The sequence below is a fragment of the Chondrus crispus genome, genomic scaffold (assembly GCF_000350225.1).
Source record: "Chondrus crispus Stackhouse genomic scaffold, scaffold_151, whole genome shotgun sequence".
Taxonomy (NCBI): domain Eukaryota; phylum Rhodophyta; class Florideophyceae; order Gigartinales; family Gigartinaceae; genus Chondrus; species Chondrus crispus.
The window spans coordinates 76,689-148,777 of NW_005179018.1; positions in this window are offsets into that span (position 1 = coordinate 76,689).

Here is a 72,089-nt window from a genome sequence, read left to right on the forward strand (position 1 = left end):
AAAAAAAATTACCAAATGGCCTTGCACTGAATCATTTAACGCGTTTGTACTGAAACGTTCGACAACTTTTTGAGGTCTCTGAGACTTTCACAATTCATAGATGTGTCTACGACGACATACGTGACTAGGTGCTCATGTGTGGTTGACCCTTTGTACAAAATACGTGCGTCAAGTACTCATCTGTAACCAAATAGCTGACTTCGGACACGGCCTGAAAGCCTCTAATAATGAAGTAGGGGAGCTCAACCTCGAGAGACCCGCAAACGTGTTCAGAAACGGATGTAGCTGTACTCCAGAATCGACTGTTCGGGGGAACCATCGGACGCCACCGGAAAGAGAAAGTTTTCAACTCCGAGAAAACAGTCTTTACAGCCTCGTCCTCCGACACCTCGCTCGGTGTGGCTGAAAGCCTTGCCGCGAAAACCTTGCTTACAAGGTCAACTGCTTGAAGTGATGAACGTGAGAGAGGGTGAGTGTACGACATACTTCGAAAATCGAAATCTCGGCTCTTTCGGACAAGGGCATCGACCGTCGCCTTGCGACGAACGTATGGCATACATGTTCCCACCAGCAGTGCCGCCGCCGAATTCTCATCGGTCTCATCTGCGACATACAGCCCCATAATGCGAACTGCTTCATGCACGGTTCCTTCTTTTCCTCCTCCTTTCCTCCGTCGCACAATATTTCTCATGTCCGTGACAGAGTTTATGCCAATAACTGTGCACAAATCTTTGCATGATGAGAAAATTATCTCTGCGAGCTCGGTGCACGCTGCGAGAGACTGGGTTTCCTGGAACGAGGGCTTGAACTGGGCAGAATCGGACAACGAATGAACAGCGCGGGCCAAGTTCTCATACTCTTCCAAGGTGCAGTCTACCACTGAACGAATGCTTCCGGTAGAGCTCTCTTCGTAGTGTGTGTCCTGCTCCGTATCCCCTTGTCGCGGTTTGAAGTTTGGTACCGGCTTCTGGATGAGTACCAATGTTTTCTGTCTCAAAGTATTTAGGAGACGTGCACATTGCCGTTCTGCCGTTGATCCAGACCCAATCCGAGAAAAGAATTGAAACTGGCCAACAACCATGCGCTCGATTTCTTCAACTCGAGATAAAAGCGTAGCCACTTTCCCCTCCACGCTATACATTCGCAAATTTTGTACCGCCTCCCCATCACCAACTCCATTTTCGCACTGGCGAATAAAATTTTCTCCGTCTGTTTCATAGCTCACCTGTCCTGAGCACTCATAATAACGCCACCGCAACTGAGTGGGGTCATCTTCCACCAAGCGAATATAATCAGGAAGAATCCACACCATCGCTTGTTGTTCATCGAACCCCTCCCTTGCCACGTATTTCAGTTTCCCTTTCACTCTTCCCTCGACCACTTCCTTAGTTACTAACTCTGCCCGCCACCAGACGGATGCAAGCGTTCTCTCACCTCGCCTTCGTCCGTCCCCTTTGGTTAATTCGATGTCCCAGAGGACCTCAATTAGTATCCCAGGTACCAGAGACTGCATTTCGGTACAGTAGTCTGAGCCTTGGGAAAGGCTTCCTGTCACTATGAATTCGTCATGAAAAAGCACGCTCGTCTTTTTTTACACGTGGCAGGCAAGACCCCCAAGTTTTGTTTCCCGAAGTCACCAAAGGACAAACGGGGCTTCGTCCCGTCCTTTCTCTCCGCAACCAGATTCCGAAGTCGTGCGCAACCCTGCCGACTTACCCCAAATACCACGCACATCCCCCGCCATGGTCGAGCAAAAAGAAGTCATCCGCCCACCCCCTGATGTGTATCTGATCGACCCTCCTCCGCCCCCTTCACCGTCCCCTCTGCCTACCGCGCCCCGCGCCCCGTCCTCTCATCTCAACTCGCAAGACTTCATCTTCGATCTCGGGTCGTCCACATTGTGGCCGCCTTCTCAGGCTCCTCCATGCCAATCTTACAAACCCCACCGTATGTCGTCCGCATGCGCCATGCTATGATGCCGAGTGGAAGAAAATTAGAGAGGAACCAGATAACTTTGACGAAGTGTCAAAGACAGTCAAGGTGGAAACTGGGGAGGCGAGTGATAAGCCGGCGACGAGCGCGGAGGAGCAGGCGAGAATTGATAATGGGAGGAGGTTGAATAAGTTAATGCAGGATAAAAAGAATTCAAGAGCCGGCGGAAGGGATAAGGATGTGTCGGGGACAGAGGCAGAGCCGGTGGACACGGTGGAAGATGTCAAGAGCCGGCGGAAGGGATAAGGATGTGTCGGGGACAGAGGCAGAGCCAGTGGATACATCGTATACACTGGAGGAGGTTGTGTATTGAAGATATGAGGGATATAGATGAGGACAAGTACTACATTTCCATGTGCGTCGGACAGTGGGAATCGTCGACAGCGCTGAACCAAGAGATCGACAAGCGGCAGCTGCTCGTGGATGACGAACGTGCCAAATTGAGCGCGGGAAAGGCAAGGGCAGCGGAGGTGGCGGGGTGGAAGCGCGTACGAACAGATGAGCTTCTGTCGATGTCAGAGCTGAGCGCGCCGTAACTCAAGCAAAAGCGGCACGAGCGCGCGCTTTGCGGGGCTACGGAAGCACGGTTACGGGGGAAAAGGGTCAAGCTCGCGGCGAAGGCGGAAGCGTAGAGGAAGGCTGAGGATATAGAGAAGATGCGCATGGAGAGGCCACAAGATTATCTGACCGAACTGCGAACGGAGCGAGATGAGCTAGCTGAGCGTTTAAATCGAAAGGACGCCGCGCGCGAAGCGAGGTGGGATCGGCGGTGGCAGGCTGCAAAGGAACGAATGAGGTTGTTGGCACAACAAGCAGGAAGCAATGCAGGTTTCGACGAAGACCCAGGGCGAGGGAACTCAAAGGGGCGCGAGAGAGGAAGTGGGAAGGGAAGAAGGAGGGGCCAGGGGAGGGGACGAGGGAGAGGGCGTGGGAAGAAAAATGTGGAGGAGGACACGTTTGGGGTGGACGATGCGGACTGGGATGTGTACAGATCAATGAAGGTTGGAAACGATGGGACGGATTCTGAAGACAACTCTGGAGAAGAGCGTGTTAGTTTGAAATCTGTGCGTACTGAGATTATGATTGAGTGTCTCGTTAAACCTGTCAGGAAGTACTGCTTCTACGAGGTTATCACTGAGGATGGAATTGCTGGTTTCACGGAGAAGCTTTTCGACATCGGCGTGAATAGCACGCATCTCGCTGTCGTGGTAGTGATGTTTGGCAAATATGAAGTAGTATAGCGTGAAGAAACCGAGAAGAAGAAAACACATTCGATACATGGTGAGTAATTGCTGCCAAGCTCCGAGCCGTGAGCGAGCCTGTGTGGGGTTTGTTGGTCGCCATCCTGCATGAAACGATCGAGAGGATTTCCTCTCCCGCTCAGATGTAGAATTCAGCCGTGGGAGGCGCAGTGAGTGGGAGTCATGGAGGCCAGATAATGTTGCAGATGGGTGCAGGTTACGAGCGGTAGTGCGATATTGTGTCGGGAGATCGGAAATGTCGAACGACATCGGAGAGTGGAACTTATGTGTGCTACGTGTTTTAATTGTCTGTCTCTACAATGACTTCATTCATCTAATTTTAATTGGGCCCTCGTCATCTGCCCGTGCCGCACGTCGCACGGGCCGTGCGGCGCGCGAATGATCACAAGTGGCTCCTTGGAAAACTCCCTATCGCTTGCGGCTCGTCGCGCTGAAGAGCTACATCGAGCTCGGTGTTAAGGAAGTCGGGCTGCCGCGTGCAAGCGTGGTTGTGCGAATTACTGGTGTGTGCGTTGTACGCATCTTCGGTGCGCATGTAGCGATGCTGGCCTGCTCCGCCTCAACACGGAGCTGCGACTCTGCTTCCTTCTCCGCTTTTTTCTTCTGTTCCGAGCAGCTTTTGATTCTGTTCCACCCCCCAATCTCCGGGCGACTTCATTGCCTTCGGGTAATTGGGGATTAGCGTTGTCCGCCGGTTCTGCTTCTTCCTCTTCGATAACGCTCTCCAGTCTCTCAAGCGCCTGCGCTTCGACTAGTCGCTTTGCAATCTCGCGATGGTCATCACTGGCGACTCCTTGCTCATCCGGAAATACGGCCGCTCCGATTTTCAACGCAGCGATAAGTCAGGGAACACATGCGGAGAACTAAGCCATTCGAGGAGGGTAACCGTCGTGCCTGGATAAGCAGTAGAAAATATTCCCCTCCATGATCGAGGCAGTGCAACTCAAATTATTCTCTTCGGGTTTAAGACAATGTGTGGTACGGTCACTGTGACAGGCGTGAACTAGTCCAACTCTTCTGACAGAGTCCGTGAGCTTCAAGAATTGAAATGGCTTGTGGACGTCAACATAAATAAATCCGGAAGTGAACTGGCATTTCTTGACAACAGCGAAAGGTGTCTCTTGATATGCATCCTGCATTTTCATAAATGTTTCGATTGCAAAGTAAGCTACGTGCAGCTCATCAATGGAAGCAATTCTTTCATCTTCCGCAGGTGTAGGTACAATTTGCGGTTCGTCATCGAACACGAGTGCTTGAACCGCAGAGCCTTTCGAGAGCATGTCGTGCGGTCTTGAATGCGATGTAACAACTCCAAACCCGTACAGGGATTTTTTCATTCGACATGCCTTTTCGAAGAATTTGGGGTCATTTGGACCCGCTTCTACAATGAAGTCGGCAGCAATACAAGTCATAGTCGCATGGAATGAACCTTCAGCATCTACCGTACGTTCACTTGGGACCCATTCCGCCCTTCTCGGGTTGTTGTTAATAGTAGTAGATGGAGCTCCGAGTACGTGCTTCAACAACCCATTTCTAATAATACTCAAAGCCTTCTCTGCCTCACCGTTCGTTTTCGTTACATAGTTATGTACGTCTCTTCTTCGTCCGCAAATGAGATTGACCACTGAAGAGATTGCCTTGCCTTCCATTTCACAACTGCCGTCTACAGAATAAAGAGCAGATGAAAGCCGGTTTTTCCAATCGTTATTAATAATGTGATCCATTCCCTGTATATGGGCGTCATGACCGTTGGAATCTGCCATGGCCTGCTTAAGGGGCTGGTGAGCGCATTCGAAAACAAGTTCGGCGAAGTGCTGCACGTGACCCATTGCAGGGATAGAATGCATATAAAGCTCTAGAAGCCGATGGATATTCGGCTTGTCCAGCTCTTTCCCCGCCATAGTACTGCTTCGACAAAGGTCATTGCAGTTTCGTATGTACATCTTGCAATGGCGTTCCAAGTCTGCCATATGCGCCGTGCCATCTTCACGATTGTACCTTTTCACCTGCTCCAATCCATCCACATGCAGCTTAGGATACCAGTATGTCTTGCTGACAAGTTTGCTAAACAAACTGAGGTTCTGTACAATTGAACACAGTGCTTGTTTGGATACATTAGATATTTCTTGAGGGCAGGATAGGTTATCAACAATCTCTTTGAATACAGGAGAAGCAATCAATAATATCGAAAACGTTGCCGATATGCTTGCCGTGTACATACTATTTGTACTGAAATTGTAGATGCGTGTCTCAGTTACCAGGCGGTTTGTTCGAAACAAGGAACAGATTAACCCGTCTACCTGCTTTCTTCTAGTCGCGGTAGGAAGGGACTTAAAGGCAAGGGTTAAAATATTAATTGCGTTACCAGCCAGGAGATGGTCGGGGGCAACAAGCATTGAGCGATACGGGTCAAACCTAGGGTTTGCGACTAGGACGTTGTGTTCGGTCAGCGGTATCGTGGTTTTTTTCAACGCGTTCTTCAAATCCTGAGAAAAAGAAACAAAAGGACTTGCTTTCCTTGCTGCATCGTCATTTCCGTTCAGGCCCAATGCGTTCAGCTCTACATCCGAGATACCAGAGGCTCGTAAGGCCTTCGTTCTTTCTGCATTTCTCGCGAAACATGCGTCTGCGCTGTGAATATCCGTGGTGTATGCATATCGCGATGCGAGTCCTTTAGGCCCTTTAAATCGCATGAACGAGCAGAGGTTGCATGGTGCTGTGCCATTCACTCCCACCACATCCAGGACATGCCCAACCTCGTGGTAGTCGCTCACGAAACCAACCACATCGGTAAACAGCAGCAAATCCTCCCCATCGGCACTTCTGGCAGGTATACCCTCTGTTGATGATTTGACGAGGTCTGCTACTACTTGCTTCAGACCTTCCTTCGTTGACACTCCAGGTTCAGTCAGGGCAAGAATACGTACTCGCTCTCTACTACTTCTACATTCCGGAGGATAGTTTAGGGAGAGACAATAGACACCCCCCGCTGAACCCGCTTTAAATCGGAACGGGGAAAATCCATCTGAATATAGTTGGATATGGTCAACAAAGTATTTCCTTCCGTCTTTAAGCTTACCATATGACGGTGAAATTGGGGGTCGGGAGTGTTGAAATGAAAGAGATGGCTGGTTGCCGGCCACCATGACGTCCACCACGGAAACCTTCGAAGCTGTATGAAATGAGATGCGTAAAGGATGATCAGCTCCATCGTCTCCAACCTCGCAAGCGAAGGGTATGCACACAAGCTCAATTTGCTGCCCTCCCTGTGTTGATCTGTTGTGATGCTGAATTAGTACCATGACATAATCCAGCTCAGCACTGATATTTAGAACTGTGCTAATGTCACCAGCGCGCCACAGGTCCGTTGTTGGCCGCCGAAATCCCTTCCATGTTCCGTAACGTAACTCCGACCTCGACGCTTCGGTCAGGGGTGGTCCGTCTCTCCATGGCACTACGAGAGAGGTTGTGACAACCCTGAACGTCAATTTGAAACATCTTGGATCTGCTCCGCTACACATATCCAGAGTGCACAATACTTCATGCGGAAATGGCGGTTCCTTCCGCAAGTGCAAGGTGACCACTCCTCCATCTCCCCTGTACGCAGTGAGCAATGGGCAGGAGGGCGCGGTTTCGTCGCCGGTGCTGGGAAGGACGTTACGAGCGATGTCCAGAATGAGATCTCTATTTCGAACCATGGGAACGCTTTCGATAGTGGAGAACAGAGCTCCCGAGCTAGGAGAGATGGAGTCTTTCGCAGCGCCTTTCAGTACATTCCATGTCTCGCGGCACGCCAAGTCCATCAAAGACCAAGATGATGGCAATATGACTTTGAAACGGCTTGAAACTGGCCCAACTCCCTGCAGTGACTGAAGAGTCTGTCTGGAGCCCGATTTCGAAGTATCTAAAATCGCCTCGCATTCCATGCTCATCACAAAACCCCACTCTCGAAGCAAAGGGGACAGAGTCCGATAAACCGTAGAGTAGTCAGGAAACAATTTCCCCCCCGGCTCGTATTTCTTTAGAAGGTGGTTGAAACAGCTCCGAAAGATGTTATAACCAGACTTAGAGTACCGAACGGTCCCGGACACAAGTAAAACAGCCATTATATTTTGCCACACGCTAAGCTTCTTCCATCCACGACGGATCTCCGCAACATCCAACTGCAGTCCTATATCATGATGCATTTCATCTTCCTCGTCCTGTGCACTGAGCCCGACCACCAGTTCATTTGTCGTACCCCTCACGTGTTCAAGTACCATATCTACCATGCCACCCATGTCTTGCCCATTCGTTTCATGCATCTCCGCGACTGGAATTTCATCTGCGAACTGCATTTCGTGGACCATAGGGGTTCTGAACCCCTCTATAGTCTCAAAACATACATCTTTATGATCTCTATCCTCCGCCTCTGCCATTTCTTCTTCTTTTGTTTCCGCTGCACCCGCTCCTCGGATTTCATCGCAACCTTTCTCCGCACCCGTACAGTTTTGTGTCGTTCCATCAGCACTGTGTGTTGAGGGAGCGGATGTATCTGCTAGATGAAATGTCTCCTCATGATGTTCTCCCCACCGATCGTCGTACGCAATGCGACCCCTTCTTCCCCGACTCCCGAGCTGGAACATGTTCCGTCGCTTCCGAATTCTTTTCTTCATTAGCTGTTAGAAGCGAGGAAGACATCGGATGAGAGTGCAATTGGAGCCACCTCATACCAGACTCGTATTTCATGAATGTGAATGTAATCCAGGCTGATATCAGACTGTTGACAGTCTGATATCAGCCTGGATTACATGCGTGAATCACACCTGCTAATTGGCTGACTGAAATTCTGTAAACATATTTTGCAGGTCATTGGCTTCCAACCCGAGTTGCTGTACACCTGTGCTGTGCTTTACGTGTTCATCCCATGGACAAAACGGAAATGACGTTTTATTGGTGCAGCATCATCCGTTTCGTCGTAAGAACCCAATTTAGGTCACAACCGGCTCACGTTTATAGCGCTTGAGGATACATTCGAGCTCCAAATGTATTCACGAATCCCTATAAGTACGTTGCACTCATCCTTTGAGCTGACCTTAAGCCCAAAACATCCATGAGCAGCGTGATACCAACGCCGTAGTGCCGCCACCCTCCCAGTGGATGAGATCCGCAATGTGCTATCAACATTGAGCTTCCATCACAGCAGGCGACACGATCCACAGTGAGCTACCATCATCGCAGGCAACACGATCCACAGTGAGCTACCATCACCGCAGGCGACACGATCCACAGTGAGCTACCATCACCGCAGGCGACACGATCCACAGTGAGTTACCATCACCGCAGGCGACACGATCCACAGTGAGTTACCATCACCGCAGGCGACACGATCCACAGTGAGTTACCATCACCGCAGGCGACACGATTCACAGTGAGATACTAACGAAACTTCACAACTATCCCGCACGTGATATGATCCTCCTAGTGCCACGAAACAGAGGGACCAACCGCCGGCAAAAGTCAACAACCTGAAAGTGCTGCGAATTTCAGGGGCACAGCTAACAGGCTCTACCCCCCAAAAACCGCCATCTGCGGCAGGACGAAGACGACTATCCGCAGCCATGTCGATGAAAAACATCCTCAGGCATGACGAAGACGATCATCGACAGACACAACTGTTGTGTCTGTTGCAGCTGCATCAATATTGATAATACATGTAGGTACTGGCCTATGAAACGCTTGTTTTCACATCCATCAACAGTGTCGTCAGGCAGCGATTCCGTTATCATTCCTTACATTTAATTTAGTGCTTTACAACCATTGCAAATGTAGTCCCCAAAACATTACATTACCAATTCCTAAACACTACAAATGTCGTCCAGCAACATTATATTGTCGTCTCAGAACAAGTATCAACTACCATCCAAAACCAATATAAGTATTACTTCTGAAAACCACGATTATAGTGTTCACGAACGATACGTTTATTGCTATTCCGACATATTACATGTAACGTGCACAGAACGATGAAAGTAATAATTCAAAATATTACTAATATATATTGTCGTTGGACAACATTACCAGTGTTTATTCGAACGTTATATTTCACGTTTCTGTACGATATAAGTAATAATACAATTAATGAATATTTTATATTGTCGTTGGACAATGTTTAAAGTGTTTCAAGGAACATTATATTTAACGTTTCTGAACGTTGCATTTAGTGCCATCTAATATTATTATATATAGTGTGCTGAAATGATTCATTTATCGTTTCCACAGACAGTGCCTATAATGTTCACATACGCTACGTATAGTGTTTCAATAACACATTATAAGTAACGTCCATTGTTGATGTTTTAATGTTTACAATGACATTATATCTATTGTTCACGGCTGATGCAAGTGGTACCCGAATTCTGATGTTTTCATCGTACACGGACGTTTTATTATCATTCCTGGAATGCTGATGTATTGTTGTCCGGACAATACTATTCTGGTATCCCAAAAACGTATCGTCCAAAAACATTACATATATCATGACACGATATTACTTTAATGTTTCGGAATACTACAAGTATTGTTGTTCCTAGTACTTTGCCTCCGCAGTGAACTCCTGCAATATGCGTCGGAGCCAGAGAGTAGTCTGCACAGCCGTGGATGCCGCCATATACTCGGCTTCGCATGTCGATAGGGCTTGCATGGATTGTTTGGTCGATGTCCATGCGACGGGGGCGTTTGCGAATAGATGGATGGCGCCGGTTGTTGATTTGCGATCCGCCTCGTCGCCAGCGAAATCGGCATCTGAATAAGATTGAACAGGGTGGGGCCGTGCGGGTGTGTTTGGTTCGTGAAGGACAGATGAAAGGTCGTTGTGAGATTTGGAGGGTTGGTACAAGATTCCGTCGTCTCTCGTGGCGACCAGGTATCGCATTAGTCGTTTTAGGTGAACCCAGTGGCGTTTGGTCGGGCCATGCGTGGCTGCTGCCAGCTTGTTGACAAGAAAAACGATGTCCGGCCTCGTACAGTCTGCTATATATCTAAGTTCTCCCATGATTTGTTGGTACTTTGCCTTGAGGTGGGGTATTGGGGTATCTTTATCTGTGGGGCCATGCAGTTTGATGCCATCGGTGTAAGGGGTGCTTTTTCCGTTGGCAGTGGTCATGCGCATGTGAGTGAGGACGTTGTGGATGTACGTCGGTTGGCTGATTTTCACTGCTCCATTTTTCTGGTGTTGGATTGTCCACTCTAGGTACTGTGCTGGGGGACCGAGCCGTTTCACTTTGTACTTTTTTGATAGCGCCTGATGCAGCTTTTCGATGTGCGATGTGTGCGAGGCCACTATTAGGAAGTCGTCCGAGCTTAGGGCTATGAATATGAAGGATTTGGGTGAATGAATATTGAAAAAAAGACATGAGTCCTGCTCGTTTTGTTGGTAGCCGTGGCTGCGCAGGAATGTGTGCGCACCTTCAAGGTAAAAGTATCCCCCTGAGGGAGTGCCGTATACGTTTTTGGTTAATCGCCCGCCTGGCCCCTTGTGTTTGAGGTGACCATTGAAACGTGGGTGCTGCTTCACGTACACAGGCTTTTTGTATTTGTAGTCTTCGTGAATGTAAGCTGACTTGAGGTCAAAGTGGTCACAGGCGAGGTTACCTGCGGCCTTGATTGCAAACAAAAGCCGTATGGTATCCTTGTCTGCCATATGAGAGGCTCGTTGGGAGGGGTCATAGTGGATATTCGGTTGCATCAGGTCCCCTCTTACTGAACACCTGGCTTTGTGCTCGAGAATGTCCCCATTTGATGCGCGTTTATAGCGGTAGGTAATCGTGAGGGGGATCAGCCGGGTTTTGGGGGGAGGGAGGACCTGGGTAGCCATTTGATAGCTCCTGCTTCGTCCAATTTGTCAAGCTCGAGATTGTGTGCGCGCTCCCACAGCTGAGCGTCTGGGTATCTCCTGGCCTGCTTGTGCGATCGTGGTGCCGGTGTGCTTTCTGTTACGTGGGTGGGATCCGGGTGTGGGATGTGCGTTTTGTAGGCTGTCGTTTGTGTGGCGACGGGGTCCAAGGTGCGGGAGTATGGTTTGAAATCGATCGTCCTGACTCGCTTGTATTCTCCAGTTGCGAGGGTCCGCACCATGAGATGCGATTCGTCGATGCCGAACATGTAACGGACAGGGTGTGCGCGGGCTTGGAGCTTTGTCTTACTGCGTATTATGGGAATGAACCCTCGTTGGCCGAAGGTGTGCAATGAGGTAATTGCTGGTGCGTGCCCGTTCCAAGCGGTAAACGGTAGTTGCTTGGATGTGTGGTGCATTGTTATGTTGTACTTAAACAACACGTCGCGTACTGCATCTTCCCAGTAAACGGGGGATAACCGGCTGTGGTAAAGGGCAGCGCGCGCTGCCGTCATTAGAGTATTGTTGATGCGTTCAGCAATCCCGTTTTCTTGCGGAGCGTAGGGCGTACTGGGTTTGAGCGTAATGCCCTCTGCGCGGTAATATTGACGTGCGGCTTTTGACATGTACTCGCCGGCATTGTCCGTCGTGAAAATATGCGGCGGCTGACCGTGACGTCTCTTGATGGTTTGTACTGTGAAGATTATGAATTGGAGTATGTTCTTTCTATTGGGCATGAAGTGTAGCATAGCATACTTGGACTTTGTGTCTATAAACGTAATGAAATATGCGTTGCCGTGGGTCGATTTGGGGGAGATGGGTCCGCAAACATCGGAGGACAGGGAAACAGCGATGGAATAGCGGTGCGTGGCTGATTTGTGCGGCTGCCGGCGCATTTTGCCGTGGGCACAGCCCGAGCAGGTGAGCCGTGGGGGGGTTCGCTTGAGAATTGCTGGGAGTGGCAGGAGCTCGTTTTTTGCCATCGTCTGTAGGGTTCGGGTACTAATGTGGTTGAATAAAAGATGCCACTTGTGAAACGCCTTGGCGAGTTCCGACTGAGACTGACCTATTTCGTTGTCAGAGTCCGGCATGCGACCAGCCGCGGAGATGTTTTGGGTCAATTTGTTGGGTAAGCCGCGCGGAATAGCGCCAATGTTTGTACGTTTACCAGCGGATGTATCTTGTGTTGGCTGCTGACGAGTGGGTAGTTTTGATCTTTGCTTTGAACGACGTTTGATTAGGATGGTTCTGGCAGCTCGTGACGAGGGGGGTGGGCCTTGGAGGATGTATTGGCCGTTGTACCATCTTGCTGACCCAATCACTCGCGGGTTGGCCGCCTTGATGTTAACTATGCTGGCTTTTGATGCGGAGAATACTACATGCCCATGCTGCTTGGCGATGGAGTGGACTGAGAGAAGGTTGGGATGTATGCCACGGTGTAGGACTGTTGGTAGGGTCAGCGAGTAGTGCTTATTTGTCTTGAGCTGTAATATGGCAGCGTGAGTGGCGCCGTTTGATGAGGAGGTGGCCGTTCTTGTTGTTAGTGGTTTTGTCAATTGGCGCATAGCAGGGAACGAAAAATTGACGTGAGAGGGGTGGGCTCCTGAGTCAAGTATGAACGTACGGTTATGATCGTCCTCCTCAGATTCGGTTTCGTCCGAGACCTGGGCACCTGCTGCGTTTATGGCTTGCAGCGTGGCGAGGTCGATAGGATTTTGGGTGTCCGTTTCTAGGCTGAGGTCGGGATCTGTGTATGCACGTTGCGCTTTGGCGGGACGACGACCGGTTCTCTGGTGATAAGGGGAGTCACGTCCTTGTGCAGGCGGCGTGCGTATGTTTGACACTAATTGGTTTAGGTTTGCAAGATCTTGGAGCTGTTGGGCAAGGTTGTTATCATTGCGTTGGTATCCCCACCTGCCACGTCCCCTACCACGAGTGTTACCGCGTCGATGACTGCTGCAATACCGACCCCGATTGTCACCATGGCGAGTGTGCGGCTGGGTGGGGTAAAGTGGAGGCGATGGTGTGTCCATCCTTCCGTTCTCCTCCTCGACGTCATAGAGACGTGTTTGGAAGTCCGAAATTCTGGGTGGGATTCCAGTGGCCTTGAACGCCCGAATGAGATCGCGGAATGAGGCGTTAGGGCGGAGTCCTTCCACCATGAAGCGAACTGTTGTTGCTTCTTCGGAAATATGGGGGTATGCTGCGTTCTGCATGCGGGCACGGAGGGCTCGGTGTTTTGTGACGTAATCCTTGATTGTCATGCCATCGTGTAGCACGGTTTGTTTGGCTTCTTGTTCCAGTATAGAGTGGTTATCCGCTGTGTTGCCTTGCAGGAGGTCCTTGAGGAATTCGACAATGCGTGAAGGGGGTTCGGTGTAGAGCACGGCTGGCATCTGGTTGTTGATGTCGGCTGGGATACTTTTGGCAATTACTCGGCGACAGCTGGCCATTGCCTTGCCGTAAAACGCTTTCAGGTCGGGTGGGGTGGTGAAGTTGTCGTCAATGAGGGCTTCGAGGTCATGCATGGTCAGTATGTCCATAAGGGTGGCATGCCAGAGGGAAAAGTTGTCTTCCGTGAGTGCGGGGAGCTCTTCTGATATCTTCCATTTCGGGGTTTGCGTGAGCGTGTAGCTGTGAGGTCCTGGGGGATTGCCGTTGGTGCCAGGGGTGTCCATGGTTCGTTCCTCGCTTTCTGTGAGCTTAGCGTTGTCGTACAGCGGTGTCCAAATGGGGGATGTGTCACGGTAGTGACGGCGTCGCGACCGGGGGGAGTTAGTATGTTGTAGATCGGCTATGTTGTCGTTGTGGGCGGGTGACAACTAGAAGGAGCAATGCTCAGACTTGGCTAGCGGAGCAATGCTCGCACGCTGGGTGGGTAAGGTGTAGAGCAACGCTCGAATCCTTGTCGGTTACTTTCGTAGAGCGAAGCTCGAATACGTTGTAGAGGTCGTAGAATGCAGTGGTTGCTGTTAGGCTTGCGTAGGGTCCATAACCTGTGATTGCGTAATCGATGACGATCCCTTTTGGCCGTCGGCGTGGTTTATTCGGATACTTAATATGGGCGCTGAAGTCTTCGTGTGTACGTGTACACGTAGCGTAATAACAGTAGTCGGCCTCAATTCTGCTGAATTGAGGGAATCAACACTGTAACTTATTAGGTAGGGCCATTGACTACGCGTCCGATTATACCGAATCCACTCTATCTTGGCTGTCAACACGGTACAGTGATAACGTGTTTCGTCTTCCGTTCGTAGAACCAGGGAGGAAGAGTTGAGGTGTACAGGTGTATCCTCAACAACTACAGTGTGTGGTGTGAGCTAAGCTCAATCATGATAGTGGGATGAGTGACATTTTCGGGTGAATGACGATGTTAGTAGTCAAGTAGTTGTGCTGCTCACAGTGATTTTTGCGACTCCTGCCGAACTACCAGAGTTTCGCCAATTGAACATGGGGATTTGGACTGGTAAACAACGTGAATGATGAGTGACTCGCTGCTGAGATGGTGTTCGAGTAGTAGCGCTGAGCCAATATATATGAAAACGCGGTGCAAATGGACAGCTGAGAGTGATTGAAGGACTGCCTATGCTGAAACGGGTCACATTCCCTTCGGATGCCTCCTGTAAGAAGCTGGAATTCAACACCACCACCTCTCATGAAAGCGCTACAGGCTCAAACTTGTATTTTCTCCATTTTCGACAATGCATCCTTGGCATATCACATTGATTATTCATACCAAGGGGTTAAGATAGACGTTGTGTTGCTATAATTGACAGGTGCATAGCGATCATAGCTAGACAGAAATACTGAACCATCCTTTGCTTCCCATATTTCGATTCATGACAGAGATTAATATATGTACTTTGTCGTGTCGAGACGAACAGGGAGGGTTATGGTTCGAGGTATTTACTGACAAAAATACTTTACATCGAAGTAAGCCTTTCACGAAGTGATACAGACTGCTTTGGAGTCTAGTTTATTCAATTCTTTCTAGGAAATGACGCGATTGCCGTGAGCCACCCATGCTATAATACGTTTACTGTGACTATGATACAGTACAGTATATCCACAGTGCACGTATAGTCAATTTTCAATTAAACTGGAAAAGAACTCAGTCTGGAGGCATAAGTGATACGGAAAAGTGCTTCTGCAAAACAAATATGACGTGATTGTCAACTTACCTTCCCTATGTGGCAACGTTGACAAAGTGGTTTCTTCTGATCTTGCCGTAAGGGCTTGGACCGACAGCAAAGTCTATTCTCTTGATGTGGCAGATGCTCTACGCAAGGCTTCTCTGTCACGAAGCGTATGATACACAGCACGTACGAACTTTATCTGATAGCAAAATATTTTGCAACACTGGATATGTACTGATGATCACTCTAGAGCTTTACTCTTGACATTGTACCGCGCAGCTATTGTGCTGACTCATGGCATAGTATCAATATGGTGCTTGCCAACTGCATGACTTGCCCATGAACAAGAAGTTGGTAGGGAGAGCTTCCGGTCGAATGTGTCGCAAGCTACAGTATATTCGAAAACAGATGCATTTCATTTCTGCGTTACTACCATTTCTCCCATGAGGTACCTAAGACTGTGCTGTCTATGCTGCAGGATGAGAACCCTATAGCGCATCAGCGATGTCGTGCTCTTCCAGATCTTTTTTGCACATCAACGGCAGTGTTGCATGTACTGTATATGTTGCATTCAAGAAGCAGAACAAGAAAGGATTTATCGCCTTGTCGCACAAAATTCGATCAGAAGGTAGTGAGATTGTCCAATCGACAAAAATTCAGCTTGGTGGTTATCTAATTGTACCACTTAGAGTTATCCAACGCATATGTGACATGAAAATTCATTGCGTTAAATTTGCCTTCACATGCGGACAACAGAGAGTCAGAACGAGGGGTTTAACCACCTTTGAACCAGAACTTGTTCCTACATTTTATTAGACGTGAGAAAGAGTCTACTAAGCATGTGCAATATAGGTTCTCAGAACAGTTAAAGGAGGTGCTCAGTATATATAGTGCATTTAGATTATCGGCTTCAGCATTGGGCGACAAGGGGTTTCAGACTTAAATGGTGTTCCACCTCGAAATGAGTGCGTGAATACCCTCATGGTTGTGATGATAATGTCAACATACCCATGTTAAAGCGAATACTGGAAGCGATGCTAAGAAGTAATACAGTAGGTGTCTGACGGGCGCCCGGCTTGCCCTTCCCTTACCCGTGCTACTGTACGGCATGCTACTGTTTTTGCCGATATCAGAACTGGAATTGATACACTAGACAGATAATCGTCACTATTCACTCGTCTCGCAGTCTGGTCCTGACTCTTCTCAGTCAAGACCTGGTCTTCACTAGTCATATCAGAAGAATTAAACCGACGGCTACGACACTTCCTCACAACCGCATAACTTTGCTTATACTGTACTATACTACGATACGCATTCTTTTGAGACCCACACCCAAGAGAAACATGTCTCGCGATGATTCGCGATACGGTATTTAGTGAAAGTGCTTTACAACAAAGTACTTTACAGACAAGCTAAGCCATCATGTTGACACTGATCGGCAAAGTCAAGCATGTGTACTGTAACTTGCTTACTGCACCTGCATCGCACAATAGATACAATTCAAACTGTCCTGTAATCATTCATGCTGACCTCAACACAACGCCATACCCTACAACGCTGTTAAACCCATGGAATGATGTTCCGGCATTTCAGTCAAGCATGTAGAAATAACTTTTCAATGTCTTGATCTTGTATGCCGTGTGGGATGTGTCATCCGAATCCAGCAGTGACTGGAAAAGTCTAGAAAATATTCCCAAAAATTAATACCTGTGACAAATGCCACGATGGCAAATGCGGAGATTGGGCAGATAAGGAAAGAGGGCATACCTTTACAACTCTAGATGTAATACCCTGGAATACTCTAGACCGCCAAGCACGCCTCCCTTCAATCGCGAGTTCCATAACGACAATACATACAACGTTGGGGACGTCTGGAAAGGTCTAAGGAGAAACTGAGGAATAGTTTGCCATGCTGTAGAGTATTGACAAAAAGTCTATATAAGCCATCGGCATTTAGAAGTAGACAAAAAGAGGGGAAGAAAAGGATAATGAGAAAAACAGAGACAAGAGAGAGAACACGTTCAACTAAAGCTTGTTGATTATAACAAGAGTTTACCCTTCTGTCCCTCCCAATTTGCTACAGTTGGTAGCATCGCTACAGAAGGGGACTATCGTCAGAGACACCAGAGCCACCGATCGCTTATTCAGACGTACCCAAGTCGTTCTACGGATACTGTCACGGTTCACAATGGAAGAGGATTTCAAGAAGATTGTGAAATTTAACGCTAAACGAGGTGAGGACTTTACACTATGGCCGATGAGGTTTGAGGCTCTATTGGAGTCGAAGGAGCTTCTGAGTGTAGTCCTTCGCGACACCTCGACAGAGTTCACCACCACTAGCTTGACACCCGAAATGAAGCTAAAGATGGCAAAAGCACGGAGTCTCATGGTACAGGCACTTGGCGATAAGCCACTGAGAACGGTACTCAGTGAGAAGAAGGATCCCGCTAAAATGTATGAAAGGTTAAACGAACGTTATGCTACAAAGAGTGCAGCAACAAGGGTACAGTTGCAAACCGAATTGCACTACATGAGATATAGTGACGAAAAAGTCATGTCTGAGTACATAGATGAAATGGAAGCATTATTCCAAAGACTCGAATCCATGGACAGTGCAGTTCCGGCATCCATGCAAGTGGCAATATTATTGGCAAGCTTCGGATTTAAAGAGGACTCTCCATATGGACCAGTGGTATCGGCACTACAAACGCTGGGTGATTCAGATCTCACCTGGGATACTGTAACGTCTCGTTTATTACAAGAATATGATTCAAGGCAAGCATTTAAAATTGAGACAAGCACTAAAGATGAGAAAATTGGTGAGAAAGCCCTCAATGTCAGAAGTAATATCAAATGTTTTCACTGTGGGAAAAAAGGCCACATCAAACGTCAGTGTCGTTTATATAACAAGAACGTAAATTATCGCAATCACAGGAAACACAAAACAAATAATTCAAATTGGGCATACAACGGGAAGACTGTTCATTTTCACGATGATCAAGCAGGGAATGCAGAACGAGCAATGGCTGTGAAGTCAAGCAAAGAAGTCCAGAGTGACAGCCATTGGAAACAAAGTACAACTGCTCCCAAAATGGAGTTCATAGTCGATTCTGGTGCTAGTGAACATATGGTAAGTGACAGAAAGCTGTTAAAAGGCATTAGAAAAATAGTACCAAGAGTAATCACTCTAGGAGATGGCAGGAAAATTGAAGCTGAAGAAGAAGGTTTAGCATTTATCTCCTGTCACAATGGACAAATTAACAGAAGAATGGTTCTGCCGTTGAAGGGAGCACTTCATGTACCAAACTTAGACACGAATCTTATATCTTGTTCTGCTCTGGATAGAGCCGGATACAAATCCGAATTTGGGAATGGAAAGTGTATTATAAGAAGCCCTGACAAAGTTTTCTGTCAAACGCCTTTAGTTAATGGACTGTACACTGTGTACAGCACTTGGAACGATTTTTATGGATCAGCCACTGCAGCCATAAGTACACCAAGAACGGATGCTGTTGAAATGTGGCATAATCGTTTTGGTCATGCCAACAAGAACATGATCAAGAAAATGGCAAGCAATGATTCGGTTATCGGGTTGAACTTAAGCGACAAGCCCCAGGAAGGGCCAGACTGCGAACCTTGTATAGAAGGAAAGCAAACCAGGTCTATTTTAAAGAGAAGGACTTCAAAAGCAATGAATCCCGGAGATGTAATTTATTCAGATGTGTGCGGTCCGTTCCCAAATACAAGTCTTGGAGGAGGCAGATACTTTGCCACATTTACAGATGCAACTTCCGGATATTTAGAGGTATGCGTTGTGTCAAAGAAGAGTCATGTCAAGGACGAATTCGTCAAGTTTCAAAGAAGGTTTGAAAGGAAGTATGATGTCAAAGTGAAATTATTGTACTCCGACAACGGAGGTGAGTACGCAGCTATCAAGAATTATCTGCAAGAAACGGGTATTGAATGGGAGTCGACCGCGCCATACACACCACAACAGAATGGTGTATCTGAAAGAGCCAATCGGATCCTCCTGGACATGGTCCGTACAATGCTGTCACAGTCAGGGCTGCCCCCTACGTTTTGGGGAGAAGCGGTAGCAACGGCAGCAAGCATAAGAAACTTGACAGGCAGTCGGCAAAGAAATTTTAGAACGCCAATTGAATTGCTCACGGGACAGAAGCCCACTGTCTATCATTTAAGGACATTTGGATGTCGAGTGTCGTACCTGGACTCGAGGGGTAAAAAGCTTGACGCAAGAGGAAGAAAAGCGATCCTGATGAGATGTCTCCCGCATAGAGTTTACAGAGTTTGGGATGTTGCGACGAGAAAAATCGTCCATGTAAGGCACGTTAGATTCAATGAGAATGAATTTCCTGCAAAAATTTGGAATACTGTAAAAGGCAGGATGGAGTTGGACGAATGGCTGGCAAAGCAAACGGATTCAGCTCAAGACATTGGAGATGTGTTGGATAGCAAAGGAGAAATCAACATGACCGAGGATACAACTACAGAAGATTTTTTCATATATGATGAAGATGAAGAAAACAACCCCTCAGACGTTCAAGACGAATTGACATATTACCCGGAGCCGTCAGAAAATACAGAAAATAATGAGGTACATGGTCAGCAAAGGAGATATCCATCTCGAGAAAGAATCGAACCAAATAGATTTGGGTATATTGCTTCCGTCGCAGACCAGGAGTTGCAAAATTTAAAAGTTGCCCTAAACGGAACCAACAGCGAAAAATGGAAAGCAGCCATACGAGAAGAACTAAAATCTTTATTGGAAAACAACACTTGGAAGATAACTGAGCTACCCAAAGGATGCAAAGCACTGGACTCAAAAGTCGTTCTTACGGTTAAGAAAAATCCTGATGGGAGTATTGACCGATTCAAAGCTCGGGTCGTAGCAAAAGGTTTCCAACAAAATACGACTGAGAATGTATATGCGCCGGTAATCGATTTCAGTACAGTACGAATTTTACTGAGCCTAATTACCCAAATGGGTGGCTTCGTTCATCAGATGGATGTCAAGACAGCCTTTCTAAATGGCTCAATGCAAGGCTCAGAAGATGTTTACATGAAACTTCCGAAGGGAATTGACATTGGAATTAAAGAAGGGCAGGTGCTAAAATTACTGAAAGCAATATACGGGTTGAAGACGGCACCGAAAATTTGGAATACAAAATGGGACAGAGAAGTAAAAAGACTTGGGTATAAGCAGCTTCTTTCTGACGAATGCGTGTACATTCGCAGGCAAAAAGAGACGAGAGACAATACGTTTCTTTGAATTGTTATTTATGTTGACGACATACTTCTCATGTCCACAGATGAAGAACTTATTTTAAAATCCAAGCAAGAATTGATGCAAGTTTTCAAGATGAAAGATTTGGGTAGAGCAAAATTTTTCTTAGGTGTTGAATTAATTGAAGGCAAGGAAGGGCTGATGTTAAACCAAAAGAAGTACGTTCAGGAACTGCTTGGAAGATTCAAGATGCAGGAATGTAAACCTGTTAGTACCCCCATGTTGCCTGGACGAGAAGACGTTTATGTGGATGACCTTGACAATACCAGATATATACCATTTAGGGAGGCTATCGGAGGATTATTGTACTTATCCACCCGAACGAGACCTGATATTGCACACGCAGTGGGTATGTTATCAAGAAAATGCGAGAACCCTACAGCTGAAGATTGGGTGAAGGTGAAACGGGTCCTGAGATACTTGAAAGGAACAGAAAATTATTGTTTACAGTACAAGAAATCACACACTAACAAGCCTAAGATGGAGGCTTACTCAGATGCCGACTGGGCAGGAGAATACGAGAAAAGAAGATCCACCAGCGGGTTCGTTGTGAAGATTAATGGGGGAACTGTTTCATGGATGAGTAGAAGACAGACTTCTACGGCACTCTCAAGTACAGAAGCGGAGTATATTGCGATGGGTGAATGCAGCAAAGAAGTACGTTGGATACGAGAGATATTGGAGGAGCTCGGGTTCAATAGTATGCTCCCTTCCCCGATTTACGAAGATAACACAGGAGCCATTAGCTGGGCCCTTAAGGAGAAACGAACCAAGCATATTGAGATTAAGTATCATTTCGTCAGAGAACTAATTGCACGAGGAATGATACAAGTCCTGTACTGCAAGACCGAAGATATGATTGCGGATGTTATGACTAAGGCGTTTCACAAAGCAAGATTTGAGAAACTGAGAGGCCTACTTTCCATGCTCGAGATTCAGATGCCAAGGAAGGGAATGTTGGATGTGTCATCCGAATCCAGCAGTGACTGGAAAAGTCTAGAAAATATTCCCAAAAATTAATACCTGTGACAAATGCCACGATGGCAAATGCGGAGATTGGGCAGATAAGGAAAGAGGGCATACCTTTACAACTCTAGATGTAATACCCTGGAATACTCTAGACCGCCAAGCACGCCTCCCTTCAATCGCGAGTTCCATAACGACAATACATACAACGTTGGGGACGTCTGGAAAGGTCTAAGGAGAAACTGAGGAATAGTTTGCCATGCTGTAGAGTATTGACAAAAAGTCTATATAAGCCATCGGCATTTAGAAGTAGACAAAAAGAGGGGAAGAAAAGGATAATGAGAAAAAAAGAGACAAGAGAGAGAACACGTTCAACTAAAGCTTGTTGATTATAACAAGAGTTTACCCTTCTGTCCCTCCCAATTTGCTACATGCCGGAGTCAGCTGGCAGCTACCGGTTCACTGATAGTGGATACAGTATTCTCTTCGAGAGCCTTCAACAACCTACAAATACAACAGGCCTGGTAATATGGCGTTCAGTTATCAGTTCGGAAACTCGTGAAATAACCTCAGTCAATGGGCTGCAGGCATTTGGCCATGGCGAGTTCTACAAGCACAGCGTTATCCATCTCTTGGGGCCTTGCAGTTGATCATCGGTCGGTTTCCAAATTCGATATTTCGCGTGGGTATCTCTGCGACTCGCATCCTCAAGGGATATTACAATGCTGCATGAAAAGTCACGAGTGATTGTCTGTTCTGCATCTCAGTTGAAGCATAGTATGTACACTGAGGCTAACCGGAAAAGTGTCCTTATAGTTACGGATATCACTGATCATGACCGAAACACCAACACTGTACAGAAACATGGTCAAAGAGGGCCTCCTCCTACTGGTGATGGGTCAAATTTGGTGGAACATCCACTGCACGTAATGGATTACTTCTCCTCATCAACCTCTAAGATATGACCAGTAGGTGTGCTGATTTGATTCTCTTCTCTAGTCACCCCTCACATCAAGGAGAAGAAAAAATGACATAAGCTCCGCAGACAGCTTCAGAGCCACAACCATCATCTATTACGACAGATCTTGACGACACTGGCCTTCAGAGGGAAATCAGCAATACTGTCAGTAATATAGTGTTCTTGAAAACTTTGAGGTAGGCAAATTCGTAATGGGTAATTCTCGACAAATCCCTTCTTCGTAACTCCGTCCCCCGGCAACAGGTGCGGGAAGAATGGAAAAACCTCCTCTGGTTGCAGTATTGTTTCCCAAACGGCAGAGGTGTGTACGTACGTACACTACTGTAGATGGGCCCATTTCACAACATTACGAGAAAGTGTCAGGGTTGTGGTAGATTATATTCATCGCCAGAAGCATTGCCGAAGAACTAATGGAGTTTGCGTAGTATTAGAAAGATACCGGTCGGAGGTGAGATAGTTGACCCATCGCTTATTTATTTTTGGACAGCAGTACTCTGATGTAACACACATCTCCCTGCCCACGACCTCCAGGGGCTGTCGTAGCACGCACGGGCTGTGAGCCGTTGGATAGCCGCGGAAGAAAAAGGCGCTGGAGAGAAAGAGAGAGTCATTGGGGCAGGGGGGCGCGCAAGATGGGTATGCACCATATACAGTACCCTTCTGGGCGGCTCAATTCTGAACACTTTTCAGAAAGGCAAAAATCGTTGAATTTACCAATCAAAACGATGTTTTCTTGCCCGAACTGAGGCCCGAACGAGCTTGAAAACACAAAAAGGGGTCAATTATAAAAAGTTCGCGAAGCACTATCAACGCATGTGTGCCAAAAGCATCAACCCCGACGCCGCCGTTTTGGTTCTGCCATGCGACAAGCTACCTTCGCCTTCTGCAACACCCCTTCGGCGTGCCCTGGCCCACTGCGCTATCGGGATGTCATCCGAAACGTCTGTAGAAGGACCCTCTCGTGCCTGACCTAAACGAAGCTCTGCAGTGGGAGCGTGGTTTTCTTTCTCAGCATCAGACCCATTTCGGATGACTAACACCTCAATTATCTTTCGGCTAGTGTGTCCAGGCTCCGAAACACAGTCTTTGCTACTGAACGAAACCTTTTTTCCTTCGAAGCCTCGAGAAGTTGCGCAGCTGCTTTGGACGCACTTGATTTGCGGCAGCTTTGTGACACTTTTGCAAACTTTGTAGGCGTGACGTTGGTATTTAAAAGTCGGTTGACCTTGAAATTATGGTTTAGGAGTACCTGTATCTCTTCGAGTGATTCTTGCGCACAGCCATTCCGGTTTGAAATTCGACTTATTTTCTCGGGAAGGTGACGCGACTCACGTCGGGACTCTGCGATGGAATCAGTTCGCCAAGCGTGACTCCTGCGGGTTGGGGATTGGTAGGTAAGGTTCCGAGGGGAGTTGTCGCTGACTTGGCTTTGTTCGAAGCGGTCCATAAATTGGCAATTCATCGGCCACAAGCCTGTTTCAATGAAGGATTTTCTGGCAATATCTGGAGTCAGGGCACGGTGTCCGGCCACCGCAAGCTTGATTTTAAAAGCCGTATTCGCCCACGGGAGATAAATTATCATCAGCAAATCATCTCTCGTCTTTTGTACCGTGCGCTGAAAGTACTTGTTGACGGATTAGTCACATGGCTGCAGTAAGTGGGTGGTATTAGCGGGTAGTTTAACGACCAGAATCCGAAGCTTTTTGCATTCTTGCAGCCACGTCTCTCCTTGCCGAGAGCTGTGTCTATCTACAAGCAGCAAAATGCGCTCATCAGCGGGTATTGTCTTTGCATTTTTGTTAATGTGGTGCACAACTTTGACGGTAACGCCCTTGTCGATGGACCCATGATTGGTAACTACCAGTTCACTGTCAGCAGGAAACCAATTTCTGTTGCACAGCCAGTGAGGTACGCCCGTGTTGTCAGTGAGGTCTGTCAAATCAAATGGAAAGCGCCAGGATTTCATGACTTTCTTCCCTGAGGCAATAATAAAAAGTGGGGCAATATTGCCACAGGCTGCCATCGCAATACTAGCTGTCAGGTGTTTTCCGGGATCTTTTATTCCCCTTCGCGCTCCGCCCTGGTTACTTGTCGATGGGGCAAAGCACTTGCTCTTTTGTCCATACTCGCCACAGACGGCTGTCTCGCCCCAGTTCCAAAATTTCCGCGGGTCTGAAAAATGTCTGGGAACTTTTTCTGAAGCTTCTGGATTACATCTCTTAGCGTACCTATATGAGTGAGGTTTTGGGCTGCAAGCCTTGCGCTCGAAACCTGCTCCGACATGCGAAACGTCACTTCCCTATGTCGGGCTCGGAAGGATCGGATTGCGTCGGAGGAAGGGACACCGTTAGAAAAGGAGTTACGTCCATCCTGCGCAATTTGTCCCTGTACGCTCTTCATGAGTGCACAATCTACTGCAAATCCTCTCTCAGAAGCCTCTAATGTCCTTGACACTACTAAACTTTCCTCAGCGCTAGAAAAAATCGGGCGGCGACCAGAGAAGTGCGACTCAGGGTCTAGCAGTTTTTCAAGCCTTTTTGTGTCCTTTTCTGTCAATGCTTTCTTGATGCTGTACACGATGGAAAGAGAGACACCCGTTCGGCTGGTGACTGTCCTTGCGGGATCGCTGCGCATCAGGAAGTGATGTGCTTTTTCTCTTCCTACACGCTCGGCTTTGCGTCTGGCGAGGCGTTTCTTGTGCGCAATTGTTTGGGCCGGCATAGAGCGTGGCATTTCTGCTCACGCCGCAAGAGGCACCGTCTATTGCATTACTAGGGATCAGAGAGAGTGTAGGAGAGTATGAAATGCCCGAGCGGTGGTTTCCTCGGAAGGGGTTGAGGTTTGAGGGCGGGAGTACGATGGATCGATTTTTTAGAATTGACCCCTTTTTAGAATTGAGCCGCCCAGAAGGGTAGCGCGAGCACGTGCTCACGCCCCGAACGCCACGTGTCCAAATCGGGCCAAAATTCATTCCTTTATTATATTTGCGTTCCAGCCGATGGCGGTTAGCGCCACCGACTGGACGCTCGCTGCTTGCGAATATATCTGTCGTTACCCCTCTCCCCCCTTTAGTAAAAGAAAGCCGGGGGGGAGAAGGAGGGTATTGCAAAGTAAAAGATTCGTCTTTCTTTGTACCGTGGGCGAAGAGACGCCCACCCCCTCTTGGCAGCTCACAAAATCCTCCCTTGATTGTACAAGGGACAGTGAGCCGCCACGCGATAAGCGGGGTTTGCACGACAATCCGGATTCGCAGATTCGCTTTCGCGTCGTTTTTACTACTGTAACAATTGCATCCTCGACTCGAGGGCAAATTGCGGCGAGGCACGCACGCCTCAAGAGGTCTGCCACCGTTGTTCAGCCTTTGACAGACATTGCCAAACAGCTTCGCGACTCAGCGCTATATGTCCTAGACATTTACACGCTCTCAGACTCTTCCGATGGTTCCGCACAAGCTCTACCCGATTCCGGGGAGGTACGGGAGACTCTGAGCAGTCCCATGCCAGCACCAGAGATCCTCCTCACTGAGAATTTCATCAAGTCACTGCTATTTCCCGTTACTCTTCTACGAGACGTGGCAAGGCTCTACGACTTTGCTCATGTGGAGGAAGAACTCCTCACTTCCCTCGGGCTTAGTGAATCCGACAAGAGTAATAATTCAATTATGACTCATATCTGGTTTCTAGAGTTCTTAGGGTGCGATCTAGACACAATTCAGGCAGCCGTGGCCTCGTTCCGTCGCACTCGAGGATCACCAAATCTTTCGCAAAGGGCACAAGCAGCGCAGACACTCCTCGATAATATACTAAATCGGGATTCGAACAAAAACGGGAATGCTCAAACAGCTCCTACTTTTCCCATCCCCATCAGCCAGGCGGCTTTGCAGAATGACCAAAATGCTTCTGTCGAAAGATCTGTTCGACTGTAGCATAACCCCCCCCGGGGGCTTTATTTTAGATTAGATCAACTCAGAATCGGATCGCGTACTGTACGGCTCGATGCTCTACAGTACCACCACGTGTACCCCCAAGTACAGGGGGCGCACGTGTACACGTGTACACGCGGGACCGAAGAGCGCACACACACGTGTACTGTCAGCCCCGATGGCTGACCGTATTACAGTGTCGGCCGACCGCTACAGTACGTCGCTACAGTACATCGGTACTGTACTATTATGATATGTTATTATGTACATTAAATATGAAGCGGACCGGCGGCGGGGAAATGCGACAAGCACGGACTCGTCGACGACCGACCGCCGGGGGCCGACTCCCCGCTTATTCTAGCCGCGCGCCTTCGCCTTCGCGCGCGTTAGACGACACCGAGTGCGGGTAGAGGACGCGCGACGCACGACCACGAGCCGGATCCACCTCCGCCCGTCGGTACTGGATCGTGACCCAGTACTGCACCGGGGCGTCGAGGCGTCGATCCGCTCGCGCGTGCGCGCGTCCTCCCCCGATCCCGCTCTACCACGCTACCCGGGCCCGTGCTCCGGTTTCGTAGCTGGTGTCCGTCTTCCCTTGTCTTCTCCCTCTCGAGGGTCTCCGCAAGAACTGAGTATACACCCCTCTCCGTTGGGAGTGTTTATACTACGGTGGTCTCCCGACCTAGAAGACCCCGAGATCTCTCCGTGTAGACTTCCGCTTCCCTCCGCGAACCGATTGCGTCGAGATGAGCCAAGAGTCTGAGCCCTCGATCCGCTCCGAAGCGGCGGATCTGAGTCCGGCCGCTGTGCAGTCCCCATCCGCCCCGTCGGGCGACGGCGACGCAGATCCTCGTGACCGCGAACTGTCGCTCGGATCCTCCGAGGAAAGAGCGGCGGCGAAGTTCGAACGCATAGCCGGATACATCGAGGAAGTCCGTACTTCCCTTCGGATCGATGTATCGGACCATGTATACACTCGATGTATGGCCGAACTCCGCTCCCTGCGTGAAGGGAGGTTCGATAGAGTGACGCAGTCCTTAGAGAATATCCGAGCACTGATCGACGAGTTACACTCGCGGATAGTGCTCGTCGAAGACTCCCGTTTCGCCTCGCCCGGACCGTCCGGGCAAGGTCGCCCTGAGAGGCCCACCTCGGTGAGACGACCCGAGGACCGAACCTCTCCGTCCGCAGAGCAATTGGGTGCGTTTGCGCACCTCGCCGCTGGGCTCGACGCCACTAGTCGGCGTGCCCGTGACATGGAACGTACCATGGCCGAAAGGCTACCCGGTGCCCCCTCGAGAGGGCCCGGTGGTACCGTACCTCCGAGCGCCGCCGCCCCCGAAGGTTGGCGTCCGACTGGTGCCGCTACCAGTCGGACTGCAGAAGGAAGCCGTCCTCCGATAGACGCGAACTTCGCGTCTGAGACCCAAGCCTTGCCGCCTATCGCCGGAAGTAGGCAGCAAGTGGACCGCGTATCGTACGCGGACGAACAGGACCGTGAAGGAGCCGCCCGAGGATCCGGAGAACCGATGTTCTCCGTCGATCCCCGGTGGGGCGGCTACCCGCCGGCGAGTTTCGCCGAGCATCCAGGTCCGGTAGTCGTCCGTACGCTACCGGTTACCTCCTTCGGCACGCTGGGTCCCGCTGAACCCGGGCTCGAGCCGGCACATACGATGATCCAAGAGTTCAGCGCCGTTGCTGACTATCGTATGTACCGCTTGGGTAACACCTCGAGGCTCGTTACCTCGGGTGACGCGGGACGGATCGCGAAGTACGTCCAACGCTGTCGTGGGATCCGTCCCACGATGCGCAGCTTCGACGGTACCGACCCGATCCAGCTGCTGCCGTTCTTGAAGGATATCCGAATCACCTTCCACTCGCAACACCTGACCGAAGGTGTTGCGGTACGAGTCCTCGCGCACTTCCTCGAGCGCGACGCGGAGCGCCTGTATACGAGTTATACGATGCGTGGCCTCCGCGCCGGCCAGCTCCACGACGACGTGAGCTGGCCGGGGCTCGTGAATCAATTCTTAAAACGCTACCTCACGGACGACGTGTTAGGTGAAGCGTACGACGCTGTCGCTACGGCGCGACAGCAATTGCATGAGACGGAAAGCACGTTTGCTGACCGACTCGAGACTGCTGCGTTCCGATGCACGGCAGTCTTCTCCGAACAGTCCCTCGCGCACTACTTTGTGCGGGGACTTGCACCAGCAACCCGTGCCGCAGTATCCGAAACTGTGCAAAGGCTGCCAGGCAGTCAGAAGACCGATTTTCCGACCATCCGCCGTATCGCCACGGCGGAAGGTACAACGTACCGCGCTCGGCGCGGTTTACCTCTGCCGGATTCGAAACCGGCAGGGAGGGCTGGCAGGACTACGAAGTCCGCCGCAATAAGTTCGCCCGCCTCTACCCTCCATGTCGGGGAGGATGAGTGGCAGGCGGACCCTGTCCTCATTACGCAAGGAGCAGGGCCCGTAGGGGGTCGACCCCCCTCACCGATGTCGACCGGAACGATCTCGAGTTACGCGACCGCGTTCGCGGCCACTCCAAGAGTGGCAAGGGGTACGGACCCCCGGGTCGCAGAGCTCGACATATCGAACCGAGATGCAGGAGGCGAAGCGCCTCGCGTGCCCTTCCTCACCGATGAGGAGGCGCGGCACGCGGCGACCTTTGTCCCACGGACGGCAGCGCGTACGTGTGCTGGCTATGCCGTACGTACGGGCATGCCATGTACGCGTGCCCGTTCCTGTCGCCGAAACAACAGATGTTCACGGCGTACAGGAACTACCGCTACCAGATGGAGACGCGCTCCGGTGCGCGTAATCTCCTCCGGCAGGCGGCGGGCGAGGGCCGTCCCCCGCGTCAAGGTTTCCCGAACCGATCGGGTGGGGGCGCACGCTTCGCCCCCCGTGGAGGCGGGTACCGTCGTAACGAAGTCGATCGTCGGGATCGACCCGCCTACCGGCAGTCGGACACAAGGTACCCGCCCCAAGGAGAGAGAGGGGACCGAGACCGTTCTCGGTTACCCCAACAGGTACAAAATGCGATAATGTACCTGCAAGACTGGGTAGAGGATCCATACCCTCTACCCACGGAGGGTCACGAAGGCGAGCCGACTCGCTTCGTCCCCCATATCCTGCGACGACCGGACGCCGCAGGTCAAGGCCCGAAAGTACCCGAATACTTCGCCACGGCCGCCGAGCCGCAGTGGGGGAATCGTCCCGACCCACGCGGCCGGCTACCGGAAGAAGACCTGGCTGTCGATAGCCAGGAGGTTAGCTCCGATAGCACGGGTAGTTCGAAAAAAGGGTAAAGACGGTTACGTACACGCGGTCGCGTGAGCCGTCTTTTCCCCACGAACTAGACCCAACCCCGCGTGCTTGCCAAGGACACGGGGGGTATTGTCCGGTAATACATCCTCCGCTACCGGAGGCGAGCACGGGAGCTCCTGTAATGCCGATACAGGAGGGAGCGCACGTCGAGGCCTCCGAAGGCCCGACGTTAGAAGGACAAGACACCGGGACAGCCGACGTCCCGGGGAGGCGTAACAATGGCGACGGGGGCAACGACGACCGAAAAGATTCGGTCGACCCCCTGACTCCCGCGAGCCCAAGGTCGCCGGAGAAGGGTTCGTGTCGTACGGGCTCGAATAATCCGGGGGGCGTCACTGATCCGCGGACGCCCCAAGAAAGGGGGAGAAGGAAACGCAAGCGGGGCCAGCACCGAAATCGAAGGCCCCGGGGGAACGACCTCACCGATCAGGTCGCCCCGAAGGTTGTCGACGGCGTCATTTGCCTTATGACGTCAAAGATCTACAACGTCCTCGGCTCGATAGCCACAGAGGGAAATGCATTTAAACCCCGCACGATCGCCATTGATACGTGCTCGGGGTATAATCTGGTGAGGAAGGCCGACCTTCCCCCCGATTGGACGCGTTACGTCGTTCACGACGCATCTCTGCCACGATTAGCAGGCGCGAATAGCAACCCCCTCAAGCTTTCGGCCGTCGTCCGCCTGGCTGTGCGGTTGAGGAACACGGTGTTCCGAATTCCGTTCGTAGTCGCGGACCAGCTCGCCGTGCTGGTCCTCCTCGGCACAGCCTTCATCGATACGCACGTGCGATGCATCGACATCGAGGCTCAACGGATGGAGCTGCGCCAAGGCGGCTCTGTTTCCATCGTCGACGGAAAAGGGGAGCCGACTCCCCGTACGAGGCGTAGCGGACGCCAGACGAGACGACCCGATGTACGAGAGGAGGCCTCGCAGGCGATCCGAATCGCCCGCTGGGTCACCATCCCCGCGAGGTCGCAAGCCCGAGTGCGCGTCACCACCGCAGGGAGGGGCCTCGTATTCATGGAGCCGAAGCCGTCACTTCAACACCGACATGGAGTGAGGCTGACGAACGGCGTCGTCGAGGTACTGCCGAATCAGACCTTCGACGTCCTCGTCGCGAACTTTTCGCGACGGGAAAGGCGGCTTCCGAAGCACACCGTCGTAGGGTATGCGACGCGCAACCCCTCGCGATCCTGACGCCCGAACGTCGCGTCGCCGAGGGGGTCGCACACGCGCTACACCTGACCGACTTGACCGATCAAGTCGGGAAGGCAAGAGCTGGACGACCAAGCTCCGATGAGCTATAGAGCGTTAGGAGAGAACAGGTGGGTACGGACAATCGGCCACCTAGAGACCAACCGACGGCGGGAGGCACCGTAAACATCCACAAAAAGGATCCCAAAAATCCACCGATGGATTGGGAAAAAGAGGTGGACTTGTCATACATCGACGATGACAAGCTCAGTGGCCACGTACTCAAGATGCTCCGTACGCATTCGAGTCTGTGGAGCGGTGCGCTCGGAACGATCCGAGCCACTGAACACCGCATCCCTCTCGAACCGGGAACGAAACCGATTCGTTCGATGCCCTATCGGAAGGGGCCCGCCATGCGCGAGATGGTTGCCAAGGAGGTCAACCAAATGCTGAACGCAGGGGTTATCGAACCCGCGAGCACCGAGTGGGCGTCTCTGGTGGTGCTCGTCCCGAAGAAAGACGGCTCTCTTCTGTTCTGCGTAGAATACCGGCGTGTCAACGCGAAGACGGCAGCGGATTCGTATCCGCTGCCCCGGATAGACGACTGCATCGACTCGTTAGGAGATGCAGCCGTCTTTACGACGTTGGACTGCAATTCCAGTTATTGGCAGATCCCTGTCGCTCCGGAGGACCGGGATAAGACCACGTTTACGACGCACATGGGCACGTTTCGCCACCTGCGCATGCCGTTCGGACTAAAAGGGGCACCGGCCACCTTCCAACGCGCCCTGGATATTATTCTCTCACGCGTTCGCTGGCCTCGTCTATCTCGATGACGGTATCGTGCTCTCGCGTACGCACGCGGAACATGCGAAGCATCTCAACACTGTCTTGAGCTTGCTTGGGAGTGCCGGAATCTCCCTCAAGCTCAAGAAGTGTAGCTTCTTTCGGCTGAAGGTACACTACCTGGGGCACGTCATTTCCCCAGGTAAGTTAAGCGTGGCCGACACGGCGGCCGATGCCTTCAAGACGTTCACGATCCCAAGAACACTTACGCAAGTGCGCTCGTTCCTCGAGGCGTGCAACGTATACCGCCGATTCGTTAAGGGGTTCGCGAAGATAGCGCGTTTTCTGACCGACATGACGCGCAAAGAGGCGGATCCTGACTTCTACAACCCCACGGAGGCCCAACTGAACGCGTTCGAGAACCTCAAGAGGTGTATGATCGCTCCGCCGATCCTCGCGCTACTGCGGTACGGCCGTCCGTACATGATCGACACGGACGCGAGTGCCTACCAGCTTGGCTGCACGCTGCTCCAGGAGCACGACCAGCCAAACGATTGGCGCCCCGTAGGCTATTGGTCCTACTCGCTGAACGACAGCGAGCGCAACTACAGCGACATGGAACGCGAGTGCTTCTCCGTAGTGTGGGCCGTCCGCACACTACGGCCGTACGTAGAAGGCACGAAGTTCACCGTACGGACGGACCATGACGCCCTCCGATGGCTCATGTCCCTCACCGAGAGTTCCAGAAGACTCACCCGGTGGCGGCTGCGTCTGGCTGAATACGATTTCACCATTCAGTACCGTCCCGGGCGCGTGCACCAGGTACCGGACGCCCTGTCACGCCTCGTGTCGCCGAGAGTCGCCGACGACCCTCGCCCCAGCGTCGAGGTGGATGACGACATTCCCACCTTCGACGCGGGCACGACCGTTCGAGACGTATCGAACGAGCTCGCGGGCCACGTTTGCATCGCGATCTGCGACCACGAGGTCGAGCACATCTTCGCGACGACACGGAACCAAGCCAGCTCACGAAGAAGGTCGCGCGCCCGATCGCGCGACGAGCCGAGGGGCGACGACGAAGCCCCCGCTCTCCAAGGACCCAATTCGTTCTGGGAGGAGAATGACGAGTTCGACGCCACCGACATCGAGCGCACCGCAGACCACGAGGCTGTCGCGCCCGACTCTTCGGTCGCCCCTCCGCAGGACGACCTTCCGGCTCCTCTTACGATAGAGGAGATTGCTGACGAGCAACGCGTGGATGACTTCTGCCAAACCGTTTTGGCACGACAGTCAGAGTCCCGGGACTCGGCGTTCTTCGAGGACCACCAGGGGGTGCTCAAACGGAGACACCTCTTCGACCCTGCTATCGTGCAGGTGGTGGTACCTCGGACGCTCCGCGCCAGGCTCCTTCGCCTGTGCCACAACCCGGTCATCGCAGGGCACCCGGGCCAGAACCGTATGTACTACGCGCTCCGTCGCGAGTACTACTGGCCCCATCTGGCCGCAGATGTGGCAGCCACGGTGCGAGGGTGTCGAACCTGCGCAATGAACCGGGTGAAGCTGAGAAAACATCTCAACCGATTGAGATTGTTTCCAGCTACGAGGCCCCTCGAGAGCCTCGCGATCGACATCTTGGGGCCGCTCCCCAAGACGAAGACAGGAAAACGGTTCGTGCTCGTGATTACGGACCGCTTCAGTAATCTGACGCAAGTCGTGGCGCTCCGCACGATAACCGCATACACCGTCGCAGTTGCGTTTTGCGAGTCGTGGGTGTTTAAATACGGCATCCCGCGCACGTTGCTGTCGGATAACGGACCGCAGTTCAACGCCAAGTTCTTCCACAGCACGTGCCGTGTTCTGGGGATAACTAATATGTACACATCGGCATACCATCCCCAGACGAACGGGCAAGTTGAGCGATACAACCGAACGATCGCTGCGATGCTACGCAACTACGTAGGCGAGCATCAAGATAACTGGGACGTGTACGTGGGGCCGCTTACGTACGCGTATAACTCCCACGTACACCGCACCACCGGCACGACGCCGTTCGAGCTCGTGCTCAGCAGACCACCGCCGGAGTTCTCGCTTCGACGACCCGACGGTGACGCCCCCCTGCCGACAGAGGGGACCAACGCACCGAGTTCCTCAAGACCTTGGATTCGACAATCTAGAAGGCCTACGGGAGCCTGCGTCGTACGCAGGCTCGCTACAAGCGCGACTTCGATAAGCGCATACGACGGATCAACTCGCGACTACGTCCGGGAGAGTACCTATACCTCAACCCCACCGACGGGGGGAGGACTTCGAACAGGCTCGCGTCCCCCGCGTTCGGACCCTACCGCGTCTTCGAAAACGACCGCCGAACCATCACGATCGATCGTGATGGGGTCACTGAGCGGGTCTCTGTAGACCGCTTGGTATACGCGCCACCGCCGATGGACGCGCCACGGGGGGGCACAACAACCCCAGCTGACCTTGCCGACAAGGTCAGAGAGGGAACACAGTACGCTGTCGAGCGACTACTGAAGCACCGAGATATGCAAGACGGAACTATCGAGTTCCTCATCAAGTGGGCGGATTACGACACGCCCACCTGGACTGCGCGGACTCACGTCCCGGAGGAGTTGGTGTCTCGTTACGCCCAACGCCTCCGGAGACGCACCGGTATGGACCTCAAGTCAAACGTGAACGCGGACGTTCACGCTTGAGGAGGGGGCCCTCAACCGCTCCTTCGCGGATTAAAACGTCTGGCTGCACGAGCAGACCGGAAAGAAGAGACGCGAAAGTACAGCTACCCCATCGGAGGCCCACACAATGGGACGGCGCCCGAATTCAAGACGTATTGACGAACTAAGCCAATGCGAGAAGCCGCGACGACGCCGCCACACATCCATAGTCATGCCCATGAATGGCATCTGGCGGCTCCGGCAAGACGCAGAAGAAAAGACAGTACGGACTGTCTCACGAAAACCTGGCCCGTCGGTTGGGTAGGAGAGACTCCGACGAGAACCCCGTAGTCCATCCTCCAGAAGGCCAACTCCCCATGGCGGGAGGGGGTATGCGGATCGCCGCACTAATGAGACCGTAAGCCGTTACGGGAAGTGGATCGACCGCACCCGCCCCCTCTACAAGGTAAGAGAGCCATGGCGGAAAACAGCAGAAGCGAGAGATGGTGATGCGTAGTTTCCCCGGCGGGAATCGTATACGAAAGCCAACCCCCGACACGCAATTATTACGCCGGCAAGAAACCTTTTTTGCAACCGCGTCGTTACGTCCTAGGAAAAGAGGAAAAACGGTGGGCAGGTGTGCGCGGGGCGGTATTCGGGATGAAGTACAGTGAGCGATGATGCCGCTTTGGGGCTCGAGACACGCGGAAAGACACGTCAGATCCGAGGGCCCATCGGTGCGCGAAGGAGGACGGCACGAGACGCCCTGACACGGACGAACTGTGAACTATCTCGGAGCGTCTACGCCCGCCACCTCCGTACCGCCTTGCACGGCATTTGCTTCTCGCGACGAACACCTTCCGCCGTCTCCGAGCGCGCACAAAACGCGGCGCAGAGAGAGGGATTGGTACCGCGGTCGAAGCGCGCGGGCATGAGGCATTCGGAAATACCGGGACGGCAACGACGGTATAAGAAGACCGGCCACGACGCGGAAACGAGGGGGATCGATCAAGCCCTAACGGTGCGGGCGTTGTCTAGTGACGCACGATCGACGTCAGTGCGGGTACGGACAAGACGGGGACGACTCCCCCGTGCCCTGCCAACAGCGCGAAGGATTAGATAGAATATGGACCGCGCCGCGAGCGCAGTTCCGAAAGCACCGCTAGCCGCGACGATACCCTACGCCCCATTCGCCCGACCATAACGCTATGCGGGAGGAGCAGGGAGGTTCGTCGACACTTACATGGAATCGAGACCAGCCGGATCCCGTCCGATGACGGGAGGAAAAGGTAAGGGACGGGGGAAGAAGGTGTCATGCTGAGCGCATTCGCAGGCCGACCCTCCCCCAAAACGTCGGCCCGCAGTGCGCCGGCTCTGTACGTCCAGTACAGACCGTCCTGACAAACCGCAGCCACCGACGACGGAGGGTTGAAAAGCAGATGAAATTAAGGACAGGTGAGAAATTACACCGTCACGTGCGGATGGCACGTGCGGGACGCGCCACCCGAGGCACACGCAATCGGTGACAGGGCAGCGATACGTGCGTCGCCCCCGACACTTGGCAATAACCACACGTCACGGACTGCGCTGTGATTTTTTTGGCAAAAATTCATTTTCGCGGGAAAATTATTTTTTGCAAATTTTTCCTGATCTAATCAAGGTCAAGGCGCTTTTGCGCAAATGCAGTGCTGGACAGCACGAGCGCGCGCATGTCGCGCTGTAGAGCTTGCGCTCTACAGTAGCTACTGGACAAAAACGCGCACGCGCGCGCTGCATACACGACGCGCTGAACTCTCCCCTGTCCTCTGTCTGCCTTCACCGTGGCCCCGCGTCTGCGCTCCCTCCTTCCGCCCGCGCGATGCTGCCCCGCCGCGCGCGCTGACACCGCGCTGCCCTACGAGCCCTCGCCGCCGACGGCGAGGGGGCCAAAGAGAATTGCATTCGTCGCGCGCCGCGCCCTCGCCATCGGTGGCGAGGGCCGCGAAGGATAACGACCGCGCCGCGCATTCGTCGCGCGCCGCGCCCTCGCCATCGGTGGCGAGGGCCGCGAAGGATAACGACCGCGCCGCGCATTCGTCGCACGCCGCGCCCTCGACTGGTTCGAGGGCAAGGGCCGCTTGGCGTTGTTCTAGACCCGGACCGTCCGGGTCTCCTTGCACCCGCCCTCCGCCGCCAGCGTGCCGCGCTCGGCGCAGCCGCCAGCGGGAAACACCAGGGCTCGCGCGAGCCACGCAAGGGGGAGGCTCATCACCGGAACCGCGCGACGCGGGTGAGAGACAAGAACAGAAGATGCGAAGAGTCTTTACGGAAAGCACAGGACGAGTCGTCTCGGAACGGGGAATTGTACCCCCTCAACGAGTGCCATCGGGGCCCCGGTCCGAAGGCATCGGCGGGCAGTACCCGGGATAACACGGAACATCGAAGTTCCGCGGCGGATCCCCCGCAGCCTCCTCGAGAGGGGGCATAGCGGGCGGCTGGTATGAACCACCTCCTCGTACAGGGGCTGCGTGCGCCCCGGAACCGTACAACGTCAGGGGAACAACCGTCGGGACGGCATAAGGATCGGGCGTGCTGGAGGGCTGCGAGACGACCTCACGAATCCCGCGCGCCCGAGCGGCGCGCAAGGTGTCCCGCTCCTGACGGTACCGATCCCGGTCCGATACAGCGCGTTCGTACGCGTTAGTCTGGTGACTAGCAGTGTTCCGCGCGGAGTCAATCTCGCCTTGCAAACGGTGCAGCGAGAGGGAAAGCGAGTCGCGCTCCCCGCTGAGGCGGCGAGCCGCAGTACTCCACGCGAGGAACCAGCTCGCCATGGTCGACAGGAGACTACTCACCGTCCAGGCCTGGTTCCTGGCGTGCCCCAAGGCCTGCGCGAGCCCCGGCACCGAAGCAACGTCCTCCCTCGTAAGGGAAGGGTCCAGAGCCGCCATCCCCGGGGCCAGGGCAACGGAGCGGTCGTCCAGCGGAGGCATAGGGGGAATCGCCTCCGACGCGACGGGTAACACCGTTCCCTCGTCCGGCCCACGGGGCGAGGTGGAGCGAAACAAGTCGGACCCTGCCATGGCCGGATGAGGCGGGACGGCGTCTAGATCCCGATACCGCTTGCGGCGGTTCCGCCGCGACCCGAAGCCGACGCCACCACGCCTCCCCCTCGACCCGGCCGAGTCCGGAGTCGCTGCCGAGCGAGACGCGAACACTTCCACCCTCGAATCGTACAGGAGGAACGGGCTTCGGGTGCCCGTCGTGAAGTCAGGCCAGTGGTGATGATGACGCTCGCTCACCTCGCCGGCTCGGGTCATCAGAGACACGACGCTATCGAGCGTCCAGGAGACCTGGAGAAGGCCGCGCTCGAGCGGGTGTGGTGGGACGGTCGGTAAATCGGGCCCTAGACGCGCCAGAAACGTCACGGTCTTGTCCGGCTGAAGGAAAACGCGACCATGTACGCACACCTCTGCCATGAAGGCGCTCCCGAGGGACCAAGCCCATTTTTTTTTGCAGCTGTCGAGTAGAGGAACGCGGGCGGGGTGACTCGGGTCGACCGCAGCGTACCCAAAGTGCTTCAGCACGTAGGGAAGAAGAGGGTGTATCCCTAAGGAAGGAAAGGTGTCACGAACCACGCGCGGAAGCGAGGGAAAGTCCCCCGGGGAAATGCCTAGCTCGAACGCGGCAGAGGCAAAGACGCGACCGTCTTCATCCGAGGACCGCTTGTAGGCGAACCAGTCTCGATGGGCCACGGCGATGCCATGGAGCCGCATCGGTGTTGCGGCAGACTTCTGAAGAGCGACCCGGGGCTTGGTGTACGCGTACGGACGCGGATACACGTAAAGTCCCGGGATCTCCGCGAGGATAAAACGGGGCGGACATTCCGAGTCGAACCCGGACAGGTAAGCTGCCATACGATCGACGTACATTACCTCCTCCATACCAAAAGCAAACGTGCGATCTCCTCGTATCCCGTCGGGGATTGGTAAGCCAAGCCGTCCCCTTCAGCAAAGAGACGGCTACGGGCCAGCGCGGATTGATCAGCGAGGCCGGCCTCGCTGATGTTATGGATGCGGGACAAGTCAGGGCGTAAGGATGGGCTCGCCAAGATCTCGCCCACCGTCACGCCCATACGAGCGTGGCGCGCCCACGGATACCTGAGGTCACTGAGCGGCAGCGGAGAGGACCGCAAAAGAGGAACGCCGAACCAGCGCGTCGTGCTGGGAACATCACCCTCTGTCACCCTTAGGCTTGGCCCGTGAAGGGGAGAAACCACGGCTCCAGAAGGGACCCCAACGATGGGGTCAGCCGCCCCCTCAGCCACGGTGGGACGAGGGCCTTGCGACTCGCCCCCATGCAGTGCGTCGACAACGCGTGTAGGGGCGTCAGTCAATTCCACGGACAGCGTGGACTCCGTCGACGGGCGGGTCCTCTGAAAGGGGGATGTCGGCGCTGGCGTGGCGGCGCACGCATCAGGAGGAGGCGCGTTCGACAACGGAAGCGACGATGCCTCCGTAGTGGCGACTCGAACCGCCGCGGCAACGGCCGGCGGCGGCGGTGAGGGTGGTTTCGGAACCGATGGCGGTGGCATGCCGAGACAGTGTCACCCGGACCCAAATCTCGAGATTGTGCGAGAACGCCGAGAGCCCGCTCGATGGCAGGTCAAGACAGGATCCCACGGTTCACGAAGAAACGACGCGGGGACACGCGACGACGGAGAGGAGAGACTGCCAACGGAAGGAATGTGAACGGAAAGGGGAAGCCACGACACTTAGATCGAAGGGGTAAGCACGAGCCGCCCTACAAGCACATGTGAACGCGGACGTTCACACTTGTGGGGGGGGGGCCGTGTAGCATAACCCCCCCCCGGGGGCTTTATTTTAGATTAGATCAACTCAGAATCGGATCGGGTACTGTAGGGCTCGATGCTCTACAGTACCACCACGTATACCCCCAAGTACAGGGGGCGCACGTGTACACGTGTACGCGCGGGACCGAAGAGCGCGCACACACGTGTACTGTCAGCCCCGATGGCTGACCGTATTACAGTGTCGACCGACCGCTACAGTACGTCGCTACAGTACGTCGCTACAGTACATCGGTACTGTACTATTATGATATGTTATTATGTACATTAAATATGGAGCGGACCGGCGGCGGGGAAAGGCGACAAGCACGGACTCGTCGACGACCGACCGCCGGGGGCCGACTCCCCGCTTATTCTAGCCGCCCGCCTTCGCCTTCGCGCGCGTTAGACGACACCGAGAGCGGGTAGAGGACGTGCGACGCACGACCACGAGCCGGATCCACCTCCGCCCGTCGGTACTGTATCGTTACCCAGTACTGCACCGGGGCGTCGAGGCGTCGATCCGCTCGCGCGTGCGCGCGTCCTCCCCCGATCCCGCTCTACCACGCTACCCGGGCCCGTGCTCCGGTTCCGTATCCGGTGTCCGTCTTCCCTTGTCTTCTCCCTCTCGAGGGTCTCCGCAAGAACTGAGTATACACCCCTCTCCGTTGGGAGTGTTTATACTACATTCGACAACCTACCCCGGGTGGCTCAGCAACTGGCTCAACTCACAGGGGACTTAATGAACCTACACAACCTGGCCGCTCCGAGCCTCTGGTGAATGCTCGCATGGACACGCCTTATAAGTTCGACGCTGCATCGGAGAGAGAAGACACTCGTAAGGCGAATTATGTCCATCAACATTTTAAGGACAATCGCTTCACCGGTTCACTGACACAATCAATTAAAATGACACTCCGAGATTACAATATTTGTGCCCGTCAGCATCGCCTATCTGCCTCCCAGAAGGCTGACTACTTCGTCAATATTTTGGATGGACCTGCTCGAACCTTCTTCTTTAACAATGCATCTGAGTCGATGTCATTCGAAGAGATGGCCGCAATGATGATTCGAGAATTCAATAGTAACTCTCGACAGCTTCAAGTATACGGCAAGCTTAGCACTCTACGCATTGAAAGTGTTATTGCCGAATATGAACTCAATTCTTTATCCGATGCACTGTCAAAGATCGTTACAATTATCGAGTCCATGACACCACAATATCCGCCACACTTCCGCTCCGAACCCCATAAGATAACTTATCTTAGGTACGCAGTCCTCGGACAACAGTGGGCAAGAACTCCCATCAGTAACATTGTTACTGCGCAGTGCGCTTTTAATGGGTTCGTGACTGCTTTAAGAGAAAGTATGCAATTGGAGGAAGAGATCAAGTCCGCACGTTCTGACCAGCGACGCCCTCCTCCAAACGGTACTTTCTTCCAGCAGTATGGGCGTAACCCGCGCCATGTCCGTACTCTGAAGCAAGGTAGAGGGAATGACAAAAACCAAAATCCTACCTCTTTTTCAAGAGAGGTGGACTCCAGTAGTCGGTCTTTTGCTGAGAGCCGTCGCAAAAATGAATGTCACAAGTCCAGGGCGCGTTGGACCCCTGGTCACAGGGGCCAGAGCGGAACAATTCGCAATCATGTTCGCCAAAGGATGAGAAACGGAGAATCTGCAGTTCACATAGTATCGGACCTCGTCCTGGGCATGGAGGGAGAACTTGAGGAAGACCCCTCTGACCAAGGAACTGATGCCACCCAAACTTCTGTCAAAGAGGCACCTTCCAGTCCCCATGTGCACTTCAGCACGGAACCAGACGAAGTGCAACTATTTGACTCTCTCACGGGTGGTGCTGAAGACACTACCAGTGGAGAAGTGGAGCAAGCGGAACGAGATTGGATGACACATCACCTCCAGTCGTCACTCTTAAACCAGCCCGTCTTGCATGGCAAAGAGTCGTCGTCGGATTTTTAATGGAGCGGCGGAATATTTCGTCTCATTCTCGTTTCTCTTCACGATGGGTCGCTCCTCATCGTACTACCCATCCGAGACAAAAGATAGTCCATGTGAACGCCACACACATTCACCACTCACGCATCCGAAGACGTGGTGTTGCAAGTTACCCTGGCTTCTGTGTCGACATCGGTGCTCCAAAATCGGTAATAGTTCAAAAATGAACTTGGCAAGATCTTCTTACAACAGAAGATAAAAGTGCCCAACATACAGAAATCCGCCATCACGCACAGATTTCGCTTTGCGGACAAGCTGTTTGACTCTCTTGGCAAGGTGTCACTTTTCCTTTCAACACCGAGCGGAATACCTCCGATCCGCGTTGACTTAGATATTGTTCAGGCCGACATCCGGGGTCTACTTGGGATGGACATTCTGGACAGAGAGGGTCTCATTGCCGATACGGTCGCTGGCCGACTCAAAAAGAGGATGAAAACTGTATCTGAGCAAGGTCAGGAACAGTATGTCGATGAGTGGTCTACCCCCTTATATAGATCACCGAGTAGACACTGTAGTGCAGTGGACACACTCGCAAACGAGGCCGTAAATCTCGCTTTGAGGGAAAGCGGTATGTCCAGTCCCCTCCAGGGTGTTCAGGGCCCTTTGTCCGTGGTAACTCAGAGATAACGCGAGAATCGCGGGTAGAGTCGCGGTCGGCGCGTGAAGGGGTACTCGGGATCGAGTAACTAGAAGGAGTGGGTGTGGCGGTCGCGTCGCGGACCGCTATCGACAGCGTCGAATAAGAACAAAACAAGAAGACAGAAGAAAGAAGGAAGGAGAAGTGTAGCGTAGAGACGTAGAAAATAAGAAAAAAAGTAAAGGAAAACAAGAAAAAGGATGACGACGAAGGGTGCAGGTACTGGACTTAGCCAACTAGATAGGAACCGTAGAGGATCCTACCAGAGATGAGGTCCGATCGCCTGATGTCTCTTTACTATAGCCCCTTCCGACACCCGACCTATATAGGCCGAGCGCCGTCGTCGGCATCGGTTACTAAATGGGTAATTAATAATTAATTATCGTCATTAGAATTGCCACTTGGCATTAGACGCTAATTAGTGTAGAAACTTGTGGGCACCACGTATGTATACGTGTCGTACACGTGTCGTACACGTATCATATACGTGTCATACGACTGTCATACACGTGTGTCCACGTGTGGTACACGTGGAGTACCTTCCTAAGTGTGCGCGCACAGTACACGTGTCAAAGGCGGGGAGCGCGGCCCCGCGACGGCGGTGACCAGGCGTACAGTGCAGGGTCACTTCACTACATCACCCCCCTTCAAGGGTCGTGCCGATCCGCCTTTGAAACGCGGTCCATTACCCCTGCACCTTTTCCTGCACTCGCAATCCTGCGCGTGCTTCCATTCCTCCGCCTGTCTTGGCGCTTCAGTCCAACGACTCTCGCGGCTACGCGCGTATTTGCGCCGACGGTGGCGTTTCTGACTGAGATTTTTGCGATTTTTTTTGCGTGCGTTTCTGTTCGCGATTTTTTTCTCCGCGTGCGTTTCTTCTTCAGCTGTCATTTTTTTTCTACCGTGTTCGTCTCACTCTCACAGCTTCGCACCGCGGTCCTTCGAGCTATGTCTCAGCTGCAGGGCTTCCAAACCGGGTTCATCCGGGCTTCCGCGCGTCATCGCGTATTCGGCCAAGTTGGCGATTTCTTCGGGCAAGGGTCGTTTGAGCAGGCCCAGCTTCTCACGGAGGCGCCGTGGCACGACCCCGTGATCTATCGCGATGACCCGTTAATTACGCAATATTTGCGACCGGGTTCTCCATCGGAGGGGCCCACAGCGGAGGCTGTCCGGGGGAGCACGAAGAATGGACGCCAGAAAGGGCGAAGAAGTTCGCTGATGAGAAGCGTGTTATTTCTGAAGGTCCTCGCCGGGGAATGGAGCAATGCTTCTCCCCGGACGTCAGTGGACTCCAACTGGAGGACTCTCGAAAAGAGGACGTCGAAGATGACGAAAAGGATTTTGAACTTCGCCAAGTGGCGTCCGTGGAGACTCCCTTTCCGGCAGGAGGTCCTGTACGCAAGATGAGAAACGCCAGCGTGGCGAGCGATACCGTACGGTCCTGTATACTTATTGACCGGGCTCCTCCGGTTCGTGAGATTATGGACGACGAAATGGCTGTCGTACGCAATTTTTTGCTTGACGCGATGGCGGATCGGGTTCACCTTGCTATTTTTTTTGCTCGATGAGGAGTTCGCAACGCCATCTGGTGGTAAGTTCGAAGCCGTAGCTTGCGTACAGTAGCGCCATAGGGCGTGTAGTCATTCTTTTTAAGGTAAAGAGGAACAACCTTTGTCTTGAATCTATCTTTGTCTTGCTCGGATGATCGAGTCTGGGACATTCAATCGAGTCTGGGACATTCAATCCCTTTCTTTTGCAATATAAAATTACACGGCTCCGTCAGAGGTGACCAATTGGTTCTTCAGTGTCGTCCTCCGGCGTGTAGCCGTACCATCTCACTCGGAAGACGAGTTTACCGTCGTCATCATAGCGATGCGCGACGACGTGGTCGACCACGTATTCTTCGCCATCGATGGCGTGTGGGGATTGCTACTGATCCCTGTCCACTTTTCTTGTTGTAGTGTTAGACGCGGTTCCTCGCGGGTTACTTGCACGTTGTTCCGTCACTGCAGGGACGTTCTGGGCGGCTGCGTCGGGCGCCAATTGGCGGCGTGCGTCTCTTTCTCCTTCGTTGGAGACGGGAGTCGGCTCGTAACGGGGACTGTCAGCGGGAGGTGTATAGTTCTTCTCCTGTCCGACCGGGGTATCATTCGCCAACCGGGCGTAGCGACAAGCCCCATGCCTCGAGTGTTCGGGACAGCTTTTGGTCGTCCCATCAGAGCGCCTCGAAGGCGGCGGCTGTCCAATCCGAGCTCTGTTCCAAATTCCGGTTTGGGCTGCGCCATTCATAGGGGATGTGTCTGGCAAGTCCGCCAACCCTGTTGGGGCCACCTGAGACTGCTCTATAGGAGAGGTGGATACTGCACCGCCCCGGATACCCGGTCTATCGGGACGGTGAACACGATTTTGATCGTGGATATTCGTCGTGGATGACGTTACGGGTTGACTCGGCTGCACTGGTGCAGGTACTACCAGATCGCGTGTAACGCATTCTTGTTCTTCTCCATCCTGGATAACCACTGTGTCCTGATCCGCAGAAACGACTCCGTATGGTCCATTTGCCACTGGCGCCAGCTTGTGGCGAGCTTCTGTACGGGGATTTGCGTAGTCCCGTCGGACGAACGCGTGTGTCCCGGGACGATACTCCGCCTTTGGATGGCGTATGTGCTTATCGTATTTCGCTCGATAGCGTTCTTGAGACCTCTTCATTTCGGCTTGAGCCGTGCTCATAAGTCCACAAAGCCAGGCTCGCCACTTGGCGTGATACTTGGCACGGCCAACTTCCTCCAGCTGAGGTTCTTCCTGCAACGATAGGGCACGCAGTGGTCGCGATAAGGCGATTTCGAAGGGAGCGAGCTTGATTGTAATATGCGTATTCGTATTGTACGCATACGTAAGCGCATCAGTGAAGGGGTCCCAGTCTTTTGGGTGTTCAGCGACATAATGTCGAAGCGCTGACAGTATTGTCCTGTTGAAGCGCTCCACCTGCCCATTTGTTTGGGGGTGGTAGGTCGTCGTAAAGACGTTCTTGATACCCAGGATGCGACAAATCTCTTAGAGGAGTCGGGACACGAATTGCTCTCCGTTATCCGCCAGCACCGTAACTGGTGGTCCGTAGACAAACACCCAATGGTGGACGAAAGCCTTCGCGATTTCCGTGGCAGTAATTCTCTTGAGAGGCACGGTGCGGACCGGCTTGGAGAAGCGATCTGTGATCACCAGGAGCCACCGATTTCCGCGAGGGGTACGGATTAACTCCCCAAGGAGATCGATCGAGAGCGACTCGAGAGGCGCCGTAGCTGGGAACAGCTTGAGGCGTTTAGTCTTCCTCCGAAGTTTGACTCGCTCTTTAGCGCAATGTATGGAATTTCTTGCAGTTGCGTAGCAATCTACGGCCAGCGATGGCCAGTAGCAATCTCTAGTTAGAGTGTAGAACATCTTCCTGCCACCGGGGTGACCAACAAGCAGTGCATGATGTCCCATGTAAAGAATGCTCGCTTGGAGGTCCTGTCATACCACCACTTGTGGTGTCGCATTTACGTTCCTGACGAGAACCCTGCCCTCTTCATTGGCCAACGGGATGTCATCCCCACGATTGATTCGCCTTCTAATTCCGGCGCAGAATGCATCTGCCAGCTGATGACGTAGCATCTCTTCCCTCGTGATAGGATCCAATAAATTCTCGTCAGTCGAGTAGCGTTCCGTGTTCAATATCGCGTCGAACCTTGCCGACTCGAGATCTTCGAAGTCGTCAGAAACCTTATCGACTGGCTCCATTTCGGAGAATCTTCCCAGAAAACATGGGATTTCTTCATCTACGGTGACTGTCGTCTCCCCGGATGTGAACAGTCGCGATAACGCGTCGGCTTGGGTATTGAGCTTGCCCTTCTTGTACTTCACGTCGAAGTCAAACTCTCCAAGACGGATTCGCCACCTCATCAGTCGGCCTGATGGGTCCGTGATCTCCATTAACCAGCGGAGGGAAAAATGGTCGGTATGTACCGTGAACCGGGTTCCTTGGAGATAGGGGCGCAGCGTCACTACACCCCACAAAACAGAGAGACATTCTTTTCCCGAAGTGGAGTAATTTCTCTCTGCAGCGTGTAGTGATCGAGACCAAAACCCGATAGGCTTCCTTTGCCCATCTTCGTATGATTGGAAGAGCGCCGTGCCGACTTGGTAGTCGCTGGCGTCCGTGTCCATCAAATATGGGAACTCAGCCTTGGGCAACGCCGAAATTGGCGGGGAGATCACCGCTTCTCTTAGCGTATCAAAGGCCTTGATCTCGGTTTCGCCGAAGGGTTCCAGCTTAACAGGTTGCCCCTTCTTGAGCAGCTGGTTCAACGGCGCCACCTTATGGGCGTAGTTCGGTACAAATCGTCGATAGACGTTGCACAAACCCAAAAACGAGCGGAGCTCAGTCTGGGTGGTTGGTATCGCGATTTTGCGTAAAGCCCTGGTCGATACCTCGTCAATCGAGAGCGTCCCTGGCCGTATAACATGGCCAACGTAATGTACTTCTTGTGTGAAGAAAGAGCACTTTTCCAACTTGAGGGACACTCCTGCCGACTGCAAGGCGTCGAGAACTTCGTCAAGGTGACGTATATGACTCTCGATATCCTTCGAGAACAGAATTACGTCGCCAAGGTAGACGAGACAGGATCTCCATTTGAAGGAGAATAGGATAATACCAAACGTTCGCTGGAAAGTAGCAGGAGCGTTTGTTAGCCCAAAGGGCATACGGAGATACTGGTACAGTCCAGCATGACACTCAAACGCGGTTTTCTTGCGATCTTCTTCTGCAACGGGTATTTGCCAATACCCTCTATTGCAGTCGAGCGTCGAAAAGACGGTTGCTTCTCCTAGGGAGTCAATATACTCGTCCATTCGAGGCAACGGGTATGAATCCCGTATCGTCACGGCATTTAGCCGCCGGTAGTCCACGCAAAAGCGCAACTGCCCGTCCTTCTTAGTCACCAGTACAACCGGTGAGGCCCATGCTGATTTCGACGGCTCGATTACTCTGGCTCGGAGCATACGGTCTACTTCTTTCATCTCCGCCTCCCGGGCGTGTGGTCCTGCTCGGTAGGGGTTTTGCACGATCGGTCGCGTTCCAGTCATTGTGTCGATGTGATGCTTCGTGACCTTGATCTCGCCCAGCTCCCCACTCCACATAGAGCTGTACTTGAGTAGCATAGCCTTGATCTGATCACGATGGCGGGTCGGGACGTGTAAGAGATCCACGTCATCCGGATTGCTCGCCATAGAGGCGTTTTTTACCGCCCGGTTGGCGTCCTTGTCGAAGTCTTGTTGGACTTCGTTAGCTTCCTCATCGGTGAGGCCTAGCATTGCAGCCACGCTGACTTTGCTCGCTATAACAGCGGTTGGATGTGCCAGCAAAGTGCCGATCGTTTGGCCCGTAACGAGCTGATAAGGCGCGATGCCGAAATTGGCAACGAGCACGCGGAACTCGCTATTTGGCTCGACTTGCACAACGCCATTGGAGGCGACGACTTGACTCTTTGTGTAGAGTTTCTCATGCGGCTGTAGGACCATGAGGCCGTGCCGTTTTGACGTCACAGAGACGAATGTTTGCGTTCCAGGCTCAAGCACGACTGGCTTGGTCACGCTGACTCGAGGTGATGTCCGACCGCCTGCCCTGGCGATTTCTTGGGACGCCGGTAATGGCGGTGCGTTCGGCGGTCGCCTGAGTGGCCTTCTCGTAATAGGGACCAAGGACCCGTCGTCGAGCTCGATTGTCTTGCGGCGTGGGTAGACGGCTTTCACGAAGCGGTCCATAAAGTCACATCCCAGGACCACTCCAGCCGCCAGGCGCTCGCATACGAGGAATGTTACGTGAGTAGTTCGCGAACCAATTCTGACAACCAGATCAATTGTCCCAGTTATTAAAATTGGGTTACGGTTTGCATCCCGAATGTTCAGGGTTGATCCTGGTTTCATTTTCTCCATATACTGCGGAGGTAGTTCATCTTTTCGAATAAAGTTTGGCCCAGCCCCAGTGTCTAGCACTGTGCGCTTCCTTGCCAAAAGTTCCGGGACTAGCCCGTAGTCGGCATAGCACTTGTAATTGCGCTTCGACATCACCATAATGGTGCCTTGTAAACGTGGGGGCACGTATTTTCGCCATGGTCGGCGTAGCTCGCTGAGCTTGCTCCCATGTTTGGGGTTCAACAGATCCTTCCTTGACAGAATCTTCACTGGGGAGGGGCGACCTTCGCCGCCCGGCGTCAGGCTCTAGGTAGCCAGGGGAAGCCCTCTCCCCTCCGTTTCGACGCAGACTCCCGAAGTTAGTTTCCCTGGCTGTCTTTGGACACTGTACCGCCTTGGTGGGCGTCAGTTTTCGCGGCTTCCGCGTTCTGGAGGTCGCCAGCCCGGGTGTTGACGATCTCGTCAAGGGCTCGTAACTTCCAATAGCTGTCCGCGGGTACGCGTTGCTTTTCTTCTGTAGAAAGGTGGTCGTAGTTTCGTATGATACGAGATGACTCGGCAATCGAGAGTTGAACTACGCAGTCTGGTGCGATGTGGTTCGGCCCGTAGCACTTGTGGCAAATTAAGTTACCACGTGGCCTCTCCAAGTTCGGAGTTCCTCGCACGTTAACTTGCCAGCCAGGACGGCCGGCGCGGACATGGCGTGAATGATCCTGTCCTCGGATGACGGGGGCAGGAACGCGTCTGTACGGGCCCCTTGTGAGCATCATCGACTCCGGGTCGTCCGTTTGCGTCTCGGTGGTCGATGGTAGCTCCGCCGTTGGTACAGACTACCAATCTCCCTGCATAAAGTGCATCGACTCGCCACCTACGGCGTAGTTTTCGGCCATCGCTGGCCGAGAGTCAGCAGAAGACTCTGTCATCATCATTCGATGTTGTCCGGCACGCGATAGCGCCGGTCGGGTCGGCGACTTCAAAATGCCGACCTGCCTTTTTCCGCCATGTTCGGCGTTTCTTCCGCCACCGAAGCGGGCCCGAAGAGCATCGCCTTCATTCTGGGCGTACTGGACGATATCCAGGAACGTGATTCCGTCACGACGCCTTCGTCTCATTCGACGTTCTGTCTCGCGATATCGCGATACGAGAGACCGGATTCCCGGATTGAGCCCGTCAATGAACATTGTAAGTCGTTCATCGGCGTCGTGCACGTTACCGCAACGAAACTCCGCGTCCAGCAGACGAGCACTGTAACGGGTTTCTGATTCTTCCGCCTTCTGGCACACATCTCGAAGATCGAGTACTGCACTGCTGATGGCGTCGTTGGTCGCATAAGTGCGTAGCAGGTACTGTACCGCCTCGGGCCAGTACGAAATTCCTCCATCGAAGGAGTCCATCTGCTTTGTCCCATAGAACTGCGTTCTTGCCTGGCCTTGCAGGAAATACTTCACTGCTACCAGTGCCTGGGACTCCTTCATGGAGTTGGTCTCACATTCCTCGACGAAACGAGATAGAAAACCCAAAACCTTAATGGGGTCACTCCCGTCGAAACGGAGTTCGGGAGCGCTGGTTTGGATTGATCTAATGTGATCTTTGACTTTACGGGTTTGTCGCCCACTTCGGCGTTTGTGACGCCTTGTCAGCCTGTAACGGCGATAGTCCAGAGCGCCATGGAAGAGGCGATTTGTGGGTCGAAGCACCTTCAGTCCGGGGTGCTTCTGCCCAAGCTGGCGACCGTGCTTCCCGCCTTGCGGCGTTCGTCTGCGGCGCTCACCAGCATCCTCGCTTGAGGCTTCTTCGTCATCCGACGGGCCCGACTCACAGTCGTCAAAATCGTCAGAGGACGGAGGGGATGGATTCCAATCAGGATCATAGCTATCCTTCTTGCTCTTGCGCGATTTTCGCGATTCTCGAGATCTCCTCGATTGCTCGTTAATGTGGCGTTCGAAATCTTGAGCTCCTCCTTTCGGAGTATTTTTCCTGGCAAATCGGGGTTCATCTTGTTCCTCGAGGTCGGCCTCGTCACCTCCACCGTGGAGTTGCTCCTCGACCGATTCGAGTCTTCTGACCATCCGAGCCAGTACATCGCAGGTTGTTATTGTGACTGACCCGTCGATAGCGTCCGGAATCCGGAGATCCTCCAGAAAGGAGTTAACGTCGCCACGTAGAAGGCGTAGCTCAGCGTCTGCGCGGTCATGACGCGCCTCCATCGTGGAGATTTTAGCACGCAGAACCGTGAGAGTATCTTCAATATGAAGTATAAGTTCGCGAACGAGGGCGACCACTGTAGCCTCGACGTCGACTATCTTCCCAACGTCTGGGATACGCGCCCCGCTGCTCGCATTGGGCTTCTCCATTATCGGAGTTGGTTGGTCCTGATCTGGCTGTGCATCCACAGCCACCGCTGGAAGCGGATCGGTAGTTCTTGGGGTATCTTGCCCATCTTGGCGCTGCGCTCGATCGCTATGCGTACTGCTCGCAGCTCGAGTCTTGACGCCAGGAAGGCGGGGTTTTCGTGAATTGTTCATCGTGCGTCCGCTCCTTCTAGGTCGGGAGACCAAAATGTAGCGCAGTGGACACACTCGCCAACGAGAGCGTAAATCTCGCTATGAGGGAAAGCGGTATGTCCAGTCACCTCCAGGGTGTTCGCCGCCCTTTGTCCGTGGTAGCTCAGAGGTAACGCGAGAATCGCGGGTAGAGTCGCGGTCGGCGCGTGAAGGGGTACTCGGGATCGAGTAACTAGAAGGAGTGGGTGTGGCGGTCGCGTCGCGGACCGCTATCTACAGCGTCGAATAAGAACAAAACAAGAAGGCAGAAGAAAAAAGGAAGGAGAAGTGTAGCGTAGAGACGTAGAAAATAAGAAAAAAAGTAAAGGAAAACAAGAAAAAGGATGACGACGAAGGGTGCAGGTACTGGACTTAGCCAACTAGATAGGAACCGTAGAGGATCCTACCAGAGATGAGGTCCGATCACCTGATGTCTCTTTACTGTAGCGCCTTCCGACACCCGACCTATATAGGCCGAGCGCCGTCGTCGGCGTCGGTTACTAAATGGGTAATTAATAATTAATTATCGTCATTAGAATTGCCACTTGGCATTAGACGCTAATTAGTGTAGAAACTTGTGGGCACCACGTATGTATACGTGTCGTACACGTGTCGTACACGTATCATATACGTGTCATACGACTGTCATACACGTGTGTCCACGTGTGGTACACGTGGAGTACCTTCCTAAGTGTGCGCGCACAGTACACGTGTCAAAGGCGGGGAGCGCGGCCCCGCGACGGCGGTGACCAGGCGTACAGTGCAGGGTCACTGCACTACAGACACGTCTATGCAAGAATGCACTTTGCATTCGGAACATTCTTCGCAAGGTCGCAGTTGTGGAAATTGCACAAGCATTTCTTTCATCCGTCAGCTCAGAAGTTATTCAACTTACTTCGTAAAGCGCGACCCGAAGAAGCTACCCCGGAGACTCTGTCTATACTGGAGGACTTGTCGAAGAGATGTGATCCGTGCCAACGTATCCAAAACGCCCCAAGACGGTTTCGAGTATCGTTCGGCGCAGAACATGCCCGATTCAATGAGCGAATCCTTCTAGACATCATGTACATCAACGGAAAGGCTATCTTGCACATTGTAGATGAGGGGACGCATTTCTCAGCAGCACGCTTCCTAGCTGATGTATCTACGAAGACCATATGGAAGACAATCTTGGAATGTTGGGCCTGCATATATACTGGGCTACCCAATCGCATGCTCGTTGATCAAGGAAGTGCTTTCGGTCCTTTGTTTATCAGTTTAGGGGCAATGTCAAATGTCGATGTGCAAAGGACTGGCATTGAAGCACACTCTAGCCTTGGCATCGGGGAGAGATACCATCAACCTCTCAAGCAGACATACCGCAAGATTATGGCAGCACACTCTACGTCCGAACCTGAACTCATTCTAGCGCTTTCCGTAAAGGCGATGAACGATACGCTCGGACCAGAAGGCCTCGTACCAACTGCTCTGGTGTTTGGAGAGTACCCACCAGTACATACGAAATCAGAGACGCCTGCTCCACGTGCTGTACTCGCTAGCAGAGCCGAAATAAGTAATGCCGCACGACAGGGGATGGAGAAAATAATGGCTGACCTTCGCGTAAAACGGGCATTGCGGCATGCGACGCCATCCTCTGCAAACATTGTGTACTCCCCAGGAGACCAAGTCCTGCTGTGGAGGGAGAAACCGTTCGATAACCGCATCGGAGAATGGATAGGGCCATTCACCATCACTGCAGTGGATGAAGAGAAGAAGCAGGTCTTTGTGCAAGACGTTCGTATTGGACAAGCAAGACCATTCCATATGGCGCAAGTGAAGCGCTACCATCAACCCGAGCAACTCTCCGCCACGTTTGTGTCAGATGTGCGAGATTGCATACGTTACTTTGGTTCACCAGAGGACGAAGAAGTGTATCTAACGGAAATCATAAGCAGGAATGATAAAAGGGCAAATTCGAAGGAGATGACAATTGCAAAGCGAGAGGAGATTAAGAACCTGCTGGAAAGGGGGACTTTTAAGGTTATCCTGAAGGAGGAAGTACCAATGGATGCCAACGTTCTTCCAGGTAGATTCATACTGGCCTTGAAGTCCACTGAGGATAACAAGGTCAAGTACAAGGCCCGATATGTCATCGGAGGCCACCGAGACCGATTGAAACACATGATGGTACACTCGACCTCCACACTGCAGCCTTCATCGATCCGACTTCTATTAGCACTCGCAACGGTACATGGATTTGACATATGGACATCTGATGTTCGTCAAGCATATCTCCAGTCCGCAGAACCCCTTTCCCGCGATGTATTCATATCCAAACCAGTACCAGAATTTGAATTGGATCCATCGCAATGCCTACAGCTCCTGAAGCCCTTGTACGGGCTCTGTGAGTCAGAAGATCTCTGGCATGACACTTTGGATCGCCATCACGTGGAGGACCTGAGGATGAAACCACTGCGTTGCGACCCTGCACTTTACGTGCTTATGAAAGACAACATTCTGCAAGGACTTTCGGGTTGGTACGTAGATGATCTCATCAGGACAGGGAGTGAGAGTTTCAAGGAACTCGTAAAGAAGACCAACCGTAAATTCGAAATGGCAGAGGACCAAGATCTACCATGCGTGTTCGCAGGTTTTTCTCTAAAGCGTCTCAGGAACGGAGCAGTCGTTCAGGATCAACATGAGTATCTGAAGAGACTGGAAGAACTACCAGGTGATTGCTCGTTTCGGGCTTTCCTCTCGATGCGGATGAGACTGGCTTGGCTCGCAAACACTAGACCAGAATGCTTGTTTGAGATCTCTCAGCTCGCACAAATCACGGAGGAAGTGTATGAGGCAGACCGGAGGCAGGTTGTGCGTCAGCTCAACCGGGCAGTCAGGTATGTAATACAAAACCAAATATCTCTTCAGATACCCGCCCTGGATATCGATACACTCCGCATCGTCGGATACTCCGACTGTTCGTTTGCCAATAACCGCGATCCCTCCTCACAATTAGGCCATATCTGCTTCCTTGGGGACGGCTCCGAAGCAGTGGCGCCTATATCATTCAAGTCATATAAGGCCCGCCGCGCCACGAGATCGGCCATGTCTGGTGAGGTGATCGCGTTCAGCGATTTATTTGACGTAGCAATTACCTTCGCTGAAGAACCTGGAAACATGCTGTCTAAGAAGATCCCTGTTCAGCTATTGACAGACAGTAAGTCGCTATTCGATGTGGTTTCAAAGGGATCGAGAACATCAGAGAAGAGGATGATGCTCGACATCGCGGCAGCGAGAGAAGGTTTTAAGAGCAAAACTATTTCGGACATTGGTTTTGTTCGCAGCTCTCACCACGTTGCGGATAGTCTGACCAAGTCGATGAGTCAGGCCATGCTTCGCGACGTTATTTCGACAGGGTACCTTCAAGTTGCTCCTGAGCAATAGATCATTCGGCACTAGTATGTTTTCACAAAACAATGGGAGAGGTCTAACGTTTACTTAATTGTGGACAGCCTTCAATGACTTTTATAGCTCACGCACCTCGGCGATGTATAAGTCTGTGGCATCGTCACCACCACAAGCGCGAAGAGAAGCCTCGCAGAGACGCATCGGCTTCTTCTCCTCGCTATCAAGAACCTCCCGTTTGACGCCGTCCACAACGACACAGTGGTCAACAGTGTTCCCAGCTTGAAAACGCACGATCCATATACCTTGTTTCACAGCTCCCACCCACTTCATCTTATCGGAACGAAACTCAGGATCTTGAACCCTTTTGAAGTTGAACCCCGATGCTGCTTTGTGAATCGCCCGCTGCGCGTGACCGATCGAGTCCCAGGGACCTTCGTGCCTCTTCAAGTCACTTCGAACCTTGGTTGCGAACCTTGCTCCGACTAACCTCTCAAAGGCATTCACAACTGCCGACGGGAGGCAATTACCGTTAGGCCCATGCTCGAATACAACGGAGCTATTGCTGACGAAGTGTGATGACGCGACCGAGGACTTCCCACGCACTCCGGGTCCACGCTTGCTTACAGAGTAACCGGGGTTTGCAAGACACCATGCACGAACTGAGTTGCGAATTATCGTCGTGGCGCGCTTGTAATTACCGTTGTGAATTCTTGGTGCAGGAGCCGGCGGTAATCTATTGCTTCTCTTCGCTGCCGCTGTTTCTGCATGGACGCTGAATACTGCGTTCTTCGAAGTGGGGGAGCGGTAGGAGTACATTTCAATGCGATAGAAAGAAGGAATGTCGTTCTGCCAGCTACTTGCAGCAAAAACTCATCAATTGGAAATTCTCGGTCGCCAACTGTACACCCGTCTCCTGCCATCACCTTCTCAATGGCTGTGGAATCGACACGCGCCAGAGTGTGTACACTTCGGCTCGCACTAGCACTTGGTTGCACACTGACACTTGGTTGCACACTAGAACTCGGCTGCACACCAGCAACCGCTTGCGCGCCAGCACCCGATTGCGCACCCGAACCCGGTACCGCCTCGCTAACGGGCGTCTGAGCGTCGCTACTACGCCGCTGGTGGTACTGGACATTCCCCTTCGAGCGAATAATCTGCTTGGTCCGCCGACTTGGCATCATACAATATATGTCGGGACGAAGACTTCACCTTTCGGTCTAGTCTGTGCCATATTGCGATACCAGTCATCGTGCCCGAAGCACCTCGCGAAATGCAAATGGAGGGAGTGTCGTAGCACGCGCGCGCTGTGAGCCGTTGGATAGCCGCGGAAGAAAAAGGCGCTGGAGAGAAAGAGAGAGTCTTTGGGGTAGGGGGCGCGCAAGATGGGTATGCACCATATACAGTAGCGCCAGTACGCGCTCACGCCCCGAACGCCCCGAACGCCACTTGTCAAAATCGGGCCAAAATTCATTCCTTTATTAGATTTGCGTTCCAGCCGACGGCGGTTAGCGCCGCCGACTGGACGCTCGCTGCTTGCGAATATATCTGTCCTTACCCCTCTCCCCCCCTTTGTAAAAGAAAGCGGGGGGGAGGGGGGAGAAGGAGGGTATTGCAAAGTAAAAGATTCGTCTTTCTTTATACCGTGGGCGAAGAGACGCCCACCCCCTCTTGGCAGCTTGTACTATAAACACCCCCAACGGAGAGGGGTGTATACTCAGTTCTTGCGGAGATCCTCGAGAGGGAGAAGACAAGGGAAGACGGACACCCACTACGGAACCGGAGCACGGGCCCGGGTAGCGTGGTATAGCGGGATCGGGGGAGAACGCGCGCACGCGCGAGCGGATCGACGCCTCGACGCCCCGGTGCGGTACTGGGTAACGATCCAGTACCGACGGGCGGAGGTGGATCCAGCTCGTGGGCGTGCGTCGCGCGTTCTCTACCCGCACTCGGTGTCGTCTAACGCGCGCGAAGGCGAAGGCGCTCGGCTAGAATAAGCGGGAAGTCGGCCCCCGGCGGTCGGTCGTCGACAAGTCCGTGCTTGTCGCCTTTCCGCGCCGCCGGTTCGCTCCATATTTAATGTACATAATAACATATCATAATAGTACAGTACCGATGTACTGTAGCGACGTACTGTAGCGGTCGGTCGACACTGTAATACGGTCAGCCATCGGGGCTGACAGTACACGTGTACACGTGCGCCCCCTGTACTTAGGGGTACACGTGGTGGTACTGTAGAGCATCGAGCCCTACAGTACCCGATCCGATTCTGAGTTGATCTAATCTAAAATAAAGCCCCGGGGGGGGGGTTATGCTACACAGCTCACAAAATCCTCCCTTGATTGTACAAGGGACAGCGAGCCGCCACGGGATAAGCGGGGTTAGCACGACAGGGGCAGCGTTGTTTTTGAATACTCTGTATTGCAAATTCTTTCATTGCTCGATTGTTAGCTAAAATGTAAGGCCCCCTGTTCACTCAGTTGGACACAGCCATAATTCTCACACTTATCAACCGGGTAAAGTGGAATTGATTGAAATATCTGAATCCGGGGAGCATAAAGGCAACAATATAAAATAGAATGAAGGAAGCAAGCACAAATATGAGGCACTGCAGAGCCCAGTACTATGCACTGCTCTGCCTGTATCTTGCACAAGACCGTGATAAGTGATATCGCATCCGGCACAAGACGCAGATATATGATATTGCCTGGCGCACAAGACGGTGATATACAATATCAGACTACGTGAACGGCAAACAGTGTCAAAACGAGCCCTTCTTTCTTTATTCTCTAGCGATAATGATGGGTCACATTAATAGTGAACTGACCGCCCGAAATGCTTTTGATACCGGTCAGAAGCCCGCCTGCACCGTTCACTCGATCATGTCCCTCTCCATTCCCACCGACACAGGCCGCCCCATTTGATGCCTCCCACTTTGGAGGGTCATTCTCAATGCCCTCATCTTTAACGGCCCCCTGCCCATTAGATGGCGCTACCTTAGGTGCCTTTGTACACCGTTCGCTCAAGCCACCTGTAGCATCTTCCCCGACCTTGTCTCCATCCCCACCCGTCCCTGCAATCCCATGTCGTTTTACACCTTTATCATCTACACCTAAAATATCCTTTTGCTGTTTCTCTCCCTCCCGGCCCTGAAGATTTTGATAATTCTTCAAGGAGCGGGGGTCACGGTGTCCTGTACGCATGGCAATAGAAGAGTCTGAATGGCCAGACTCTACCAAAAGCGTTGTTACAGTACCCCTCAGACCATGTGTTGTCATACCATGCTTCACGCCTGTACCAGAAATGCCTAGTGATGCGCACACAGTTTTGACAATCTTAGAAAAATTATTTCTGCCAAGGTGCTGCTTCTTGAAGTAGCTAGACAACCCAGTTCCCTTCGCATTGTACCCCAGAAAAAATCGATCGCTCTCCAAGCCCATATCTTCACGAATCTTTAAATAGTCGTCTATGTCCCGATAGACATTTAGAAGGCCTCCAAGGGAGGAACGATTCCATACTGTAACCTCTAATGGTTTCACACTGGCATCCTTCCACCCTCCTGCCCGAGTCTTTGAGGCCCCGGAGCGACTCTAGACGGCCTCTCGAATACGCCAAACATTCTCGCCGCGAAGAGTAATATTCCGAAACTGGGATACGGTCAAATTAACCAAAGCGGTAGGGCGCATCGCCGTGATAAGGGCGACATCAAAAATCAGTCGCGCTTGAAATGATTTCGGTGTGTCACGAGAAAGCAGTGGTGAGCCATACAATATCAGCAAATCTTCCTTCGATAGAACATTGTGGCTTTCAGTGAACACACCATTGGCCTGCTGCAGGCTGAACTTGTTATCAATAACTGCCGTAAGACACTCCTGTGGGCTGTTGAAAACAGTCCCCTCCAAAATTTTGAGCTTGTATCCCCAAATAGCACTAAATCCCCGCTGTATTCCGAGAAGGTAGCTTTTCATAGAAGAAGGTTTGACTTCGCTATTTGTCTTTGCCCCGCGGTAGTTCACAACAAACTCGATTAAGAAATATCGAATACGCCCCAACTGGGTGGAAGTCCAACTTGAAAAGCCAGGGGGCAGAAAGGTAGGCCCTTCCTCATCCGGAAATACGTGGCATCTTGTTTGTTCCATCTGCCACTCAACCAAACGACCCGGTTCACTGAACACCAACGAGCGCATGTGCGGCTCTGCGTGGAAAAAGTCATCCACGAAACCAGGAACACCCGTCACAAACCTGGCGAATGCTCTGAGAGAAGACTGATTTTGGCGTTTTGTGTTCGTGGGGACTCTTATCCCCATGAACGCCGCTGCTTCTGGAGACAGCGAAAGGGATGAGCGCGGGTTTTGCTCCCCGTGGGCAGGGACAGGTTGATTACATTGCGTTGGGGGTGATTCGGGAATAATCGTGTTTTTCTCGATGGGGAAGAGAGGTTGCAGAGTGTGAGGCGGCGGTGTGCCTGGAACCGAGGATGGTCCCATTGTGCAGGGGTGTGTGACTAATTCGCGAACGCGACGGAGGGGGAATGACACGTAGTGTGTAGAGTGTGGCGACGGCGATGACGGCGACGGCGGCAACGGCGGCAACGGCGACGGAGGGGGAGTGTGTAGAGTGTGGCGACGGCGATGACGGCGACGGCGGCAACGGCGGCAACGGCGACGGAGGGGGAAGGACAATATGATGAGGAGATATCCGTATTAAATGCCAGGTCCGGATGATAAATGCGTTATCACCCGGCTACGAGGTGTGGAGAGCAGTTATCACACCGACGTAGCCGGGTGATAACTCCTATTTATTTCGCTCTTGATGACTTACCGTCGATGTCTGCCTAGACAGAAACGCGACCAAATTTCCTAAACATCATCTACTGTACCACTAATTCGTATCTATTCGTCGTCCACTACAGTATCTTCTCATGCCATATAAACAGGCATAGTGACGGGCCTGACGGGTCTCGGGATTGACAGGCCCGAACGGAATACACTTATCCGCCCCGCTCGAGATACAGCACTTCTCCTCCTTTCAAAGTTTGAAAGGAGGAGAAGTGTTTGAAATTCAAACACGTATATTTTAGTTTATTATCTCTGCTTGCAAGAGGATATGGCCCAGGTACACCATTCCCAAACAAGCATGATGAGAGTCTTGCAATCACTGTACTTGTTGAGCAGCGGCTACCGAAATTTGTAAATTCGAGCTCCCTTCTTTTCTCCCCGATCAGTGTAACCTAATGCAGCCACTGTGCAAGGACGATAAGTTATGTACAGTACGAATTGCTTGTGCTCAGGTACCTGTACAGATGGCAGATTATGTGCAAGATTCAGAAGACGTATTTTGGCTTCTTCTGTTGACCAATGTCACAACAGTGTCCAGTTTTGCATGAAATGCGAAAATACGTTGAGGACGACCTGTAGCCTTCTGCGAGAAACAAATTGCCCTTCCTGAGCGGGGCACTTTTCTAGAAAATGTCCTCCTCGCCATACGGTACGTGGGGAGAAGGCCTAGTCATAAACAAAAGGTAGAGGAAGACTTTTACTCGTTGTGCTTTGGAGTGTTTTGTTTCCGCGAACCTAGGGGCCTTTCAGAAGAGGGATGAAAGCTGTTCCATTATGGGTCTTAAACGCCTTCGGACCCTCACCACACTATTAGTGCCCAAAGCTTCGGGGTTCATCTCATGACTCCCCTTTACTGCAGTGCATTAACTCTATTCAAGAATTGGGATTCAGGTACACCTCTTGCAACGAAGGCCATTGGGCCATGGTGGCTATCGGGGGGCGCGTCGGTACGATCAATGCTATAGTTTTTACTTTTCTCCTTGACCGGTCTGAGAAATTGTTGTGAAATCTAGGGGGGGGGGGAAGACAAAGGGTAGTCTTCCAGTACTCTGGGGAGATGTACAATATATGTAGTAGCGATATGCAAGAATCTGCTTCGACACCTGGCCCAAAACCAACGGCCTGTCCGGCCACAAGAAGCCTTGAGGGAATACATTTCGTCTGTCATCTTTCAAAAAAGCATGTCCTGTGTCCTCCTGAGACGGGTGTCTGCCCCGAGGTCCACTGTCATGGTGCACATTTTCTGTGTGTCCCTGGCGTACAATCGCAGGGAGATACCCCACCCTCAGCGTAGCCTGGTGCGGGAGGCTCGAAAGTCGGGATTAGTTTTGTGGCCGTGAGATACATCGTGAAAGGTTTTTCTGTCAGGAGGTTTTGTGAGGAGGCAAATTAAGGGGATGTCCATATTTCGCAGCAAGTAAGCTGCGGTTGATTACTGAGTTCGTACCTACTGTACATGGTGCTGCTTAGTTTTGTAGTGATGTTGTGTGCAACATATGGCCAAAGAGTAAGTGACACAAAATGGAACTCTTCGGGACGCCAGCACCTACAGTAGGATCGCACGCATCTGGCTAGCAGTGCAGCGACATACTTGAGGTGGTACGAGAAGGCTATAAATACGCTGACGACCGAAACATTAAAGAGGCATCAGTGCCCACACAATTGTTTGTTATCTTTGGTATTGGTCCCTTTTCAACTTGTTGGGGTGTGCCAGTGGTCACAGTTTGTAGACAGCAGCGGCATTTGTACCCTTGAAGGGTAGTGCGAAATTTCTACTCGCACTGGGAACTCCCCAGTCCATGAGCGTTGGCGTCTCAGCACCATCCTTACCTCCCTCATACTCCAATATACGGCTTTATCCGTAAACCGACGTAGGTTACGGCTTCCCCCGGTTGCTCTACAGACCCTCGGTAGACCCTGATGCTCTAGTGTCGGGCCGCCCCGATACTCTCTCAATAAAGTCGACCATTCAAGGGTAGGGTATTTCAGAAAGCAAAAAGCGGACCCCTCCTAATGTGACGGTAATTATTTCGTGTAGCGAGTGTCTGGATTTTTTAAATTAAATTAAACACCCTTATTACATTCCAGCGCAATCCTCCAGTCTGATCATCAGACTGGAGGATTGCGCTGGAACGTGTACAGTACCGTCATCTTGCCAACGGATCAGAGTCTGATCCGTTGGCAAGATGACGGTACACGTGTATTGTACTGTATGAGTTCGTTCGTAAAGGTAACCTTATGGAGAGTAACCCCCTCAATGGTGCAGTTGTGTAGTGCAAAACGTCATACAGATCAAAACGCTTGTCGTGACGTGTATTCATATCAGAAAAGCAAGGCGTGCATTGCTGCAAGCGTACAGTATGACACTGAAAAGAGAACAAAAGTTAAATCAATCAATTGTAACGCGTTTCTTCAAATAAAACCTTATGAAATCGTACCCCTCGAGGGGTAAACGACACCGGCGGATTCATCGTACACGACACCGGCGGATTCAAGGACCTGATTGTCGATTTGATCCCGGGACAAGCAAAAGAGAGTTAGACCATGGGGTACAGTACTTGGTTGGGGAAGGAGAGCCCGAATTAAAAGGGTTCTTCGGGAGGAACTAACCTTGACCACTCAAAAAAATAAGAAGAAGAGTTAGACCATCTCCACCACAGGTCTATTGCAGAGAAAGGTGAAGTTTACTCGGGCTACAGTACTACACCGCGCTCACCCTTGTAGATCCCGGCTAGCCCCGAGACCACGTAGTGGTCATTCGTTTCGTCTGACACCGCCCCTCCATCGTCACACCCATTAGCGGCAGGGCCCGCCAGCGCCGGAGCTTCGGCCCACCGCCGAGGGTCGAGCATAGTAGAGAACGACTCTTGACGATGCTATATTCCGACAACCCAGGAGGTCGCGACGTCACAGAGCGCCCGTCGTCGCCGACCTAAACAATGCACCGGAGTGCCAATTGTAGTTCAGTATCCTTAGTATCCTTCCCTTCTCATGCCTCAACCATCGCCACATCGACACTGATGTCAGGTGTATGTCAATATACAGTGCATAGGTTCTCTATCTCTACCCCAGAAGCGGGGTCAATGTCCTTTTCTAAAGAGAGCGTACAGCACTGTCATTGTACTGACAGCGCGGTGCTAATAAGTTTTTCATGCAGTAAGCACTGTACAAATACCAAAGCATAAAAGCAGCTCCAGTTTCATCATCTACTTTCTCTTCCCCTCCGTTTGAGCTGCTTTTCGCTACTCTGCCTTTGTCTTCATGTGAAAACTGCAAGTTTTGACGAGTGTCCTTAATCTTTCCATGCGCTACTGTGTCCATTTTCATGTACTGTCATTGCAATGACAGCGCGGTGCTCATAAATTTTTCATGCAGTAAGCACTGTACAAATACCAAAGCATAAATGCAGCTGCAGTTTCATCATCTACTTTCTCTTCCCCTCCGTTTGAGCTGGTTTTCGCTACTCTACCTTTGTCTTCGTGTAAAAACTGCAAGTTATGACGGATTTCCTTAAACTTTCAGTCACTTGAGTATGTAAGCTAGAAGCGAGACAAGGAAATCATCGTTCTTCCCCACAGTTTCCGGCGAACAAGACATATCACAGCATATCGCGTCCATTCACACTCTGCATTGAGGAAAATCATTACTACTAACCTCGTGATGTCGTTGAATTTCTTTTCGAAGCAACTTGGAGCAGACCACAAATCCTCTGCTGATTCCCTCATAGAGGTCAAAGAGACGCAAGGAGAATTTGTTGAAAGCCTCGGGAGCGCCAAGACTACCCGAATTCCACAACCACTCCTGTATCGTATTGCAAAATTACTCATCCTCACGAGCGCAGTGCTCTTTCTTTTATCCTATCCATTTCAGCTGTCGACTTTCAAAGATTCCATTCAGCACGCGTCCCGCAGGTTCACGGCTTTGAAAATTCCAGGTCAAGAACAGAAAGAATGGTGTACTTTTGCAATCATGTGCGGGACCGGCGACACCGACACCGTATCCGAAATGCGTCCATTACTAGTGAGTGCCATTCTGCTGTCCACATGCCGCCTACACTTCATTTTCTTGACCGACGAAGACGGCGCAGGACGCGTCCACGAAATGTTTGCAAAGAATCTCACCACCGCTGACAAGCCGATTAGGGTTGATATCATGGTTATCTCAACAGAATGGATTGACGAGAAGGCTTTGAAAATCAAACTCGATCCCCATGGTCACCACAGTGGTTCATGGGGTACGGGGAAGCTTTTGATGCCATGGATTCTCCAGGATCTCGATCGTGTTATCGTTATAGACAGTGACATGATTTTTTTGGATGATCCTGCTTCCCTATGGGCTCAATTCGATGATAATAGGACTTGGGCATACAAGATGCCGCTTTTTGATCGCTCGAGTTCGACGAAAATATGCTCTTGCGTTGTCCTCATGGACATCCAGAAAATTCGCCAGGTTCGTGCTTATCCGGATCTGTTCTCAAGTGTATTGCAAAGTCACCCTGCATGGCGCAATGAACGGTCTTTGCTATATGTTCCTCCTCAAGGCGACCAGGGTGTCTACTTTGGGCTTATGAAAAGCCATCCTGAACTTGTGATTTCACTAGATGATCGCTTTAATGTGGATCATTGCCATGGATATTACGGTGCGTTAACAAATTCCTCTTCAAAGATGGTGTCGATTTTGCACAAGAACTGCGACAATGTGCCTAGTGAACTAGATGCGGCGGGTAATGTATTTTTTGACTTCTATTGGGCGTACAAATGGCAGTGGCTCAAAGGCCTGGAAGATATTGGGTACCCGGTTGCCGTTAACATGATAACACATGAGGCTTCCCGAAATTCGTCGACCGTTTGATTGAATGTGAGTGCCAAGATGATCACAGGTCATTTGAGTGTGGCTGTTGAAACTACGAGCACCCATTCTTTCAATAGCTACCGCCCTGTTTGGTGGATCAAGCAGGATTAGCGGTTATATGACTGCAGCATAGCATTCGAGCCGAAGTGACTTGCACAAGTCGCCGCGAAAATGCAGATATTGCTCGCATTTAGTTATATAGTTCGTCATCTGACAAATTGTAAGAAAATTTGCAAGATGCGTTCGTTGGTGGGGTTGGAGAAAGAGACTAAGCAGGCGACCGGCATTCTAATGAACAGTTTCTCATTAGTGGCAGAGACAACATTGCTATGCTTTTACCGGTAAGCTAGGCTGACAAAGGCTTGAAAGTCTTCATATGGCATTTGAGTCTTCAGCATGAGAGCGTTTAGAAGAGAAACTGGCTGAAAGCCGCCTGCGAAGCCTTATGTTCCCAATGCCGACATGGGACTACTGTACAACCGACTATGTGCGTCTAACACATGTGTGAAACTGTTCGTTAAGCCACCAACAGTGGCCTATGGCAATGCATTTCTCCAAAGTGGGCAACCAGAGCGTGTCTATACGCAAGTTGAAAAACTCCGCAGTCCGCAAAATTTAACAGGATTGCTAGTGTCTAGACGACCGGCAATTTGCCTCATATGAGGTCAGGCTTGGCCTCATATGAGGCCGGGTTTTTTTTGCAAAAATGTATACATTAAATCGAAATTTTATAAAATCAGTTTAGACACCATTTCTTTAACCAATATTCCCTCGGTAATAGCTTCCTGCAAAACATCGGGATAGCAGTTATGAATACACAGAAATACTAAGAATCTAATATAGTTTCAACAATCGGATGATATTTTAAACAGGTTTTGGTTTCGAAGATATCAACAAAAAACGTTTTGATGTTCTTTAAAAAAGCTTCTTCTTTAGGTATTCTCAAAAAGCCTGGAAAGGACGTGCTGATCTCACCAAGCTCCACCCTTCCAAAGCGCAGAAGTCAACTGCGGTGGCGAGAGTATCTTTTTCCATTTTGTTCAGCTCGCACAAGTCGAGAAAAATTAAGTTGAAAAGTGACCTCATATGAGGCCATTTGTCACCTAGACACTAGCCTCGATTAAATCATCGAGAATGTAATGATAACCATACATGCACACACGTGCACACGTAATACACGGCTCACAACGCCGCACAGACGACGGCGCTAGGCCGCTCGTCTTAAGAGAATAACTGAGAGTGAGAGAAGTAAATGAGAGTCATCGTCTCGTCACCACAGGTTATGGACCCTACGCAAAAACCACTGCAGATCGATCAACAAAAAAAGGTGCAACAACCCCGACGATCAACCAGGCAGCGACACAAGCCACCAACACAAGCCACCCACCCTGGCGACCTGGAATATCGCCCTGCAAACCCCACAACACCCACATCACCACTCAAGAGCCGCCCTCCTCCGCCCCCCCCCGCAGATAATAGCAACAACCCCACAACCATGGCAGATGAAGACCACAACGACACCCGGTTCCATGGACGACTGCCGACCCCCGAGTCCAATGGGGACAACTTCCCCATATGGAAGCAAGCGCTAACGGACATGGCACTGATCAATGACATGGAAAACCTTCTGAACCATGCCTACCCTACACCCGATCAGGACAGCCCCACGTACGCCAAGTACAGGAGACAGAGTGCAATACTCCGCATGGCCATCAACAACTCACTGCCTGCAGACTTCGCAGCAACAGCGGACATGGAACTGGGCGCTTCCCCGCTTGAAATCACACAAGTCATCACCGAACACTTCACTGACAGGACGACTACAGCTCACCTACTGTTAAAACAAGAAGCGACTAACACAAAGCTTACACCCGGCACCACACTTGATGAATACATGACCAAGCACAGGGCGATAAGCACAAGAATGAAGCTAGCCCAATACCCCAACATCACAACTGGAGAAAAAGTAACAGTACACTTCATCATCCAAGGCCTAGCATCACATCCCACATACAAACACTTGCAAGATATGTGGATCGAAACGGACACTGTGCCCAGCACAATTCACAACATCGGGCAACGCCTCAAAGCGGTGCACGCAAGGAGCTTGGAAAAAGTCAGCCAAAAACCTGAACAGCCACACGGCACCCAACCCCAAGCATCGAGACGCCCCCGCGGACGAACAACTAGATGGAGAGGGGCCACACGACCCAAATGGCAACGACCATACTGGAACCCATTACCGCCCGCACCGTATATGCTACCATACCCCCAGTTCATGACACAGCAGCCACCAAACCAAAAATGGACCAAAGAGAGAGGCATGAAAAAGAAGCAAACACACGGTTACACAGAAAACCTCCACGAGGAGACAACAGAGGCAGAACACATGTATGACGAGCAGGGAGACACGAACTGCCACGACATGGACGGTAGGAAATTTGCACTCGATTCGGGAGCCCACCCCTCCCACATCCGCAAACCAACAAAAGGCATGAAACCCCTGACCAGAAAAATCCGCACTAACACGGCAACATCAACCACACCCCCCGCGACGCACCACGGTACTCTTCAGATCCAGACGACGAGCAACAAATGGCTTAAGCTACCCACCATTGCCAACCCACATATCAAGACCAACCTATTGTCAGTCCATGACATAGCCAAGCAATGGGGAGCTGTGATATTCTACCCCCACACAGCCCGTGTACTCGACACGAGCCACAGCCCACCAAAAGTAGTAGCTACAGCAGCATTTCGCAAAGGCTTATACACGCTCAACGTGGCCAATCCTCAACCACAAGCAACCACAGTTCGAGCAATACCGCAGCCACGCAAAGCAGCTCGCAAGACACCGCAAACACGCGTAACCACCACAAGACGGCGATCTCCTGCCCACAAATCAAAATCTCAGCCAAGATCACAAACCCCGAACGCGCATAAAAAATTTGCCCCCATGCACAAGCAGCACAACCCTGCCCCCTCACCCCCTGACACTTTCAACGCGCGCACGCAGCACGAACACCACCATTGGCACATGGTATTCAATCATGTGCGACCATCCACTACACAACAAATGGCTAGGAGGAAACTAATACCGAACCTCCCAGCCTCACTGGCCAACACCCCCCTAGAATCACGTGCACAAGCTGTGCAGCAGCTAATCTCCAACCAGCACAACACAAACGGAAAGATCATAACTATGGCACCGGTGAAGCACTCAGTAGTGATATCTGCGGCCCTTTCCCCACCCCATCACGGCAAGGAAACAAATATTTCATGCCAATAATTGACACAAACTCACGGTATCTCATACTCACCTTCCTCAAAACAAGGGATGAAACCGCAAACCAAATGGACAACGTCCTAAAGCACATGCAACAGCAAAAACCCCACACATCAAGGAGAGTACACACAGATAACGCGAAAGAGTATCTATCGGCAATGACAAAAACAGTATACAGCACAAATGGTGTACAACACACGACCACTGTACCGTATTCACCACAGGAAAATGGCATAGCCGAACGCATCAATAGAACTATACTCAACGCAGCACGCGCTGCATTACACCACAGTGGACTCCCCACCGATCACTGGGAAAATGCAATCAAGGATGCAGCATTCAAGTACAATAACACGCTCCACCTCGGCATGGGAAAAATCCCATCCACAGTCTGGCTCGGGTACAAGCCGAAAGTACCACAATACCTCATCTTTGGGCAGTTAGGCCATATCCGCAATATCATGGGCAAAACAAAAATGCACAAGCTGCAGAAAAGAGCCCTCACGGTAAGATACCTGTATGCAACTGACCAGAAACACATCATGGTCATGAGCACAGAGGACAACACAACCAGACGTGTCAGAACAGTGGATTTCAACATCTACCACAGAGACCGCGACCCCAACAACCAAAGTTACGCGGCATTCAAGGCGTTCACACCCAAGCCAACACCTTCCAAAATAACCAACACCACCCCTGCCCCCATGCATCACGAGCATGCCAAAAATTACCCGGATGCAAAAAAGTGGGCGCAAGCTCACAACACAGAGCTCAGAAACCTCGACCAAAACAAGGTCATCACGTGGCTCCCCCACCACAAAATTCCCACAGCGGCCAAACCCATCCCGCTAACGATGGGGTACCGCTATAAGAGAAATGGGAAAGGGGAGATCACAGAACGGAAAGCAAGGTGCTCAGCAAAAGGAGACAAAATGCTCCCCAATGTCCACTTCGACCCCGAAAAAACCACGACGTACATGACTGACAAAACCACGGTACGACTCCTATTCGCCATAGCAGCAGCCTTTAACATGCACATAGCCCACATAGACATAAAAGCCGCATACCTGCACGAAAAGTTTGAACACTCAGGCAGCGAGCAAGTGTATGTCCGCCAACACCCAAGGTTCGACGGCACGTACACTCATGAACACAAGGTGGGCAAGCTCAACAAGAACATATACGTCACACCGGGAGCGGGACACACCAACCTCAACGCAGTATTCAAACTACTCAAAAAGAACAAGTTCATCCAATCTGAAGCTGACATGTGCCTCTTCCACAACAAAGACAAAAACCACACAATAATAATCTCCATCAGCATGGATGATTTTACAATCATAAGCACATCACAAAAACTACAGAAAGAGTTTGCCGCGATCCTGGCCACGGCCTATAACATCAAACAGCTAGGCGAACCAAGCCAGCTCCTAGGCTGGACCGTCAAGCGCATGAAAGACGGCTCCATACATGCATCACAGCCAACTGCGATACAGTACGTTGCCAACAAAGCAGAAATGAGCAAGTGCAACAGCAAACCAACGCTATACAATGACAAAACAAAGCTGAATGGCCCGGTTCCCGAAGACGAACCCATGCCCCATGTCACCAAAATATACCAACAGCTGCTTGGTGACATACGATACATTGCCGACTCAACGCGACCAGACATATACTTTGTCGCAAACCGATTATCTGTGGCGGCAAAAAACCCAACGACACGGCACTGGAATGCACTCAAGCGCCTCATCAGATATCTTAAACACACCCAAACGCATGGAATCAGATTTGCAGCAGGAAAACATAGCATGCAACCGCACTGTATCCCCAACCTCCTCGAAACATACAGTGATGCGGACTTTGCCGCAGACGTCACAGACCTTAAATCCATGTCGGGCATGATCCACACATACAACGGCTCCCCTGTCTGCTGGGGCTCAATCAAGCAATCCATCACGGCACTGTCGACATGCGAAGCAGAATATATTGCCGCAACATCGGCAGCACAACAAACAACGTGGATAAGAAGATTGCTCAAAGACATCGGAATGTTATCACAGAAAGCCACACCCTTTCATATAGACAACCAATCCGCAATACGCGTGGCCAAGAACAGCGGACCCACGAAACGAAGAAAATTCATTGACCTCCGGCATCACTACCTCACTCACCAGACCAGAGCAAAAACGATCAGTATAAGACACATACAGTCACAAGATATGCTCGCTGATATACTCACAAAGCCGCTAACACCGAAACCATTCACACACTTAAAAACCAAACTGCAAGTGTGTGACCCCCCGACCCCGCACCAAACAAAGGATCGTGCCACAGCGACGGGGGGAGTGTAATGATAACCATAACAACGAAGTCGCTATGGCACTCACAAGGTAACAATTGTAATGATAACCATACATGCACACACGTGCACACGTAATACACGGCTCACAACGCCGCACAGACGACGGCGCTAGGCCGCTCGTCTTAAGAGAATGAGTGAGAGTGAGAGAAGTAAATGAGAGTCATCGTCTCGTCACCACAGAGAACAACCTAGAAGACAGATAGTCTTTGGCAGATGGGAATTGTTTGAGGCAACTGTCGATAACGAAGGGCGTGGTGCCCACTAGGTGCTAAGGGTTTCTTCGCGAGTTGTGAAATGACAAAAGATGTAAAAGACTTCTCCTCTTTGCGGCGATACGTCCTTCTTAACAGCTTGCGCTTTCCATTGGCACCTAAGTCTTCGCCATCCCAAGTTCTGTCAGCGTGGAACGGGAAGCGCCTTCTTCTGGGTGGCATACAACTGTTCGTACGTGGTGATCTGTTCATGGGGGAAAGACAATTAGTGAGATTGGGAGGCCTGCGCAGCGATTGGCATTGAAGAGAGGAAGACATAGAGATGCGGGTTTCCGTGTCACCGCGTCATGGAGCAAGGGCGCTCCAGGTGACAGCGGTGGCTTAGACTCTGAAGTGAATTTGGCAAATGGGGATTTAGATGTAACTCATCGCCGTTTAGGAGACGAAAAAGGGTCAACTTCTGGCGGACGGTCCAGACTGTGATCTGGTATTGATGGACTACTGGGGGTAGGTAGTTCAGTCGGGGCACGCAAAGTTAGCAGTTTGTGGGGTGCATAAGTGGGATTGGGAACAGTAAACATCCGGTCAAGTATGCCGCTGTTATTCACGATTTCATGATGACAGCGAAATTCAAAAACCATGCTGTCGGCGCCAGACGTTGCTTCAAGCTTGATGGCGGTGGTCACGGGGGTGCCATTGATGACGAGTGAAAGCGGGATTCGTGATGGTTCCGATTCCGGAGCACGTTAACTGCGCTGATAAAGAGTAAGGCTTGCATGAGCCTGTCCTTTCAGCTGAGATGGCTTGCTATGCTTATCAGCAATGAATTTCCGAAGCCGGACCACGGATTATAGATGACTATTGATTTCGAAGATGAGCTGCCTCGAATGGTTGATTGCTCTGCTTAAAAGCTTGGGGAATGAAGGAATTAAATGATTGGTGCCAATCCAGGTAAGGGTTTTGTCCTTTCGGGTACGTATGCTGCCACCAAAAGACTCGAGAGCCGTAAACGAATCGTAGAGGCGGCGGCGGATATTTTTGCCCACCTCGGCCAGTTCATCTTCGGAGACGACAAACGCAGCATCTTCTACTTCTGAGACGGCCTCGCTTGCGAGTTCGAACGCGATGTCAACAGAAGATATTCCCTTGTTGGAGTGCAGCTTTCAAGAGGAACATAGAAATGGCACGCAGACTCTTGGTTGCAGATAGGAGGTTTGGAAATGTCACGGCGGGTGGGGACGGTGGAGGGTTCAGAATTGGAAGACATGGTAATCTCCAACGGCTGTAGCGAAAATGCATGCGATTGGCAGTCGGCACCACTCGTGTGCTCACAACGGACACACGTGGACAAATGGGAAACGTTGGCATGCAGAACACGTCTGGAAGAGAGCTTCTGATAATCGCGTACGTGTACACCAGGGTGTACGTACACCAGGGTGTATGCAGCCAAGCGAGCTTCAGATACAGAGAAAAATCTCGATACAGTGACCGCTCGTGACAGTGACCCCCCTCGGTACAGTGACAGATGGCCAGAAAATTCTTGCCACCATCGCCCTGTGTGCCCACAAAGCCCACTTTCGATTTCTACAGTGACCCCCTCACTACAGTGACCTTTCCTGTTGAGTGACACGTATTTGCAGTGGGTCACTGTAGAAAAAGTATATTTTTAATTAAAATTTGTAAGGTCACTCACGTGACGAGCTCGGAAAAAATGAGTCGACAGTTGACTGACGACGAGAGCGCATGCCATAGCCAACAATGTTCTCTATCTCAATGTCCAAAAGTGCTAGAAAATCATCCCTCATGGATTTTGAGAATGGATGCTCACTCTGGGCAATTAAATTTGCCTCCTTTCTCAAAGCCACAGCTGCTGCCTGCAAACGATTTAGAGAGGGCTTCTTTGCCTCACAGCGCTCTTCTTCTCTTTGTGCATCTGCCCCGGAGTCTGAGTCAGACTGCTCCGTAGGCTCTCGGACCTCTTCCATGGCAGCAGAAACAGCTTCATCAAGCGCATTGTCGCTTGAAACTGGCATGCAAATATCCATGCCATCTTCCATCCTGCTAAACTCCTGCAAATCTCCATCACTAAAACTTTCTACCACGATCAATCTTGCCAGCTCTTGCCAGTCGCTCATGAATGAATGCATGTTGTTTCCCGTCCATTTGCAGTCCCCCAATGCCTCATTGTGGTTCTGAATACTATTGTCTGTATTGTTTTCTTCCTCTTTGAGCCACTCCTCTCTTTTTGCCTTTGCGAGCAACGACTCCGATGCATTGATTGCAGACTTCGTAGAAGTAGCAGAGCTGCCAATCGCTTTCATTGCAGGCTCAGAGCGGTTGCCAACAGCAGTTTTTCGCTGCAAAATGTCGTCGCGTTGATAGGGTGCAAAAATGCCAGTCGTTAGCCAACTGTTCAAAACCACGCTGATAGGTACCATATCCCTTGCCTTCTGCATCATCACAACGGCATCGTATGTTGTCACTATCTGTGTAAGTTTAAAAGTAGAGCGCTGTTCCTCGGGAATTTCCATTTGCTTGTCCCCGTAAGTGAGAATATGATCAACGAGCAGACGCCAGAAAGCAGATTTAAAAGAACGACCAATTGCGGCGTCAATAGGTTGCAAGACTGAGGTCATATTGGGAGGAAGAAACACTGTGGACTAATTCTCATGCGGCGTGTAGTCAATTGCATGCGCAGAGCAATTGTCGGCGACACTGATAACATTTTTGTGCTGTATACGGGTAGCTTTGTTCAGCCCAGTG